The sequence below is a fragment of the Telopea speciosissima genome, chromosome 6, assembly GCF_018873765.1.
Source record: "Telopea speciosissima isolate NSW1024214 ecotype Mountain lineage chromosome 6, Tspe_v1, whole genome shotgun sequence".
Lineage (NCBI taxonomy): Eukaryota > Viridiplantae > Streptophyta > Magnoliopsida > Proteales > Proteaceae > Telopea > Telopea speciosissima.
The window spans coordinates 527,636-599,724 of record NC_057921.1 but is presented as its reverse complement, the minus strand read 5'-3'; the positions used below and the strand labels follow the sequence as shown (position 1 = coordinate 599,724).

Below are 72,089 nucleotides of genomic sequence, written 5' to 3'. Positions count from 1 at the left end.
GCTGATGTCACACCCCTTCATGGCGCTGTAGAAATCAAGTACACGTCCCCACGGCGTCGTGGGGGTGCAGCACCACTTTTTCTTTTTCTTTTGGGTTTTTGGCTACCTTCTGACTCTTCAGCGTTTAGTAAAAGGGTCTGATAAGCCATTTTAGGGATGTTTAGGGCGATTTGGTTTAGATGTAGGGACAAGAGTCCTTCTTGAGAGAGACACCGATGTCTGTCCATGTCCTATTGTCATTATCGCCGAGGGATGACAAAATTCAGCGTCTACAGACTTTGCCACATATGACCGGCGCTTTGAGAGGATGGAGAAGGGCGTTCATGACATCAATGCTTACCTGTACTATGAGGGCAATGATGAGGAGGATGAAAGGGGCACTGATGATGCGATGGAGGGCTAGGCACCACAGCATCCTCGATTACTTTCTAAGCTTATATTAGTACTTCTAGCATTTTAGTTCATTTATGGTGTATGTAAGAACTTGAATGTATTCAGCTGAAATTTTGGGTCTTGGAATTATTCTTTTTTTTTTTTTTTTTTTTTTTTTTTGTAATTGCCCTAGAGAGGGGCTAGTGTACTTATCAGCTGGAATCATTAATAGAAATTATTTTCTCATCACCAGTTACTATTCTCCTATTATTATTTGATATTTCTACCCAAAAAAAAAGTTTATTATTTGTTATTGTTATCGGCTTTCATACCTAACTATGTTTCCTTCCTAAGCTTACACCCAATTCAGTTATTCTCTTTGAAAGCTTTTAGGTTAGAACCTATTGTGTAAAATAAATCAGGTGTTTCCGCCAACTGTGATTGGTGTACAGCATCATGTTCCGATACCATGTCGTCACACCCCTATCCCAAAAAAAAAAAAAAATACAATAAAAGGGTATGACTAGGATGACACGTGTCATCCCATAATGCTACCAGGATCATAATGCAGTGTCCCAAATCCCTGTCTAAACTAATATAAGCATCAACATATATATATATATATAGATACCAGTAGGTTTTCCAGGATGCTAAATAAAATATGCAGTAATGAAAGTAAATATGCAAGTGAAAACTTGAAAGAGTCTGCGGAAATAAAACTTGTGTGTGCTTAGCAGGTGCTGCAGTCCTTAATTTGGACCGGTCACGGCACTCGAAGGGGTAACCTCGGCGGTCTACCGTTTTGCAGGTAGCCTTCTGCTGTGCTTTAGAGGCGGCTGAGCCGGCCAATATTTGAAGAAAAAGAGAGAAGTAAAATCTTGAATTTTATATTACTTGGAGAATTTGAATTACATTCTTGATATACAGGACTCTTGAAGAAAGCTTGAAGATAACTGTTAACTTACAGGTGACTTGTCGTAAACTTGAAAGCCTGAGATAAAGGCTAAAACTTGAGGTTACAGACTTGGACGAACACTTGAAGTGGAATCTTAGTTACAACTTGAAGAACACTTGAAGAACACTTGATGAATTACACTTGATAAAATAAAATTAAAAACTTGAAGAATACTTGATGTAAGAATTTGAAGAGCTGAGCTACAGCAGTGCTGCGTGCTTCTATTTTCTTCTTCAGAGATTCTCCTGCTTCTCTTGGAGAAGACGAAGGGTCTTATAAAGCTTTGGAGGCTTTGGACGCTTTACTTTTCCACCGAAAGCAAACCTTATCTTGAAGGAATCTTTGGAAGAGCGTAGAAGCATGTGAGCGTGGGCCCAGAGTCTTGACTTTGGAGGCAGAGGCGCCGAAAGTAGTCTTGGACCGTAGTGCTACAGTAAAAAGTCAATTTTACTATTTATCACTATGTCGGTAGAACTTGGAATCTTTGAGAAGATGCTTCAAAAACTGCACCGAGGCATTCCACGTGTCGAAACACTGTTTTCCTCATTGATTTGGTTTAGATGGTTCACTGTATTTGAATGGGCCCAGTGGTGGCTTGACTATCTAGGACCAGAGATAGTAACTGGGACACGACTTTTGATACAGCCACGTGTCAGTTGCTGAGCCATTCTTATGATGTCGTCATGGCTGACGATTCTCCAACATCAGGGTTTGGAGACTAACCCATGGGCTTAACGGCCCACTTTTCTGGAAGTTTGGCTCATGGACCTTCTGGTGGACCTTGTTGAAGAGAGTTGTTGACTGGCAAGGTCCAGCCCATCATCTGGGTCTTGAGCATACTGGCCTTCATGAAGGTGGGGGTCAATGGACCCAACACTTGAGCTGGTTTCTTCTTTTTCTTCTTCAGTATCAAAGGCAGCCAGCTGGGCCTCGATTTTGGCTTGTTTGGCCTTAAGTTTAAGGCGTCTACTATTGCTGGACTTATCAGACTTTTCTGAAAGCGCCGCTTGGGGGGTAGCTTTTGTGAGGGATTGGATAAGGGCCTCAGGGGTGCATCTTTTTAGATCACACTTGTCCCACCACTTGACTCTGAAATTTCTTACGAGGGAAGGGACTGAGTAATCAAGGCTTTCAGATTGCCCAATCGCGTATTCCCAGTACATGATCCAAGCCAGACGGCAATGGATAAAAAACCTCAGGAGATCTGGTTATTCAGGGATTTGTTCGGTATGCTGGCAAAAAATGCTGAGAGCATCGAACACTTGATCAGGCAGGATGTCATTGATTGGCCCATAGGCGGCCCACCAACGAGGAACCAACTTGGGATTGGGCTAGAGAACTTGAAATCGAAACAAAAGAACCAAGAGTGTTGGTTCTTACTATTTTGAAAAAGGAAGGCATGGTGTCAGGCATCCATGTAATCAAAATAGTGAAATTCTTGTGGTTGGTAGTTTTGAGAGAACCTTTTTGTAGAGAGGGGATGTGTGCCCCAATCCTTTGAACTGATAATTTGTAGAATGGTCACTGAAGTATGGGTAACCAAATTTGGTTCATTCTTGTCAAAATTTTGTTTGATACGGATGGAATCTGTATCAACCATGATAAATTCATAAAATTCTTGATTTTTTGAACTATTTGGGGAATAGAAATTCCAATATTGGAAAAAAGCTCTTCGAGCTATTTCAACTGGAGTGTTGCAGCCTTTGGTGAATTGGTCATCAAGGGTAAAAATGTCTTGATAGGCCTGTTTGAGGACATACTGACTTTTGGGTAGGTTTTGAGAAGAAACTGGTTTGGAAACTGTTGTGGAAGAACTTGGCCTAGAAAGCTGTTCGGATGACCTTGTGTTAGGGACTATTTGGGTGGATTGGCTAGCCACGACTTGGGTGAAAGGAACACTTGCAACTACTGTTTTGGAGGGGGAAACTTTGACAAGTTGACTTGAGGTTGCTGACTTGGCATAGGAACCTTTTGATTTTATGCTGGGTTTTGGGGGCTCCTTAGGAGCCATGATAATAGAAATTGTTTTGGGACCCTGCAAGAATTCACGGGTCAAGAAATCAGGAATTGAATTCATTTCTCCTTTTATGTAAGTTATGTCAAAATCAAAACTTGATAAAAGGGCTTGCCATCTTGCAAAAATCTGTTTTGAAACAATATTTTGAACATCATTTTTTAAAACTTGTTTTGCAGCACTGCAATCAACTCTTACTAAAAAATTTTTGTTTAATAAATCACTTTGAAACTTTTGAATGCAAAGAACTACTGAAAGGATTTCTTTTTTGATAGTACTATAATTTTGTTGGGCTGGGTTCCAGATTCCTGAAGCGAATTGGACTAATTGTTCTTTATCATCTTGGACTTGTTTAAGGATGCCTCCGTATCCAAGTTCAGAGGCATCAGTTTCTACAATTTTGAAGAATGCAGGATCTGCCAGTTTTAAACATGGGATTTCTTTAACCAATTTTTTGATGTCTTGAACTGCTTTGGTATGATTTGAAGTCCAAGGACTGGGTTTTTTCTTGAGCCTAGAATAAAGGTCTTTACACAATTGGCTAATTTGAGGAATAAAATCTCTAACATAGTTTAGGCTTCCTAGAAACCTTTGTAATTGTTTTTTGTCTAGGATTTGGTCAGGGAATTTATTGGCAAAAGCTATGGATCTTTCTATTGGAATGACTTGATTTTGGTAAATGTAATGACCTAAAAATCTAACCTTGGTTTGGAATAATTCCATCTTTTTCTGGGAAAGAACTAATCCACTAGTTTTCATGGTGTGGAAGAAGCTCATAAGATGCTTGAAATGCTGTTCAATAGACTTGGAGAAAACTAGAACATCATCAATATAAACTATTATGAACTGGCCAAAAGGGTTTAGGATATCGTTCATAATATTTTGGAATTCACTAGGGGCATTTTTTAATCCAAAAGGCATTACATTCCATTCGTAATGACCAAATGATGTGGTGAAGGCTGTTTTGTATCTGTCTTCTTTATGAATTTGAATTTGCCAGTATCCAGATTTGAGGTCAAACTTTGAAAAAATTGTAGCTTGGTAAAGTCTTTAAAGTAATTCTTTCTTGTTTGGAATAGGATACCTAATCCATTGTAAGGCTTCATTTAAAGGTTTGTAATTTATGACAAGTCTGGGTGTTCCTCTTTCTATTTCAGCGTTTTTATTAACGTAGAAAGCAGCACAACTCCAAGGTGACTTGCTTTTACTTATTAATTTTTTGTCAAGAAGATCTTGAATTTCTCTTTTGCATACTTCTTGTAATTCTTGGGTCATTTGAATGGGTCTGACTTTTGTAGGAATGTCTTTATCTGAAAAACTTGGTTCATAAGGAAGATGGACAATATGTCTACATCTGTGCCAGAAAGCATCAGGAAACTCTGAACAGAGTTCCTTTTCAATTTGGGTCTTGGTGCCAGAGATTTGTTTCTGAATTGTTTTATCTTGGAGTCTTTGTTCAATAGTTCTATGATTAACTTCTTGTTTTAGATATTGCAGGTGTTTTTGTTTATTTTGAATTTGGCTTATAGTTGATTGTTCTGAAATGGCAACTGTTTTGAGCAGGTCTATTTCTTTTGTTTTGGCTTGTTCAAAGAACTCGAAATGGACTTGTTTACCTAGGATAGTGGTTGTAATTCCTTGATTTGAAACAGTAAAGGGTTTTATGAGTTCTAGGAAAGGCTGTCCTAGGATAACTTCAGTGTTCAAGTCCTTTACTAATATGAACACTTGTTTTAAACAAACTCCTTGGTTACAGATGTGAACATCTGATAGTTTATAATTTACATTTAGTCTTGACCCATTTGCCCCTGTTAACTTCTGGGTTGTTTTTTCAAAATACTGGGTTGGGACTAACCCTTCTTGTATGCAATTCATTTGAGCTCCTGAGTCAACCAGGGTTATGGTACTGATTTTGTGAGCTGAAGATATGACAATAGTTATATTGATATACCACTGTTGGCATTTGACTTTGTTAACAATATCAATAAAATCTTCATTATTGTTTGGTAAAGTTTGTATACTGTTGTCTTCTTCTTCTTCTATTCCTATTTCGACCTTTTGCTAGAATTTCTTTAAATTTGCTATGTCTGCTTTTATATTTTTAATTTCAATTTTTAGATCATTTGTGGTAGCTTCTAGGCTGGCAATTTTAATTTGGTCTGGATTTTGTGAAGAAGTTGGAGTTTTATCAAACTTTTTGTAAATATTTTTTATGTTATAAGGGGTTGCCTTAGTTTGAGGTTTTGTTGATGAGATCTGTTGTAAGAGTTCTTGGGCATGTTGAAGATATAAAGTCTTGGTATGTTTATCTTTGATTTGGTCAACAAAGTTGAGAAATTCTTCTGGTTTATTAAATTTTTTAAGTTCTGAACTTGATTGTATCATGTTGATAGATTTTGATGATTCCGAATCATCACAATTTTTACAAAAAACTCCTTGGCTACAGTTGCAAGGAGAGACTTGATCTTCACTGTCACTATTTGACTCGATTTGGTTTAACTCATTCTCTTGGGTTTCTATTATATATATATATATATATATCATACTATTATATAAGTGCATGAACTCATGTTTCGTGGTTATTTTTTTACTTGACCTTTTTTGTCCCTCATTTACTTTATCTTTTCCATTATATATTTTTTCATCTTTTTTATTTTTTTAAAATGTTGGTACCCTTTCTATTTTTTTTAATATTCAATAACTCATTAAAAAATTAATTTCCTTATTCCTCTCATCTCGCACGTTCCCTTCCTCATATCTCTCTCTCTCCTACTTTCCTTTTTATCCTCTCTCTCTTTTTTTAAAATATCCCATCCTTCCTAATATGGCCGCCCATCCTAATCTATATCTTTCTAAATTTCCTTCTTTACAAAAGAAAACGATGATTTAGATTCCTTCTTCCCATTTTCAAAATCAGAAAACCCTAACATCGTCTTCTTCCTCCTCCTTCGAACCCACCCCCATCGTCTTCCTCCTTTTGCACTCTGTTACCTCTTCTAGTCTAGCGAAGGTCTGAAGATCTGAATCCTAAAAGCCTTGTCTACCTCTGTGTGAAGAACTCCGGAAGAACCTCGCATTTAAGGTTTCAAAAACCTGGAAGAACTTCTACCCCATCGTCTTCCTCCTCTTGCACCATCTTACCTTATCTGTCCATTGGCGAAGGTCGAAGATAAATCGCTATGTGAAGAAATCCTCTATGTGAAACAGAATCTCGAATTCAAGTCTTCAAAAACCCAGATCTGTAAGTGCTCACCCTGTTCTGTTTGTCGATTTTGGTTCTTCTATATTGGCTCTAATCTATAAACTTTCATATTTTTATCTCTGAAACCCTGCTGGCGAACCTCTAATTCAAGGAATCAAAAACCCAGATCTGGATTTGGGAAAGAAGAAGAAATAGAGGAAACCCTGTCGGTGACCCAGCTTCGCTCTCTGGTTGTGTGTGTAGACAACAATGTTATACCCGCACCCAAGAGCCTATTTGTTTATTATTTATCCTTGTGGTGTGTAGACTATGCTGCCTTATTTGCCGGTGAGCCTTTCATCATGATGGTCAAAGGGTAAGTCACTAAATCTATTTTATTGCTTGTTTCCTTCCTCTCGAAGTCCTTGAGGTGTGGACCCAAGCCCGGACTTTTGTGTTACTTTATCTGTCCTTTCTATGCATAGGATGCAGGGTCCTGTGTGCATCCGACCCTGCATCCGATGCTACTGTTGTGGCTATTTTGAGTGAGACCTTATGTGGGGTCCACATGCCCTTGAGGGTGTTGTTGGTGCTCTGTCATGGTTGACTACTACCCTAGCCTCTCTTTTATTTTGGTGACCTCTTAAGTGGGCCCTTGGGCCCAAGTCATGCTTGAAATAGGTTAATGTACTTTAGACATTAAAAGACCTTAGCCAAACAAGGCCCAAGTTTTATTCTAGAATGAAGCCCATTGGGCCCATGTTGTGTTTATAATGGAGTTTAATTGAGTTTAGATGGGTAATGTATTTGTGGTTCATTAAGAAACTCTAGCCAAACAACCCCTAAGTGGACATTTAAGCTACCCTACCCAAACATGCCCTAGATTTATAACTAAGAGGCCCTAGCCAAACATACCTTAGTAAGGCATTTTCTATAAATAGGATAGCTAGGGCAATCCCTTAGCCATTTCCCATTTCTTTCCTAGCTAACCTAAAGCATAAGAGAGAGGAGAGCTTTGAAGCAAGGAGGAGAAGAAGAAGCGATCGGTTGCTTGTGCTTAGGTCTACTTGGTGCAGCCCTTGTGTACCTCAAATAGGTAGGCCAAATGCTCTTTCATCATTTCTCCCTTCTCTTTTCTCTTTTTCTGTTGAGCTTGGATGGCTCTCATGTTTTAGTTTTGAGCTTAGATGGCTCTCCTTGTTTCAATTTTGAGCTTGGGGTTCCTCTAGGAACCAAATGGTTTAGCCTAAGCTGTGTTTTTGGGACTCCATTAATGTATTACAGTCCTATAAAGACCTCTATTTTGACCTCTTGCTGAATCTATTTGATTCTAGAGCTTCAACCACCAAAGGAAACCCCAAATCTGGATTTTGAGCTTTTGATCCTCTAAATCCCTCAATTATTTGATAATGGGTACTTCTAAGACCTTAATAGACCATAGGACATCCTCTCCCTTGTCCCTTGGAACTTAAAGAACCAAATGGGACAAATCTGGGCTGTTAAGGACCTTAAAATCGCACCTAGGTTGCATCGGATGCTAGGTCGAAGGCAAGCCTGCTAAGTCCGACGTTGCCTCCGATGTGGCCTAAGCTTATAGGAAAGGTCGGACCCAAGGTCGGAGGCAAGCCTGCTGAGTCCGATGTTGCCTCCGACGTGGCCTGAGCCTGCAAGAAGGGTCGGACTCAGGGTCGAAGGCAAGCCTGTTGAGTCCGATGCTGCCTCCGATGTGGCCTGAGCTTGCAGGAAAGATCGGACGCAAGGTCGGAGGCAAGCCTGCTGAGTCTGACGTTGCCTCCGTTGTGGCCTGAGCCTGCAGGAAGGGTCGGTCTCAAGGTCGGAGGAAGGGTCGGTCTCAAGGTCGGAGGCAGGCACTATTGAGTCCGACGTTGCCTCCGATGCTGTTTTCAAGGCCTATAACTTATGTAAACTGCAGGGCTTCTCTATGAGGCCTCCCCTACACTCTCTCACACTCTTATTCACTTCCATAGGCGCCAACACACGTGCAAGGGAGTGGTTTTGAGTGGGAATTGTTGCGCTTATACAAGTTCTTTTACAAGTAATCGGTGAGTGGGTTTGGGTGGCTGTCTGGGCTTGTTTACTATTGCCTATTCATGCATTTATGAATTATATTGTGACATTATCATTCAAGCATGATTGTATATTTACATTTATTCTTATTCGATGATGATGATGATGATGATTAGGATGATATGGATTTGTGTTAGGTTATGGTGTCGGGAAGTACAGGCACCTGAACCCCCGGATTACGTGGAATTGTATATTGCATCTCATTCTTGCCTATATGCGTCATGTTGTGCTGGTACCCGGATGTTAGATGGAACGGGATGTTGACACATCCGGATGTACCTCTCGACACAATAAGATTCATGTAGTATATATGTGGTTAGGCTCAATTCCCTATGCTACGATCCTTACCAACAGGGGTTTAGGTGTTAGGTAGCCAGAGCATCTGCTGCCTGTGGAGAGTTAGAGAGGCCAGGCCAAGAGTAGTAATGGTTATCGGGGTTTGTCTCTGGGTGGTGATGGCTACGAACGGTGCAGGCCCCATGGTAATAATTGAGGTTGCATTGTGGTGAATATGGAAGGATCCACAATGTCTTCCTAAGTTATTGCAGTAGCATATACCCATTGACTTAGCATTGTGTGTTAGGTGGTAAATGAATTAATAATGGCATGCACCATGGACTATTTATGATTGTATGATTGTGCATCCCCTTTTCTCTCTCACTAGCTCAGTGGAGCTAACCCCCGTGTACACATTCTTTTTAGATTTTGTTACAGATGATTTTGGTACTGTGGAGCCAGAGGCCATAACTGAAGATCATGGTGATGGTTACCCCTTGATGATTGTGCCTACGGGCTGCACTGTTACTTGGGATTCGATACCATTTTGTCATTTTGAGAGCCTTGTGCTTTGTATAAACTTTTATGTATTGTCTTTTTTGTAGCTACTTGATGGTCATAGGAATTTTGTAACTATGCTACTTATTATCATTAGCTAATGAACATCTTATGATTATTTAATTTACGCTTCCGCAAACTCTGACCTATCTTGGAATGTAATATTCTTTTGTCCTTCCGTACTCTGATATTACTGTAGTTTAATATTGGTTTAAAACTGTGAATTGGCCACTACATCGAGATCCTGGTGGTGAAGTGGGATGACGCATGTCACCCCAATCATACCCTGATATTGTACTTTATCCCTTGTTGGGATGGGGGTGTGACAATGTTAGTCTGTCTTCTCTCTCTCTCTATCTCTCTCTTTCACATACTCGATCTACCCTGGTTAGAGTTGCTCAAAGGTTTGTGTCCATTTAATGTTTCTTCTTTATTTTTATTCTAACACTTGGTACTTGGTAAGAGATATTGGGAAGGTGAGATTAGATGGGGGAGAACATCTTTTAACCTAGTAGCCATTATTTTAGTAATTACTTTAACAACTACTGCACACAAACTAATAGGCCTATACTTGTCAATACTCTCTGCATTTTGAGATTTTGACAATAAAGATATCAGTCTCATTACAATCATTTGGAAGCTCTGCAGAATTAAAAAAAGCCAAAACAAAAGAAAACAAATCCTGGGAGGCAATGTCCCAGAATTTTTGGAAAATTGTAGGGGGTAATCCATCAGGTCTGAGAGCTTTAAGAGGTGCCATCGCGAAAAATAACTATCTTCACTTCAATAGAAGGTAGAGCACAAAGTCTCTCATTCATTTCATGTGTCATCGAAGATTGAATAGAGCCCACCACCCCTTATGCTGCCTCCTCATCAATGCCTTTAGAAACATAAAGATTAGAATAAAAACTAAGTACTTTTGTGTAAATCTTACCAACAGACTTAGTCCATGCATTATAAGAAAGCTTTAGGTGGAGAATCTTCTTGTTAGAACATTGTTGCAAAGTTGATTGGTGGAAGAACTTGGTGTTACGATCTCCTTGTTGCAACCAAGAGATTCTAGACTTTTGACACGACATTCCTCTTCGTGGTGTACTCCTTTAAAAGCTTCATGTTGAAGGTAAGGAAAAGTTTTAAAAAAAAAAAAAAAAAACTTGTGAAAATACCAAATGATATCAGTCAACGAAGCCATTCCTTCCACCATTTCAAGCGGGTGGTGATTTCTACATTTCAACCACCTACTTAAATGAGTCTACCGTAGAAAGCTAAAAAAGGTTACTTAGTAACTACCATAAGAAGTGATCATGGTGGAAAGTTTGTTAACTCAAACCAATTTGAAAAATTCTGTGATGATGAAGGCATCACTCACAATATCTCAGCTCCTCGAACTCCTCAATCTAATGCGGTTGTAAAGAGGAAAAACAGATCCCTTCAAGAGACTGCTTGAACCATGCTTAGTGAATATTTATTACCGAAATACTTCTGGGCTAAAACTATAAACACAGCTTGTTATGTTTTGAACTGAGTTTTGATCAGAAAAATTTTGTCAAAAACACCCTATGAATTTTATTTTGAAAAGAAACCAAAAGTTGATCATTTTCAGATTTTTTGGTGTAAATGCTCTATTTTAAATACTAAAGATTCCAAAGGAAAGTTTGATGAAAATATTATGAAGGCATTTTTCTTGGGTACTCAAGAAATAGTCGTGTTTATAGAGTATTCAACAAAAGGACCTTGGTTGTGGAATAATCTATGAATATCAGATTTGATGTATCCCCTCCAAAGGAAAAATACAGACCATTGGTCGATGATGATGAGGATGTTATATCCGAAATCATGAAAAGGGTTGAGATTACTTCCTTAGAAGAGAATGACAATCCCCCCTAGAATCATCTAAGAAAAACTCAATGGAATTGCCTAAGGAATTCAGACCTGTAAGAGACCACCCCTTAGAACAAGTCATCTGAGACTTTGAGACAGGTGTTCAAACAAGATCCAAAATTCAAAACACTTATAATTATGCTACATTCCTATCATTAATTGAACCTAAGAGTACCAAAGAAGCATTATCTGATAATGATTGGATTTTGGCCATGCAAGCAGAATTGCATCAATTCAAAAGAAACGATGTATGAGAGCTTGTGCCAAAACCTAATAATAAATCTATCATTGGTACTAAGTGGGTTTAGAAATAAGTTTGATGAAAATGGAACTGTTGTTAGAAACAAGGCAAGACTAGTTGCCCAAGGCTATAATCAGCAAGAGGGAATCGACTTTGACGAGACGTATGTTCCAATTGCTCGATTAGAAGCCATAAGGATATTACTAGCCTTTGCTTGTCATAAAAGTTTTAAGCTTTATCAAATGGATGTCAAGAGTGCTTTCTTGAATGGTTTTATTGCTGAAGAAGTTTTTGTATCTCAACCTCCTGGTTTTGAAAATTCTTCTTTTCTCTCTCATGTATTTCAACTCAAGAAAGCCTTGTATGGACTCAAACAAACTCCAAGGGCTTGGTATGATAGATTGAAAAACTTTCTTATTGAAAATGAATATGTTCTTGGAAAAGTAGATACTAACTTATTTATTAAACACAAAAACTCAAATTTAATCATTGTTCAAATCTATGTAGATGATATCATTTTTTGTGCTACTGATAAATCATTATGCCTTAGAGTTTAGTAACTGTATGAAAAATGAGTTTAAGATGAGCTTAATGGATGAATTGAATTTCTTCTTAGGACTTCAAATTAAATAAACTGAAAAAATGAAATTTTCATTGCTCAGTCTAAGTACAGTACCAAAACATGTTGTAAATATTTTATTTTGATGGTTAATGTAAATATTAGCTTCCACAGCACTCTGTGTTTCTATCTTATTCATTGTTATGAGTGCGTGTGTTTGTGAATGGTATTAACAGCTTCTAGATCCTTGGGATTTGGCAGATTGCGATCGTGCAATTCGAGTCACCTACCTAATCATCTTAAGGGGTGATTTGGGGTGTGACAATAGGTCACGTGCAACTCAAGGCCAAGTAGAGCCCACATCATAAAAATGTGTTTTAAGGCACTGCAGGCCAGGCGACTGATTGGGAGGCTAAACATTGGAGCTGTCGCCTAGTTAGAAGGTGACTTGATTTTAGGCCATGTTGGCCCTTGGGTCTTACCATAAGTCAGGTCCCCACCCTAGGACACATAGGCACTATCAAGGTAGGTCAAGACCTTCCCTCAAATGGCTAGACCACGGGGTTTAGGTCACTCACCAATTGTCATGCCCAGAGAATGGCTGACAGCAGGGATTGTGGTCTTTGCTGGTTAGGCTTATAATATTTTGCATCAAAAGGGTATTATGGACCCTCCAAGACACTTGGTTGGTCATTAGGGGTAAATTCATAAAAAAAACGAAATAATAATAGCAAATAATATATAAAACAAACATGCTAATGCAGTGCAAAAAAATAAATTTAAAGGGAAACCTATTGCATGTATATATGCCTATACATAAATAATGTATATAACACCGTTACTGCAGAGGGGTTGATTTAAGTTTTTTCAAAAACCAAGGGGTTATCTGAGTTTCATTTGAAAACAAAGGGGTGACGTATAATTTACCCTTTCTTTTAAAACATATTTGGACTTTCTATTTTTTTGTTTAAATCCGACTTTGTTATCAATGATTCCATTGACCATTGTTAACTGTTTTCATAAAGTTGTCCGACCATGCAGTCCAGTATTTCTATAGAAACGCTGTCAATCCCCAAACGGACTGGCCTATCAATCAATTGGGTTAATCCAAAGCAACGCTATTCAGTTCAACAGTTCTCCGAAAATTTTACTCCCAAGGTTTATACTGGTTTTTGAGGCCCGAGCAGACAGCAATCCAAACAGTACAAGTGCAAGCCAGCTGCCCAATCCAATGTTCCTTTAAAACTAAAACCAAAACCATCCATTCCATAAATTGGGTTGAAAACTCTTCAGCTTGATCAAGAAATTATTCCACCTGGATTCTCCAATGGCGGGTCAGTGTTTCAGGCAGGTCAACCGTCCTGTGTAAGAATCCCTGGTTTCAATTAGATATTTTGCTTTCTTTTTGGGAAGAGGGGGGGCTGGGGTTGACAGCAGATAAGACTACTCAGAGGCAGTTCGAAGAGCTTGTATACAAGGCATCGGCCATCTATTCAACTTTTCTTGATGTGTGTCCTCTTGGTTCTGCGGGAACTCGAAGAAGCATACATCCTAAGCTTCTGAATAATCCTCCTTTCGCTTACCCGCAACATCACTGAATGGTACAACTTCCTCCCCAGCATGGGACAACCCCTCTTCAGCACCTCTATGTCGTCTTCTATTGAAGACTCACCATAGAAACTCTCCCGAATGTCTGCAAGGGAAAAAAGTGCTTCACAAACCATGTCTGTCAGAAAAAGTTCATTCCCCACTTCCAGAGTTTCTGGTGAGAATTTCAAATTGTTTGTCTCCAACAGAAGAATGGGAATGGCTTCACTGATGTTGCCAAAGGATGGTACCATCTGATTCAATTTGTGATATGCATCCTCAGTTACGAAAATGATGTAGAGGAGAATCACAAGATCTAGTTGAGGATTACCATCTGATGAGATTTCAAAATATTCAGAACTTGGACTAACACATCCTGAAAAACCCAACCTCCTCCACAGTGACAATCTTGCTCGAACATAACGGCTGGAGAACAATGATTTACTCCATTCAAGCACTATGTTTAGCTCAATATTCACAATGTCAAAGGGATTATCGGGCTCTGTAAATCCATATCTATGAAGCAAAGCTGCATTTCCCAGGGATCCGTAAGTGTTGAAGACCTGTAAAAGAGAGAATTTAAGAGGTACTATCTTGTAAGAGAGTGGTTTAATATTAGAAACTGGAGAACACTGTACTAGCAAAGTCTTCAAACATAGTTCTCAACAGCATAAACTAAGTTACTAGATTGCCCATAGAATGCCACAAAATTCTCTGTAGTCGACTACCACCCTCAACTGTTTGTGCACTATGGTAGTTCAATAAGTGGCCAAGACTTTACCTAATTAAAGAAAGAGTGAAGTTTTATGAGGTGCCATTTATTGTTCTTTGAAATGCTTGTGTATAAGATCATGTGTACCTCACTAGGCGGAAGTACACATATGTTGATGTTTTCAGATGAACATATGTTTCTGAAATGTGCCCTATATATGTTGATGTTTTCAGATGAAGAGTTAGTTGTGGAGGCTTATACAGCTCTGAAGTTTTTGAACTGTGAGTAGTGTTAGAAGTTCAGAGTCTGAGGGATATTTTGAGAATAACGTTATTTCAGAATATATAATGTTGATGAATGAATATTTTGGTTATGGGACGTATATAACTGTATGCATGTCATGAACAGGATTTTTGTCGTACACTTTTGTAGATAACTGCCACCAGTGTATACATTTGACTTGAACTGTATCTAATGCTTTTGCTATGTTGTAAGCGAGACTGAGATTTATTTATTAGTATTAATGTAAGATTGTTCTGGGTTGGCGCTCGTGAGAGTAGTGCCTGAGACCCTGCTTGAGTTTGGGACGTTACAGATATTTTCCTAGAAATCACTTTTTTTCAATAAGTACAACTGAATATTTTTGTACTTTATCTGTGTGTGATCCACCCGTGTTTCTGTACCACTTTAGATCAACTACCAATCAAATAACACATTAAATTTTCTTTATGTATATATATAAATTTTTTTCATTTCAATCTACCAATGAAAATTTTATTTTAATTCACTTCCCATCAAACCAAATAAGGGTTGCTTCTTTATGGCAGCGATATAGTTTCATCAGTTCCAGAATTGTAACTTCTATTGGTCATATATGAGATTTCCATCTCTTTTATTGTTTCACGAAATACTAGAGCATATACTTCCATCCTTTTACTAATTACTACCCAACTTTCAATTTCCTATTTTACAATATAATAAGATGTTTCTGAAATGTTCCATTGCCTGAGCCATAGAAAAACAATGTATAAAATAACTACAGTCCATCCTTAAAAGTCTAAGTTTTGAAATGATATTCACATACCTTAAGCTATACTTCAAAATTGCCTACTTATTTATCTAACACACCCCCATCCCCAAATTAAAAAAAAAAAAAAGCAAAAGAAAACTTATGACTAATATCAAGGATTCTTATACTGAATACTACACCCATCCCTCCCCCCCCCCCAAAAAAAAAAAAACAACCTTATGTCTAATATCAAGGATTCTTGTGCTGATTGCTATGGGGCAGTTACCCATCCCTCCCCCACCCCCCCCCCCCCAAAAAAAAAACTACAGAGCAGTTAAAACAATAAAACCCATCCTTCCAATAAATATACTTCTTTCATTGCTCAAATCAGCAGCGGCGGGAATTTATAGAACTAAATAGATCAATAAACTTAAAATAGTACTTGCAAATTCAAAAAAACAAAAAACAAAAAACAAAACAACAACCTCAAAGAAAAATTAAAGCAAATCAATGGTTATGCTAACCTCAGCCCCAGCTTCAATAGCCTTCACAACAATCATTTCTAGAGCCATAGGATCATCCTCAGAATTTGGAGAGTACTCAACATGGCTATCATTGAGAGAATATTTTCCAGAAAGAGCACTTGAAGACGTATTCTCTATAAAGTGATGATCTTCAGTTGACAGTTTATTACTGCAACTGCCAACCCCATCGTCCTCAACATCATTGTCACTCTCAGAACCAGAATGGGAAGATACAGAAGTAAAGTGAACATCTTCATCTCCTGTCTTGTGATTGAAGCTGTATTACACAAGGCATTAGGCTAAGTAAATGAGGCATCCATTCTCTAGATACACAATGTGTACCAAATCACAGTTAGAGTAGTTCAAGTAGTAGCATTAAACAACAAAAAAAAAACTCAGCCTTATCCCAAATTAATGGAAAGAGGAACGAGGCACAGCCAAGTACATTGGAAGAAACTCAACTAAATGGGGTCAGCAACATGGATCCTTGCCCTCCAATCGGCTCTGTCCAAGGTCATACTTGGAACAAGACCTAGACTATGCATGTCCTTCCTCACCACTTCTCCTATGGTCATTTTAGGTCCGCCCCTAGCTCTTTTTAGCTCCTTCAATCAGAATCATATCACTCCTCCTTATAGGGGCATCCATAGGCCTCCACAGAATATGACCATACCACCTTAAACGACGTTCTCGGAGCTTGTCATTGATCGGCACAACTCCCAGGTCTGCTCTTATACGTTCATTTTGTACTTTATCCTTGTTTTTCCACACATCCATCTTAACATCCTCATCTCTGTTACACAAAGCTTGTTGAAGAAAGACAGAAATTGAGAAATCCTTGGTTGATCGATGAGATCAGCCAAGCCTTAAATTTATAGTTTGAGAAATTATAATAAAAATTCAGAAATAGCCCTAGTCATAGTCAGCATACAACTAGGAATACAGTCATAGCCGAAATATAACTAGGAATACATAAGAAATAAAAAATAAGAAAATAAAGCAGTAAAAGACCAGGATACCCCCCCCCCACGGTATCCTGGTGTATCTTATTCAACACTCCCCCTCAAGTTGGAGCAAAAATATCACTCATGCCCAATTTGACTAGACTAGGATGAAAGACTTTTCCAAGCAGTCCCTTGGTGAACATATCTGCAAGCTGATCAGTAGACTTCACATAAGGAACACAAATAAGGCCTTCTTCTAACTTTTCCTTGATAAAATGCTGATCCACCTCAACATGCTTTGTGCGATCATGTTGTATCGGATTATGTGCAATACTAATGGCAGCCTTGTTGTTGCAATACAGCATCATAGGGAGGCGAATAGGAACTCCAAGATCTTGTAGCAAACCTTTTAACCAGAGTAGCTCACAAATACCTTGTGCCATAGCACGAAATTCTGCCTCAGCACTTGAACAAGCCACCACATTCTGCTTCTTGCTACGCCAGGTGACAAGATTGCCACCCACAAAAGAACAGTAACCAGAAATAGACTTACGGTCTGGGGAACCTGCCCAATCAGCATCAGTATATTCCTCAATACGCAGGAGACAAGAGAATTCCTTTCCCAGGAGCTGACTTCAAGTAGTGAAGAATCCGGAGAACAGCCTCCATATGTGAAGTATAGGGATCATGCATAAATTGATTGACAAGACTAACAGCAACAGCAATGTCAGGCTGAGTATGAGAGAGATAAATCAACTTTCCCACAAGTCTTTGATATCACCATTTATCAACTGGGTCACCTTCCTTTTCCTTGAGACGAACATTGACATCCATAGGAGTATCTGAGGGACTGCACCCTAACAAACCAGTGTCAGTCAATAGGTCTAGGACATACTTTCGTTGAGAAAGAAAGATGCCTTTTGAAGATCTGGCAACTTCAATCCCAAGAAAATATCTTAGTTTCCCTAGATCCTTAATCTCGAACTCTTGGCTAAGAAATGTCTTCAACCTGCTGATCTCAACACAATCATTGCCAGTGACCACAATATCATCAACGTAGACTATTAAGATAGTGAGTTTTTCGTCAGCCCTCTTTATAAAAAGAGTGTGATCTGCATTACTCTGCTTGTAGCCTATAGAAACCATTGCTTCGTGAAAACGGCCAAACCATGCTCGAGGGGACTATTTCAACCCGTAAAGAGCATGCTTCAATCTACACACCTTTCCTCGATTGCTGTCACAAGAGAAACCTGGTGGAATGTCCATGTATACCTCCTCATCGAGTTCCCCATTGAGAAAAGCATTCTTCACATCAAGCTGTTGCAAGTCCCATCCAAGATTAACTGCACAAGATAATAATACGTGGACAGTATTTAGCTTAGCGACAAGGCAAAGGTCTCCTGGTAATCGATCCCATATGTCTGAGTAAATCCTTTAGCCACAAGGCGTGCCTTATACCTATCCACAGTGCCATCCACCTTCTGCTTAACTACAAACACCTACTTGCATCCAACAGTCCGCTCCCCTGGTGGAGGAGTCATAAGTTCCCATGTGTTATTCTTTTTTAAGGCATCCATTTCTTCCATCATAGCTGCCTTCCACTTTCCATCTGTAAGAGCTTCCTGCCAATTTTGAGGAATACGAACAAAAGAGAAGAAACAAAAGCACGAAAAGATAGAGAGAGAGAATCATAAGAAACAACATGAGATAAAGGGTGTTGAGTGCAAGTCCTCACACCTTTGCGAACAGCAATGGGGAGATCCAAAGAAGAAGTATTACCAGGTGGAGAAGTAGGTTCCGGATCCGGAGTTGGCAACTGGACGGGAACTTGTGTCACAGTGGATTGAAGCTCTCAAGGTCTGGTCCTGCTCCTTGCAAAAGCCTTCAAGTTTGTTGCATCAATCCTCCGCTGAAATTCACCAATGGTTCTCTGGACTGGGGTGACCTCCCCTTGAGCAGGAATCTCAGGAATCTCCCCCTGTGCAGGAACATCTCCCCCTGAAGGAGAATAGGGAACCTCCCCCTGTGTAGGAATATCTCCCCCTGACGTAGAGGGAAGGATAGGAGTAGGCACACTCGGAACAGCAGGGACAGCAGGGGTTGACTCATCATATACATGCCTAAGAGGTGGGTCAACGGTCAACACATCTTCACTAACACTCTCCCCCCGAAGAGGTGGGGACGAATAATATGAGAGAGACTCATGGAAGATAACATCCATACTGACCATGGTACGGTGAGCAGGAGGATAATAACACTTGTATCCTTTCTGGGTAGCAGAGTAACCCAAGAAGATGCAGCGGTAGCACTAGTGTCAGATGGGGAAGCTTTAGAACTGGCAGCCTGTAGGGCTGATCTTTCAATTGTAGGACCCAACACCATGGCAGTCCAACAGGTTTCTTCAGTAAGAACATAAAAGAAGGCCTGCTCCAATGTAGGGAAAGGCAACCTACCAAGGACTTGCACACGAATGGGATCATAATCAGCATTAAGACCAGCCAAAAAATCATAAACACGGGCCTTATCTACATAGGCTGAATAGGCAGTAACATCAGCAGCAGTAGAGGGCTGAAAGGGAGCATATTGGTCCAACTGTTGCCACAAACTCTTGAGGACAGCATAGTACTTGGTAACCGACAGCTCCTTTTGTGTAGTAGAATGAACTGTCTTCCGGATATCATAGACATGTGCATCATTCCCTAACTGTCCATAAGTGCCCTTAGCAGCAGCCCATATCTGTGCGGCTGTATCTAGGAGAAGGTACTGACTAGAAAGTTCTTGTGGCATGGAGTTCAAGACAGAAGACATAACCATTGCATCATTGGCAGCCCAGCAAGTCTTGGCAGGGCCTTCTCCAGTAGGCTGGGTAGAGGAGCCAGTAAGATGTCCACTCAAGCCTCTGCCAGCCATAGTCAAGGAGAGAGACCTGGCCCACATGAGATAATTGTTGCCATCGAGTTTAATGGAGGCAGCACGAGGGAGGAATTCTGTCCAGGGCTGAGAATCACCTCCATTGGTAGCCGTGGTAACCTCAGAGTCTCCCATTGTTGAAATAGAGCCTTGGCAGCAAAGGCAGCCCTAAGTCCCAAAAAATCGATAAGCAGGGTGTTGGAAGAAAACCCTGAAGAACACAATCAATTGGGATTAGAGGTCTTCAAAGCTTGAAAAAAAACTTGTCGAGTGTGGCTTGAAGTGAGGTAATACTGCCCTCCAAAAAACAGTCCACGCATAGAACAAAATAACCCAAATCGATAAGGTTTAGGCTTTTTCAAAAAACCCCTGAGAGGAGATCGATTGGGAGAAACCTTCAATGCTGTGAATGAAAATTTGGTATATGTGCTGGCCAAAAAACTGTTGTGATGGATCTCAAAAGGAAAAACAGCTTCATAGGCAAAGAGAGAGCTGATCTTCAACAGTAGAGAATTCCAAAAAAATCGCAGAAGCAGGGACAGCAGCCATCAAACTGTAGAAGCTAATAAATCATCAACTGAAGAGGTGAAGAATTAGAGCAGCATCTAGATCATGCGATCACCTCATTAGATCTGCCCTAATATGTGAAGAAAAACAAAGAAAAAAGGTAGAGAAGATCGAGTAGGAGAGGCGACGGGGGGGAAGAAGATCGAGTAGAAGGAGAAGGAGAGGAAACAAAAGGAAGGGGTGGGGCTAGAAAGGGTTTAGATCAGATAATACTGCTCTGATACCATGAAAGACAGAAATTGAGAAATCCTTGGTTGATCGATGAGATCAGCCAAGCCTCAAATTTATAGTTTGAGAAATTACAATAAAAAGTCAGAAATAGCCCTAGTCATAGTCAGCATACAACTAGGAATACAGTCATAGCCGAAATATAACTAGGAATACATAAGAAATAAAAAATAAGAAAATAAAGCAGTAAAAGACCAGGATACCCCCCACGGTATCCTAGTGTATCTTATTCAACACTTATCAATATGACACTTCTTAACTGCCCAACATTCTGCCCCGTACATCTCGGAGCTTGTCATTGATCAGCACAACTCCGCCGCGACCTCAAGTCGCCGCGCCTCCACCGCCGGCTCACCTCTACCGGTGTTGCCGCCACGACCTCAAGTCGCCGCATCTCCACCGCTGACTCACCTCTGCCAGTATTGCCGCTACGACACCAAGTCGCCGCACCCTTCTCCTCCGGCTCCTTCCATGTCCGGCATCGTTATCGCCGCGACTTCAGTCGCTGCACCTCTCATCTGCCGGTCCTCCTATTCCGGCGTCGTTTCTTGGTCGCGATCCTCGATCGTTGCTCCCCCTTGTGTCGGCTTCTATTTTTTACTGTTGTGCCCCTTATTTGGTCTCCTAGTTACCTCCCTACCGCCTTTTACGATGGGTGATGAGCATACCAGTATCACCTTTACGGGCAACAACTCCACGCCCTCTCTTATGCGCAATGGTTCTTCTACTAGGTACTCTAATTCTCTTTAACCAGGCCCCCTATCAAATTAATTGGCTTGAACTGCCTCACTTGGTCTCGAGCCTGCCTGCTCACTTTTCGTGGACACAGCTACGATGGACTTGTTACAGGAACCACTCCAAAGCCTACTGACCCTACTGCTACTATTACATCGTCCTCCGACGATGCATCGGTAATTTCTTTCTGATCAACTCCATGGATCCTTCTGTTAGTCTGAGTTTTGTACTATTTAATTCGGCCAAGGACCTATGGGATGTTGTTCGACAAACTTTCTCACAGGCAGGAAACTATGCCCAAATTTATGAGATTCGTCGCCAAGTTCGCAAACTGCCCAGAAGGAACTCTCTCTCACTACCGATTACACTGCCCTGACAACTCTTTGGCAGCAATTGGATTTTTATCATGATGTTCCGATGATGCACCTGAGGATGCTAGTACCTTTCAAAAGCAGAGAGAAATGGAAAGGGTTTATGATTTTTTTACTGGTCTCAACCCAGAATATGATCAAGTCCGTGTGCAGATTTTAGGGCGTGAGACGTTCCCTACTTTACTCCAGGCTTATAACCTTGTTCAGTCAGAGGAACATCGCACTGTTATGATGCCCTCTACTGTCCCTGTTCAATCTGCCCTACTCACAACGCCTCCTACACCTCTCCCTGTGGATCCCTCTAAAGCTCCTGCTTGTGCACCTATCAGTGTGACTACTGTGGTCAACCCCGTCATACATGGGAGACATGTTGGAAGCTCCATGGGCGCCCAAAAATGGGCGCAACCCTAACCGGCTAGCACATGCTCCCAAGCACACCTAACTGAGACGTCTAACACTAGCCATGCATCTCCTGTCGTGGCCCCTTTCTGCGGATCAAATGGCAGTTCTCCAAAAACTAGTGAATCAAATGACTACTAGTTCCTTTACTCCTATTTCTAACCTTGCACAATCAGGTAATTTTCATGTTTCTTCCACCGGTCCTTTTTGGTTACTTGACTCCGGTGCTACTGACCATATGACAAGTGATCCCAAGGTCTTCCGTACCTATTTTCCTTGTTTTGGACGAGATAAGGTGCGTGTTGTCGATGTGTCCATGTCTTCCATCTCTGGTAAAGGTTCTGTGTTATGTGATTCCAGTATTTTTCTTTCTAATGTTTTACATGTTCCCAAGTTATGTGCCAATCTTTAATCTATTTATCATCTCACTTGTGATCTGAACTGTTCTGTTCATTTTTTTTCCACCCATTGTTTATTTCAGGATCTGGTCACGGGTGCCATGATTGGGTATGGTTGGGTCCGTGATGGTCTCTATTTCTTGGATTCTCCACTTGTTGAAATAATGGAATGACTTGTGTCTAATGGGACACAGGCCAGCTTTATTTATAATGAGGAGAACATTCCAAAATGAGTACAAGAAATAAATACCCCTATGACATAAGAATGACATAAATACCCTTATACCCCATTTTACAACACTCCCCCGTCTCCCCCTCAAGTTGTTGTCTAAATATCACACATACCCAACTTGCCAATAATAGGATGAAAGACCTTAGCACTAAGCCCTTTCGTAAAGACATCAGCCAGTTGTTCGTTGCTAGGAACAAAAGGCATACTGATGAGACCCGAATCCAGCTTTTCCTTGATGAAGTGGCGATCAATATCTACATGTTTAGTTTGGTCATGCTTAATTGGGTTGTGAGCAATGTTGATAGCTGATTTTTTGTCACAATGAAGCCGCATAGGAAGGCTGACAGATACAGCCAAATCAGTGAGGAGACGCTGAAGCCAAAGAAGCTCACAACTACCATGGGCCACTGCCCTGAACTCTGCTTCAGCACTAGACCTTGCAAACACCAATTGCTTCTTGCTCCGCCAAGTGACAAGGTTACCACCAACAAAGGTGCCATAAGCAGAAGTAGACCTACGATCATCGGGTGATCCTGCCCAAGCCGCATCTTTATAAGCCTCAATGCGAAGATTATCATGAAGAGTAAAGAGAATGCCACGGCCTGGGGCAAATTTCAAGTAACGGAGAATACGCAACACAGCATCCATGTGAGAAGTGTATGGGTCATGCATATACTGGCTAACCAAGCTAACTGCATAGGCGATGTCAGGACGGGTATGAGAGAGATAAATCAAACGTCCGACTAATCACTGATAACGGCCTTTGTCCACGGGATCACCTTCCTTGCTTACCAAATGGGAATTAACTTCAATGGGAGAGTCAGCTGGCTTGCACCCCAACATACCTGTCTCAGACCAAGCATATACTTCCTTTGAAACAAGTAAATACCACTAGAGGACCTTGCAACTTCAATACCGAGAAAGTAGTGCAGCTGGCCAAGATCCTTGATTTCAAATTCCTTGCCCAAGAAGCTCTTGAGCCTAGAAATCTCACCAATGTCGTCACCAGTAACGACTATATCATCCACATATACTATCAAAACAGTGATCTTCCCACCTGATTTTTTGATAAACATCGTATGGTCAGCATTGCTCTAAGAATATCCTACTGCAACCATAGCTTGATGAAATCTCCCAAACCAAGCATGGGGTGATTGCTTCAGTCCATACAGCGCACGCTTCAGTCTGCACACTTTTCCTTGAGTTTGAGAGCTTGAGAAACCAGGTGGAATATCCATATACACTTCTTCCTCCAACTCGTCATTGAGAAAGGCGTTCTCAATATCCAACTGTTGAAGATCCCAGCCCAAGTTAGCAACACAGGATAAGATAACACGAATAGTGTTCATCTTGGTTATTGGAGCAAAAGTCTCCTGATAATCGATCCCATATGTCTGAGTAAAGCCCTTTGCAACAAGTCTGGCTTTATATCGGTCTATTGTACCATCAGCCCTTTGCTTGACTGCAAAGACCCATTTGCACCCAACCATCTTCTTTTGTGGGGAAAGACGAACCAGCTCCCATGTGTCATTTTTCTTTAGAGCCTGCATCTCTTTTACCATGGCTGCCTGCCACTGCGAATGAGCAATAGCTTCATGCTAGTTCTAAGGAATAGGTACAAAAGACAAAGAAGACACAAAACTATGGAAGGAAGGGGAAAGGAAGTCATATGAGACAGTCTTAGCAATGGAATGCAAGGTATAGGACCTAGTGCCTTTTTGAACGACAATAGGAAAGTCAAGAGAAGGATCATTGTCAGAAGAGGGAAGAGAATTACCAGGATCTAAGACAGACGGATCAGGTTCAGCCGGATCAGGTTCCAGAGGTGGCGATTGGTTTGGTAGAGTTGAAGACGTAACACCCGTGGTCTGATCCTGCCCTTTGCGAGTGTAGACACGTAACTTTGGTCTAGGTCGAACAGAAACGGAAGGAATCTCCCCCTGCACAGGAAACTCGGCTGGAACAATAGAGATGTCAAACATGAGGGGCTGCCCATCTTCAATAGTAGAAGTAAGCTCCCCCTGAAGATGAGGCACCGTATAGTAGAGCGTAGTCTCGTGAAAGATGACATCCAAAGTAACAAACCAACGCCGAGTGGGAGGATGATAACACTGGTAACCCTTCTGAGTGGAAGAGTAGCCCAAGAAAATACACCGAAGGCTACGAGGATCAAGTTTCCTATGGGGATGGTAGTCTCGAGCATAGCAAACACACCCAAAAAAATTTTAAGAGACTGAAAAAGCCGCAGAACCCTATAGTAGATCTAAGGGGCAGCAAAAGCCAAGGACACAAGAGGGCATGCGATTGATCAACAGCATCACTCCAAAAATGTTTAGAGACATTCATCTGAAAAGTAAAGACCAAGCTACCTCCAATAAATGTCGTTTTTCCGTTCAGCCACACCATTCTGAGTCGGAGTGTCGACACAACTAGTCTGGTGAAGGATCCTATGATAAAAAAAGGTAGGCTGGAAAGGAAGTGTCAAAGTATTCCCAACCATTGTCACTGCAAAGAACTTTAATGGTGGCTTCAAACTGAGTCTGAACCATCTGGTAAAAGTGCTGGAAACAAGGGAAGGCCTCCCCCTTGGTACGCATCAAATAAACCCAAGTAGTGCGTGAACAACAGTCAATGAAAGTAATAAATCAGCAGTACCCATTGACAGAGACAACCCGAGATGGGCCCCAAATATCAAAATGAATTAATGAAAAGGGAACTAAACTTTTATTATTTGAAACAGAATAAGTAGTTCGAGTTTGCTTAGCTAAAACACATGCCTCGAAAAACAATTCATCACAATGCTTAAAAGAAGGAAAAAGCCTAGCTAGGGTGCCCAAGGGAGGGTGTTCCAATCTGCAATGCCAACTAATAAGTTCAGAAGCTGGTGGAAATGGGGAGGAAGTCTGAAGGGCCTGACCAGAGACTGATGACGACTCAACATCAAGCAGGTACAGACCACGATGCATTCTACCAGTACCAATCGTTGCCCCTGTTACCAGATCCTGAAAAAACACAATGGGAGGGGGAAAAAGTGACTTTGCAGTTCAAAGTGGAAGTATGACTACTTATAGACAGCAGATTATTAGGAAAAAAGGGAACATGCAACACAGACGAAAGGGATAAATTTGGAGAACAAGAAACAAAACCAATACCATATATAGAGGAATAAGTGCCATTAGCTAATCGAACCCTGCCTTTACCAGAGCAAGGGGAATACTAAGAAAAAAAAATTGGGGGAACCTGTCATGTGATCCGAAGCTCCAAAGTCAATCCATGGGGAGGATAGGACAGATGTACTAAGACCACAAAACGGAATACTTGAATTACCAGGACGAGGCTCGGCAATGGCAGAGGCAGACGAGGCAGATGTTGGTGCAGATGAATGGGGCCGGTCCATTTTAGAAAGAAGACGTCTGAAGGCTATGAGCTCATCTGAAGATAGGGCAGCGCCAGTAGAGGTGGTGTCAGAGACCTTAGTATGGTGGGCCCGGCTAGAAGGAGCCGGATTGGACTTACCACGGCCCCGGCCACGACCACGCCTAAAAGAGCCAAGAACATCAGCTAGAGTGCCGGACGACCATGCAGCTTCCAACAATAATCCTTGGTGTGATGCTCCTTACCACAGTAATCGCACTTCACGTGTGCTTTGGTAGAGGAGCCGCTAGCCCGAGAAGCATCATTACGGGGCTGCGAGCTGGATACAGATCACTCAGGAGGTGCCTGAACAGGTGTAGGCAGCATAGAAGTACGACGCCGATCCTCAAGCTGAATCAGAGCATATGATTGTTCCAAGGCAGGGAACAGGTCACAGCTCAACACTTGTGCCTGAAGCTGATCATACTCGACATTCAGCCCAGCAAGGAAATCATAGACACGGATCTTATCTTCCCACTTCTTAAACTTGGTAACATCCGCAGCAGTAGTCGGAATAAACTCCTCATAAAAATCAAGCTCCTGCCATAGAGAGGCAGAGCTCATTATAATATTGAGAAAGAGACATTTCCTTTTGCTGCAGCCCGTGAATTTTTTTCCGAAGTTCAAAGACCTATACATCATTCCCCACCTGGGAATAAGTATCCGGGGTAGCCTTCCATATTTTTGAAGCGGAATCAAGAAGAAGGTAGCATCGAGAGATGGAGGGCTGCATAGAATGAGTAAGGAATGCCATAATCAAGGAATTTTCACACTCCAATTTATCAATCTTTGTAGGCCTAGGAAGGGGCCGACCTGTAGTACCAGTAAGATAGCCATAATAACCTCTGGATTTTATGGACAGGAGGCAAGATCGTGACCATATCAGATAATTAGTACCATCAAGCTAGACGGCACATGGTGGAAAAGCAGAAAAATTATGAGTACAATTACCACTTCCACCATGAGATTCACCAGTTGTAATATCGGAGTCTGGCATGGTTGATCAAGCAAGAAACACCAATAACATGGGAATGTCCTTGGAAATACTGCCACCAATAATCAGCTCCAAAAACAACCAATAAGAATGAAGAAAAAATATCAGATGAAGGACCAGCAAAAATCAATGTCAGGGTAGCCCTGAAAAACCGATATCAGGGAAAACCTGAAAACGGAACAAAGTTGGGGCTGGAGCAGCACGAAACAGGGATTGGCCCTGTGAATCACCAATAAACAAGCAGGGATTGGCCCTGAAAAATCGTCATACAAGGTTGGAGTTGTAGATTGAAAAAAGCACAGGAAAAAACATGTGAAAAAAACGCAAACCTCTCAAAACATGGGAAAAATCCCTTGAGTGATTTACATCATGAGAGGCATAACAAGGAGAGAAGAAAAAAAGGGCTCTCGGTGGATTAGAAGGAGCCCACTGAGAGCAATGGAGAAGGGTGATGGTGGTGGAGATGCAAAACCGAGAGAAGAGGAGATAGAGGTTTCTCGGTTTTGGTGGAGGGATTAAAAACGAGAAAGAGAGAGAAGAAAGAGATGGACCAAGATTAGGTTTTTTTATTAACCCGCTCTGATGCCATATTGAAATAATGGAATGACTTGTGTCTAATGGGACACAGGCCAGCTTTATTTATAATAAGGAGAACATTCCAAAATATGAGTACAGGACATAAATACCCCTATGACATAAGAATGACATAAATACCCTTATACCCCATTTTACAACACCACCAACGGTTCCAATGCCTTCTTCCGCTCATACTCTACATTCTGATAGCGCCTTGACAAAGCTCATTTATTGGCATCGCCGCTTGGGCCATCCTTCTTTTCATATTTTATGTTCTATGTTTCCTGATTTAGTCCAGATTTGTGGTTTAAAACAATTAACTTGTGATGTGTGAGTTTGCTAAACACACAAGGAACTCTTACCCTATTACTGACAGTAACAGTGATGTCCCTTTTTCTATTATACACTCTGATGTTTGGAGTCCCTCTAGGATCGTTGATCGTAATGGATGTCGTTGGTTTATTACTTTCATTGATAATTGTACTCGTCTTACCTAGGTTTATCTTCTCCTGCTTTTACATGCTTTAAAAGTTTTCATACTATGACTTATACTCAATTCAATGTTGATGTCCAGGTACTTCGTAGTGATAATGGTACCAAATATGTGGATAGTGCCTTTCAAGAGTATCTCTCATCCAATGGTATTCTTTCCCAAACTTCGTGTGGAAGAACCTGACAATAAAATGGCATCCCTAAAAGGAAAAATCACCATCTCTTGGATGAGACCCGTGCCTTAATGTTGACTACTGGTGTTCCCAAAATGTATTGGGGAGATGCGGTTCTCACTGCTGCCCATCTCATTAATCGGGTGCCCTCCAGTGTTCTAAATGTCAAGACTCCTCCTAAAATATTTGGGTGTGTTTGCTTTGCTCACAACTCTTCTCCATCTCGTTCCAAGTTGGATCCTCGTGCCCTCGGTGCATCTTTCTTGGTCATTCGGCCTCTCAGCAGGGTTACAAATGTTATCACCCTCCTATCCGCCGGCTCTATATCACCATGGATGTTACCTTTCATGAATTTGAACCATATTTCACGGCACCTCTTCAGGGAGAGAATCTCGAGGAAGAAGAGGTTCCATTTCCTGCTGATCTTATGGCTGTTGATAATAATTTTCCCATTGTTTTTAGGGAAATCTCGAGTCATGGGGAGACCTCTGGTCAAGGGGAGCCTATCACTGAAAATAATACAAGTACAATTATTCCTACTACCCCTAATGATCTCTGGACCTACACTCAGAAGAAATCCAAGAAGCAAGGGACCTTAAACGACCCTCCAGCACCTAATGTGGCGCTTCCACCAAGTCCAACTCCTTCATCAAGTAATGATTCTCCTACTGCTGATAATTTACCTAAGTCTTCTTTACCTGATTCTCCTTCACATGATAACCACACTATTGCTCTCCAGAAAGGTGTTAGATCATGTATTCAACATCCTATTTCTCATTTTGTTTCTTATGAGTCCTTATTCCCCTCCTATAGGACTTTTGTTTCACCCTTGTCTTCTGTGTCTATACCACAGAACTAGAAATATGTCATTACATATCCAAAGTAGAAAGCCGCTATGGAAGAAGAGATGAGGGTGTTAGACAAAAATGGTACTTGGGAGCTTGTTCCTCACCCTGCAGGGAAGAAATTGGTTGGATATAAATGGGTGTTCACAATCAAGCAAAAATCAAATGGGACGAGATACAAGGCTCATCTGGTTGAAAAGGGATTTACCCCAACCTATGGGATCGATTATCAAGAAACCTTTGCCCCTATAGCAAAGATGAACTCAATCCGTGCCCTTCTCTCATGTGCAGCTAATTGAGGATGGGACCTTCAACAATTGGATGTCAAAAAGGCTTTCATGAATGGAGACCTAGAAGAGGAAGTCTACATAGATCCACCTCCTGGTTTTGCTTTCCCATATGCTGTCGGTTGTGTTTGTAAGTTGAAAAAATCCCTGTATGGTCTCAAGCAATCGCCTAGGGTGTGGTTTGGCAGGTTCCTGAAGGCTATACAGAAATTTGGGTACAATCAAAGTCAAGCTGATCATACCTTGTTTGTCAAAAGAAGTGGTTCTCAGGTCACTCCCCTCATCATCTATGTCGACGATATTGTTATAACAGGGAATAGTAATGCTGAAATTTTCCATTTGAAGACCCTACTCACTAAGGAGTTTGACACCAAGGACCTAGGTCCACTTCGATATTTTCTAGGTATTGAAGTAGCAAGGTCCGACAAGGGTATTTTCATCTCCCAGCGGAAATATGTCTTGGATCTTCTACAAGACACTGGTATGTTGGGGTGCAAACCTGCCGACTCTCCCATCGAGGTCAACCTTCAGTTATGTGTAGGTATGGGTGACTCAGTTAACAAGGAACAATACCAGAAACGATTGGGAAAGCTGATTTATTAATCCCATACCAGACTAGATATAGCCTATGTTGTGGGCATTATTAGTAGATATCTTCATGATCCTAGGACATCTCATCTTGATGCAGTTCGTCGAATCTTTAGATATTTGAAGTCTGCCCCAGGTAAGGGAATTCATTTTTCCCAAAATGGTAACTTGAACTTGGAAATTTTCACCGATGCTGACTGGGCTGGATCCATCGATGATAGGAGATCCACCTCCGATTACTGCTCCTTCCTTGGTGGAAATCTTGTTACGTGGCGTAGCGAAAAACAGGTTGTTGTCTCCCGCTCCAGTGCAGAAGCCGAATTTCGTGTCATGGCTCAAGGGATCTGCGAGCTTATATGGCTTAAGAGTCTATTGTGTGATTTGGAAATAGTCAGTGATGACCCTATGTGCCTATATTGTGACAACAAAGCCTCTATTAGCATTACCCACAATCCGATTCAACATGACAAGACTAAACATGTTGAGATCGATAGACATTTCATCAAAGAAAAGCTAGAGCAAGGAATCATTTGCATCCCTTATGTCAGAACTAGTGATCAACTGGCTGATGTTTTTACCAATGGCTTAAACTGTAAAGTCTTCCATCCACTGGTTTCCATGTTGGGCATGTTTGATATCTTCGCACCAACTTGAGGGGGAATGTTGAGAACCCTTGGATTAGGATAACTTCTCTTTACATTAGGGTTTTCTTATTTTATTGTTTTGTCCCTAATGGACTAGTTTGCCCTTGGGGTTGTAATTCTCATTATAAATAAAGTGGGCCTCTGTCAATAGACAAGCCAATTATTCTCCTCACTCTGGTTCTGAACTATTGATAATGCTTAGTAATACAAATCAGCAATAAGCCAATGAAAAAATGCAAAAATTTTCAATGTCAGTATTCAAGTTAAACAATGTATTGCCCCAACTGATGGCAGGCCACCTGATTAAAAAATTAACGAGACCTTCAGACCCGAACATTATAAATAAAGCATTCACCTCTTAAGTCATATTTTAAGACATAAACCACCAAATAGAAGGTATTACTTACAGATCTGCCACTGGCACCATTCCAACTCCATGATAGTCATCTATCTCAAAGGATCGAGAAGCAATAAGGCTTCTTACAGCAAAATATTGTTCGACACCAAAACAATTTGGATTGAGTTTAATTGGCCCATTAACTATAAGCGGCAGAATACACTCTTTCCAATCCTCGTAAAAAAGAGTCTTGTCTTCTTTTACTGTCTGCCTAGAAAATAGAGATTCACTAAAATAAAGCTCAACAGTAGAATAATCTAATTTTCCAACAAGTAGCAAAAGCATACAAAAATCTATATTATAAGGGCAAAGTGATAATTTCAATGCAGAATTCCATCTAATACTATTCGATCAATTGAACTACTAACACAACAACCAAAGCCAATTATTTGTTTGTTAAATTCATAGAGTGATTCAACAGGGACTAATAAAGGAAATCAGAAATTCGAGTTATAAAGCAAAACCAAAGAAGAAACAAAAGAACTTGACATAAAGCTACAAAACCTGATCTCACCACTTGATTGAGCAACAGGCACAATGCAGTTTAGGAATTGAGGCCATGGAAGGTAATATCTTGATTTTTTGAAGGTCCGAGATGAGACCTTATACGAAATAAAAATACAAAAAAAAATCAACTCGACCGAGATTTCATGTCTCGGTCGAGATCTCGGTTCGACCGAAACCAAACCAAACCCAGTTATAAAAGGCCCTTATCTCGACTGAGACCAGTCAAGATTTCGATAGGTCTCGGTCATCTCAGTAGGAAAGATGTGGACTTCCAAAAATTGATCTCTTCCCATTTTTTTACGGAAATAGCCGGATTACTCCAAAAAAACTCATGGAACATCGATTTACAACAAGATTGCAGTGATTTAAAGAAGATTGATGTATTTTACATTTTTACATTCTTAATGGTTATTTAAGTTGTTTTACATTAATTGTATGCTTTCTACAACTAATTATGTGTAGAATATGGCCTATTAGAGACTATGTACATCGTAGCCTACCAACCTAGGTTCCAAAGTCAAACTCCTATTTGGACTTGATTTTTCAAAATCTGATAGTGACATTGTGTTTAAATGGCCCAAAATAGGTTGTTTACCAAATTTCATGGCCTAACTAGGTCAAAAACCCACCGAAACCAAGCAACGGGTTCAACAAAAAGAATGCACCAAATCACCGAGATCTTGGCCCAACTCGGTTTTCTACCTGCCCGAAACCAGGTTCAAAACCAGACCTTGAACCATGATTAAAGCATCAGGCAGAAAATACTAACATCAGCACTCAGAAGCAATGACATCACCAATTGTTTGAAGAAGGAAAAACAAAAGGGAAGATAAATGTCTCATCATATACAATAACCAATCATCAGCCATGGGTGTTCCTAGGCCCCATTAAAAAACTCTAAAACCTTGGACAATCATTTTGAATCAAATGAAATAACTTTATTACATCTGGAAAATAAACTAGTCAACAAACAAAGACAGATCTCATCCCACATAAATTTTTTTGAAAAACACATTGCCACTTTACTAGTTTTGTGGGTTAGCAAAAAAAATATTGAAAAGAGAAAGAAAAGATACAAACCCTGTAACGCCCCACTTTTACTAGGTATTATATTGTTTAATATGTTGCCAACAGGTACGCTGGGGGAGAGGTTTCGGTGGACGCCGGAGATGGAAGTGTTACTACCTATGGGTAAATATGTAATTTTGCTTGATATTATTTTTTAGTGATGCGATAAATATTGATTTCTATTTAATATTAATTACCTTAGAATAATTTGTTATTAGCTAATTCATATAAATGACACTTTGGATTAAAGTAAGTGTAGTGGATTGAGTCAGTTCGGTTCGGATCGTTTAGATCGGTTTGATCTAACCTAATGAGACTTAAGATATACTTTAATTTAGTGAGTATAATATATTAAGAGGGATATTAGTATTAGAGATACTAGTTAACATGTAATTATAATAATTTGAATTTGATTAACTATTTAATTATTAATTTACATAAATTAAATTATGGATTACATAAATTAAAATGGTTCATTCAGGGTTGGTTCAAATGTACTGGTCCAAGCCACTTAAAAGGCAAGAATAATATGACTGCTAGATGGTTGCTTTTGTATGCAAAAGGAGTTAGTGGAATTGATGAGGTGGCCACTAAGGGTGTTTTCGTATGAGTATTAATGGGCTTTTTGTAATTAACAGATAAAGGGCACCTTGTTTGCTAGTGGAGGTGGTAGGGACATCTTAAGACAAATGGGAGGATTAGTAATGATTATTAGATATGTATCAGTGCATATTAGATTTAAGGTGTCAAGACCTAAGCTAGGTGTTAGTTTAGGATTGGTTGCATCCATGTAGTGTCCTAATTTTAGAGTTTCATGCAATGTGTTGTCATGTGCTGGTTTAAACCACACAATTAGGCATGTTTTATCATGCCACATGTGCTTGGGTTTAGCTTAAGTAGAACTTAATAAAGTTGCTAGACCACTAGGGAATGAAGAGAGGAAACTGAAGCCTACATGGAGGACTCCTAGTGGTTGGGTTTCTATATAAACCTAACTTAGTCTAAGGCAAGGATTTTTCCTTCGTTTTCTCTCAAGCTCGAATGAGTTAGCGGGATTTGTTGTGGGTTAGCTTTGCTGCCACTAAAGGATCTAAGGAAGAAAAAGAGGGATGTTGCAAGTAAGGGATTGATCCACTATTAGAGGCAAGAGCTTAATGCATCCTTTAGTTTCTATTATGTAATTAGGGGTTTGTCAAGGCTTAATTAGTTTCTTCAACCTGCTATAACTACTGTTACAGAAGAAGAGGTAGAACAAGGGGAAGAAGTGAAAGGAAGATAAGTTAAGGATTAGAGAGAAGGAGAGGTAAGGATACCTCTTATATTCTTCTTCCCTTCTACTATGTTAGTTTAGTTCTTAATGGTTAATTGTTGGCTAATAGCTACTGTTATGGGCTAATTTAAGGAGTTGTTTTGAAGTTCATAAGAGGAAGAGCTTACAAAGAAGAAGATACTAGGAGAGAAAAAGAAAGAGAGAAAGAGTAATAGTTCAAGGATCCCAAATTTGACGTAAATGAAACTTAAATTTACAATTAGTTTTCTGTCAACTAGACATAAGATCTTCTCAAGGAAGCCAACAACAGGGTACCAATGAAGTGATTAGCAAAGATCACATGATTATAAATTAGGAAATATCATACGCACTCTTGAGCCCTAAACAGAGGTCTCAGATAAGAATTCCATTGATAAACATGTAGTATAGGTTACTAGAGACCAAACAGCATCAGGTTATTGTAGACCAAATAACTCATCATTAGGTTGTTGGGGACCAGACTGAATCAGGTTGTTATAGACCAAATAAATATGCACTGTTGCTGCATACCATCTTCACAGATAAAATTTTTGCTGAGGACACGAACAAATAATAATTTTTTTTTTCTGATGATAAAAGAAAATGCATTAGATAAAAACGTAAATATCGTCCAGTACATCTCCTTGAAAATAGTTCTGTCGCGCATATCGCGCGAGCTGATGTGCAGTAGTTACATCATGTCTAGGTTTCTTAATTAACTTGACTTCCTCAAACTTACCAAGTACATATTTGATGTCAAATAAAACTGTAAAAAGTTCCCAGGGCCAAGGATTGGTCGGCTGATCCATTAACCATTGCGTTAGATTCAATGAGTCCGTCCAAATTTCAATGCTTCTTCTTCCCAATGAAAGTGCACTCTGGAGTCCTTGTTTGATTCCTCTGGCTTCTGCTTCATCAGATGTACCTATACATCCAAAATCCATCGTTGCAGAAATAAGTTTATGATTAGTACAAATAATCGCTGCCCACCCCCCAATGGATGTTTCAGGATCAAAGCTACCATCAGTGATGATGAGACATCTATCCAGAGGTGCCAAGGTCAGGAGATAGTCTAATGTTGGTGGGGTGCTCAACAATTCGATAGCTGGGATTGGTGTAACCTCCTCAAGGTTTTTGAAGATTTTCAGGTCCCTTTCCCATCTCTTGATGTTTTTGATGATGGTTATAGGATCCACTTTACCTCCTTGAAAGCTCATTGAGTTCCTAGCTTGCCATAGGAAATAACCAGTAATACAAACCACACTGAGGATAGTATACTTCTACTGCCGTGTCAGTGTGTTATTCTCCGTGAAGGAATGAAAAAGTTGGGTTAGATCCGTGGCATGTAGGTGAGCCGTTCTAAGGCCCAAGGAGCCTGCAGCCAAAATCCGCTTTGAGAATTCACAGGCGAACAGTATGTGCCATTCTGTTTCCTCCCTTTCTTTGCGAAGAGAACAAAGTAAGTCTGTTTTGCAGAAATTTTTTATTCTACATTTGGTTGGGATTCCTTGCCGCAACATCCTCCACGCGAAAATTTTGAATTTTGGATGAATTTTTAGGTCCCAAATAGCATTCCAATGGGAAAGTGATGCATGGCCAATTTGGGTGAGGAACTTAGCAGCAGTCTTTGTGTTGAATTTCCCAGTTTTGTTATGGGTTGTGATCAAGAAGTCAGGATGTGGCAGATGGCTTGTGCCAAGAGGCAGGGAAGATTGAGTAGATTAGAGGTCTGTTCCAAGCTTGGTTGATGAATAAATCCTCAACATTATTATAGGAGGGGTGTGGGGTGATGGATGCGGGGATGCAGTGGTGGGGTAGGGTTAAGATCCAGGGTGATTTCCAAATATGTGCTTTCTTTCCGTCGCCGATCTTCCAACAGCAGAATTTCCTAAGATCCTCAAAAATGGAACAAATTCCTTTCCAGACCCAGGAGCCATTCTTTTTCTTCAGTATTTGGTGATTGATGAGATTGGAGTTGGGGAAGTACATAGCTTTTAAGATCTGGATCCAAAGGGGGTCATTCTCAGTCAGGAGTTTCCATCCTAATTTCATCAAGAGAGCTCTATTCTGAACCCTCGAGGTTCTAAGGCCAAGTCCCCCAAATTTTTTTGGGCAGCAAATAGAGGCCCAAGAAATAATAATAATCTCCAACTGATGACTTGAACATATAAGAATCTCCAATCTCCCCCTCACGTGTAGCATGACATGCGGACAAAAAAGGCATATGTTGCAATAAATAATATTCAACCATCATACAATAATCAGCATCATCAAGAACAACTGCAAATAATATCCAAAAAAATCTCCAATCACCCCTCACGATAGCAAATAATCTCCATGCAAGTAAGATCCCACTAAATAATTTCCCATCTCCATGCAAATCAGACCCCAAATAAATCAGATCAAGGAATCCCCAATTACGATTAGATTACATCAGGGTTCAGCCTTAAGTCCTTACCTTTTTGCACTTATCATGGATGATATAACCAAGAACATTCAAGACGAGTTCCCCTGGTTTATGCTCTTTGCCAATGATATTGTTTTAGTGGATGAGACAAAAGAAGAGATCAACTCTAAGTTAGAGCTTTGGAGGTCAACCTTGGAAACAAGAGGCTTCAAGATTAGTAGAACGAAGACGGAATATATGAGGTGTAATTTTAGTCACACTGTGATGGATATTGATATGGTGCGAATTGAGGAAAGAGAGATACCGCAAAGTGACTATTTTAGTTATCTGAGGTCAATCATAAATAAAGAAGGTGACATAGAGGATGATGTTTCACAGACAATTAAAGTGGGATGGATGAAGTGGAGAGGTGCGTCCGGAGTGTTCTGTGACAGACGTATTCCTTTAAAGCTTGAAGGATAGTTGTTCAACCGGCCATGATGTATGGGGCAGAATGTTGAGCAGTTAAGAAGTGTTATATTGATAAGCTTTGTGTCACAGAGATGAGGATGCTAAGATGGATGCGTGGAAAAATAAGGAAGGATAAAGCATGGAATCAACATATAAGAGCAGACTTGGGAGTTGAATCGATGAATGAGAAGCTCCGAGAGAGTCGTTTAAGGTGGTATGGTCATATTCTACAGAGGCCTACGGACGCCCCCTGTAAGGAGTAAAATAATTTCCGACTGAAGGAGCTAAAAGAGCTAGGGGCAGACCTAAATTGACCATAGGAGAAGTGGTGAGGAAAGACATGCATAGTCTAAGTCTTGTGATGCAGATAAGTCACGTAATGGGCTTATTTTATTGGAAATAAGCCTTTGGTGGGGTTATGTATACATTGGGCCTTTGATTCTATGTGTTTTCTTTGTAATGGGCCACTTTAATGGGCCTAAAACGTGGGAACAAAGAAGGCATACGGGATTAGGCTTAATAATAATTTATTTTTATTCCTAGGTTGATTAATGTAGTGGGTTTTAGTTTCCTAGGTGGAGTTATGAGATTTTTCATGCTCCTAGGTATTAGTTATTAGTCATTAAGAGTCTTTTAGTTTTTCTAAATCACTTTCTTGGTTGTAGTTCCTTATGTCTTGGTTTTAGTTTCTAGGTGTTGAGAATTCCATTTAGTCTTGGAATTCCAACAGTCTTTTAATTCACTTTGATATAATCCAAGAGACTATTAAGCCTCTTTTTTCCCTATATAATAGAATGGTGGGATGCTATTTCAGCACACCCAGAATTTAAAAAAAAAAACACAAAAAACCTTGTGAGAACTTTTGCTTGTAAGACTCAAGTGGCATCAAGGTGGGACTCCGACGGTTGGGCAACTAGTGGGACTCTAGGCTGCCAAAGCTATCTTTTATTTTCTGTTTGTCTTCTTTCTCTTAATTTTAACTTCATCTATCACCATCATCCTCAACCTTCCATCAAACCACTTTAAACTTAAACTGTGGCTAGGTGACTCTTCATCTTCCCTAGCTTGCAACCCTTCTATCCCTCTTTGGTCCTACACAACCTGATCTGAATCTGGTTGTTCTCCATAATCGATCCTGCAAGAATCCCTCTTGGATTCTCCATCATCTTGTTCCAAGTATGACCTCGGACATAACCGGTTGGAGGGCAAGGATCGATGTCGCAGACCCCATTTAGCTGAGTTTCTTCTGATGTGTTGCGCTGTGCCTCTTTTCTCTTACTATCTTTCTTTCGTCTTTTTTTTGGGATCCATGTAGCCGACCCCATTAAGTTGGGATAAGGCTGAGTTTGTTGTTGTTGTTGTTTAGAATGTGAAAGAAGAGAGGACACAAGGGGTCATGTAATGGTTCACAAAGGATACACTTGGAAACAAAATAAATTAAAGGGACAAACAGAATTAAAGGAGAAAAGGGGGGTAAATCTGGAAATTGAGAAGCAAAAAAAAAGGTATGACAAGATTAGGAGGGTGCACAAGGGTATACTTGAGATAAAAACATTTAAGAGACATAAATTGTGTTGAGATCTGTAGTTATAGGGGCAGAATAGTACTTGTACTTTAGTTTTATTTCTGCTGTTAGCTAAGTCAGCTTTATGTAAGGGCATACTTGTCCTATTATTTTTTGGATTCTAATATAAATAAATAAGGAGCAGACCTGCGGCAGTTATTCTATTCTGTCCGCAGGTCCTCTCCCTTCTTGGGACTTGCAAGCTACTTCTCCCTTCTCTTCTTCTCTCTTTTTTTTCTCTTTCTTTATACTCTGATCTGATTACAAGGTGCTGGTAAACTAACATGGTATCAGAGAACCTTTAATCAGATTAGAGTCCCCCCCCCCCCCAATGATCCTCCGCTGGTCTCTCCTTTGCTATTCCTTCTTGTGGTGTGCAGCCACCTATAGCTGTTCTTCTTATGGCTTGAAACCACTCCTTTCTGAAGATTAATGGAGTGATCTCTACTACTTTATACCGATTGTTCATGTCTTATTGGAGTTCTACATCAATCATCCTTGAAGATTATTAAATCGATGTCCGGATAAAAACCCTGACAAATTGACCTTCTCTGGGAAGCTGTTTTTTTGGAGTTCTTCGATTCAGCCTTCCTTCTAAATTATGTTTGCTTCTTCTGGTGGCCATTACAACCTGGATTGAGTGAGTTGATGCTTCATCAAAGGCCTTATTTTACTTCCCAAATACCCTGACATTGATTTCTGGAAAAAAAACGCTGAAATCGATTTATTTTGGCTGGATTCTTCAGTTGTGATATTGCTGCTGTTTGGTGCTACCCTTCTTACTGCAGAGTTTTTTTATGGTTATTTGTTGCTGGGTTTTGCTGCTGCTGTCCTCCTTCTTACTTCAGACTTGGTTGCTGCTCTGGGTGATTGTTCTACTCGAATATTGAAGTATATCTACTATGGCTGATTCGAAGACCCCTCATGACAATGTCAATGTTCAGATTATTTCCATCAAGTTGAAGGGGAATTCCAACTATTATTATGGACACAAGCTGTCCGTGTTTACATTATAGCTAAGGACAAGCTTAGCTACATTACCTCTCCTCCTCCGGAACTTGATTCCAAGGATTATAGCAACTAGAATAAGGAGAATGCTATCATTCTTATTTGGTTATGGAACAGCATGGAGCCAGACATTGCAGCCAATGTCATGTTCCACACTACGGCAAAGGGAGTGTGGGATGACCTAAAGGAAACATACTCTCAAGAGAAGAGTATGACCTGTATTTTCGAGCTCTATGAGAAGTTATTTCAGTTTCAGCAATCAGACAAGTCCCTCCAAGATTATTACAGTGCTTTTAAGGGTATGGTTGAAGAATTAAATATTTTCCAGCCACTTACCACTGATACTAAGAAGTTGAAGGCCCAAAGAAATGAGTTTTTGTGTCTAAATTTCTGACTGGGTTGAATCCTAGTCTCAAAGCTGGTAAAGGGATATTTACTTGCTGGTGAATCTGTCCCTACCTTGAATGATACCTTCTCTCGACTCCAACGCATTGTCTCTCCTAGTTCCAAGGCTGAAACCAACCCCAAGGAGAATTCAGCTTTTACTACTACTACTACTACTAGAGGCCGTGGCTCAGGGGGAGAACGTTGTTTTGATGGTCGAAATTCTGGTGGACAGCATGTTGATAAAGCAGCCCAATTATGTGCTTATTGTGGGATGACAAATCACACTGTTAATACTTGCTAGTCAAAACTTGGCCAATCATGCGGCTCCGGAAGATGGCTCTGATTTTGTTACACCTAGTGATGCTAAGGCTAGTTCGACCGTGGGAGCTTCTCCTACCAACCTCCATGATGAGGTGCAACACCTCATGTGTCGTATCAAGAGTCTAGAGTCATCCACTTCCACTAATGGGGCATCCTCTACCGCTACCACATTGGCTCATGCAGGTACACCTATTGCTTTCCTTTCCACTACTTCCACACCCTGGATCATTGATTCGGGGGCTTCCGCTCAAATGAGTGGTAAGTCATCCATTTTTAGTTCTATTGGTCTAACTCTCATACTCCTCTTGTTATTGTGGCCAACGGTTCCTCTACACCTGTTACCGGTCATGGTACTGTTTGTGTTAATTCTAATATTTCTCTTTCTTCTGTTTTACATGTTCCCCAATTTCCCTAGAGCCTTCTTTCCGTTAGCCAACTTACAAAAAATCTGAATTTCTCTGTGACTTTTTCCCCAGCTTACTATGTGTTTCGGGCATTTTTTCGAGAACTCGTTTCGTTTTGGTATTTCGGGCTGGACCGAAATATTCGAAATTTCGGATATTTCGGTCGAAATATTGTATTTTTTCTGGTATGTTTCGGTAGGTCATTTCTGTGGGTTTTAGGCTAAGTTAAGGCCTGAAACTTCATGGAAACCCTATTTTAGGCTATATAAACACATTTAAATGTTCAAATTGCAAAAATAGTCACCCAAAATGGTGTTTTGGATGTGCACCATTGATTGGCAACGTACAGTCGAACCCTAATGTATAACTTAGTTAATTACACATTTACACATACACATTGTATATTAAACAAGTAAATTGACTTGGAACTAAGTTGGAAACATAATGACTCATAAGTTAAGTCATAAATCATAATATTAAGTACATAACACATCAAGTCAACAACAACTTAAGAGTTAAGATTTAAGAAGATGATATCAAAAATTCAAAATCACAATATCCCCAATTGTCCCCTACAAGTCAAGTAGTCATCATTCATCTCAAATGTTTACAAATTTGCTAATAATAACTACTCCGCCGTCAAGGATCAACCCCACTCATGTCCACTGGAGCCGATGTGTATTGCTCTCCGACTATAGGACAAATGCATGCCACGTCATAGTCTGGGAGAAGAAGCGAGTGCAGTCATCCACAGTGGCCATGTAAACTGCATCATCAACATGCATCATCAAGTGGTTCCGGCATAGATGCGGCAAGGATTCAAATGGGAAGTTGAAGAATGGAGAAGAAATGAGCAAAAACCAAGCAAATACCAAAAAACTAGAGCTGTTTCTCAGTCTCGGTCGAAATTTCGACTGAGACTGACGAAATGTGCTCTTTTATATAAAGGGGTTTGTCGAAAATTTCGAAATCTCGTGAGATTTTGGAAATATCTCAAGATTTCGAGATTTTCGCTCGAGTTTTTGTATTTTTTCGATTCGAAGTAGCATTTCGTTTCGAGCAGCTCGAGATTTCGCGAGATTTTAAACAATGGTTTCGGGACCTTCACACGAGGAAGACGATTAGTGGGAGGGTGTGAAAAAGATGGGCTATATTTTTAGAATGGTGCTGCTCCCTGTGCTTCAGCTGCGGCTACTACTGTTGGTGGAGAGTCCCCTTTCGTTGGTATTGTAGGCTAGGACATTTATCTTTGTCTAGGTTAAAGATTATTTTTCCTCAGTTTAAGACTTTAAATAAATTAGAGTGTGAGAGCTGCGAGTTGGGTAAGCATCATCGTGCTACTTATCCCTCTCGTCCTTTGCCCCGTAGTACTTCTTTATTTTCATCAGTGCATTCAGATGTGTGGGGTGCTTGTCGGGCAAGCAATAGACATGGTTTTCGGTATTTTGTCACTTTTGTGGATGATTATTCCAGGACTACTTGGTTGTACCTTTAAAAGGATAGATCAGAATTTTTAACTGTGTTTCCAAATTTTTGCTATGAAATAAAGACCAAGTTTAATGCTTCTATAAAAGCTTTTCGGTCTAATAATGCTTTGGAGTTTGTTCAACCTGAAGTATCCTCCTTTTGTGTTACTAACAGAATAATCTAGTTGCTCCTACACTCCTCAACAAAATGGGGTAGCGGAACAAAAAAATAGGCACTTACTTGAAGTTGCTCGGGCTCTCATGTTGCATATGCAGGTGCCCAAACATTTTTGGTGTGATGCAGTTCTTACTGGCTTACTGCTTGTTTCTTGATTAACCGAATGCCCTTGTCTGTCCTTGGTGACAAGTCCCCTTTTTCTATTCTGTTTCCCGGTGTTTCGAGCTTTAGCTTGCCTTCTCGTGTTTTTGGGTGTGTTTGTTTTGTTCATAATCATCGTCTCCATGGTGGTAGGTTGGATCCTCGGCCAACCAAATGTATCTTCTTGGGTTACTCTAGGACCCAGAAGGGATATAAGTGTTATGACCCTCTTACTAGAAGACAATTTGTCAGTGCGGATGTCACATTCTTTGAAGGTACATCTTTCTTTTCTGATCAGCCTGCCATGTCGAGTGACCCCTTAGCTGTGTCTGACCCTCCTCCCATTCCCGCCATTGTTCCCTTGTCTACTCCTCCACTACAGGTGTACCAGCGCAAGAGGCAAATTGAGCAGCTCGATTCATATCAGACTGGCCCTTCTGAATCGCTTCTTGTACCTTCCTTACCCTCTAGCGAAGATCCGATCTTACCTGTTCTTCCTGACTTACCAACTGATCTGGATCCTAATGACTTACTCATTACCACTCGCAAAGGTAAACGCTCATGTACTCAAGTCTTTAGTTGCTTATCCAAATGAGAAATTTGTCTCCCTATCCCATCTTCCATCTTGTCCTCATAGTCTTGCTACTTCCTTGTCTTCTTATACTGTTCCTTGCACTCACATTGAGGCCCTTACTATCCCTGCTTGGAAAAAGGCCATGGATATGCAAATGGATGCCTTACTGACTCAACATACATGGGAGTTGGTAGATTTACCTCCTGGTAAAGACCTGGTCAAGTGTCGGTGGGTGTACACTATTAAGAATCATCCTGATGGCTCTGTTGAGCGGCTTAAAGCCCGTCTGATTGCTAAGTGGTACACCCAGACCTATGGTGTTGACTATCTTGAGACCACCTCTCCTGTGGCTAGGCTGAATCTTGTTCGCCTTATGATTTCTCTTGCTGTGTGTAAATTTAAGTGAAGAATAAGAAGAAAGAAGAAGAAAGAAGCAGAGAGGAGAAGAAAGGGGAGAAACTGCACAATTGGAGCTGCAGTCATTAGAGTAACTTTCCCCAAAACATATCATTAAAATAGGTTAAAACATAACAAAAAACCAAAGACAAAAATACCCCCAATAGTGGAGTCGTGAATTGGGGTTGACGCTAGCCTATTCACGACTCCCCCTTTCTCCCAACACTCCCCCTCAAGCTGGAGCATAGATGTTAATCATGCCCAGCTTGGTACAAATGTAATTCACTCTCATACTTCCCAAAGACTTGGTGAACAAATCAGCAAGCTGCTCCCCAGTACGAATATGGCGAGGGGAAATAATCCCTTGCTGCAGCTTCTCACAAACAAAATGACAATCGACCTCAATGTGTTTCGTTCTCTCATGAAACACTGGATTCTCAGAAATATGAATAGCAGCCTGACTGTCACACCACAACAACATAGGAGAATCATCACCAAATCCAAGTTCAGTCACCAACTGTTTAATCCACATTAGTTCACAAGTGCCATGAGCCATAGCCCGATACTCCGACTCTGCACTAGATCGAGCTACTACAGTCTGTTTCTTACTCTTCCATGAAACTAGGTTGCCTCCAACAAAGACACAATAGCCCGAAGTAGACTTTCGATCAATAGGAGATCCTGCCCAATCCGGATCAATAAATCGTTCAATCCTTCTATGACCATGATTAGAATACAAGAGACCACACCCTGGATCCTTCTTAATATATCGCAACACCCTTATAACTGCCTCCCAATGAGCTGTCCTAGGGGCGGACATAAATTGACTCAACACACTAACAGGAAAAGAGATGTCAGGTCTAGTCACAGTCAAATAGTTGAGTTTCCCTACAAGCCTTCGATACTTCTCTGGATCATCCAGAACATCCCCATCCTCTGCCATAAGTTTCACATTTGGACCCATAGGAGTATCCAAAGGACTAGATCCCAGTAATCCCATCTCTGAAAGTAAATCAAGCACATATTTTCGCTCTGAGAGCGAAATCCCTTTCCTTGATTGAGCTACCTCAATACCCAAGAAGTACTTCAGTCGTCCCAAGTCCTTAATCTGAATTGTTGCCCCAAATATGTCTTCAAGCTCTCAATACCTGAAGAGTCATCCCCTGTGATAACAATATCATTTACATAAACTACCAAAAATATCTTCCCTGCATCTGACTGCCTGAAAAACACTGAGTAATCACTCTCAGACCGAGTCAAACCAAACTCCAACACAACATCTGTAAAACGGCCAAACCACTGTTTCAGCCCATACAAAGATTTCCTCAGCTTATACACCTTACCAGACTCCCCCTGAGCAACAAAACCAGGAGGTTGCTCCATATACACCTCCTCAAGGAGGTCCCCATGCAAGAACGCATTCTTGACGTCTAGCTGAAATAACGGTCAGTGATGTATAGCAGCCAAAGAAATCAAAATGCGGATAGAAGTAAGCTTTGCAACCGGAGAGAAAGTATCCAGATAGTCTACACCATATACCTGGGCATAGCCCTTAGCAACAAGACGGGCCTTTAACCGAGCCACAGACCCATCAAGATTAACCTTCACCACAAATATCGAGCAACAACCGATAGCAGACTTACCAGCGGGTAAAGAAACAAGATCCTATGTCTGATTGTCCTTCAGAGCAGATAACTCCTCAATCATGGCAACCCTCCACCCAGGGTGAGCCAAGGCCTCTACCACCGACTTAGGAATAGGATAACTGTCAATAGTAGACAAACAAGCAACAAAAGAAGAGGACAAACGAGCATAGGACACAAAACGATCAATAGGATGTTGGGTACAACTCCGAACCCCCTTACGGGTAGCAATAGGAACATCAAGATCAAAATTAGTAGGTGCAATAACAGAGGAGGATGTACCTCGAGTGGGATCTGAAGGCGAGGATAACGTGGTAGATGGTGCTGCCTGGGTACTGTATCTTTCCATAGGTGTAATGCGATGTGTCGGCGCATCCGGTGGGCGACGACGAAAAACAGCCAGTGGTTTTGTTGGAGGTGGCACCGGAGGCAAAGAATCCTGCACAGGAGAAGAAGTATCTACAACAGAAAGAGGGAGATCATCGTCCATCTCTGAAGCAGGCATCGAGGATGCAACAAATGGAGTAGATTCAAAAAAGTGACACCAGCGGTAACAAAGTACTTTCGCAAATCAAAAGAATAACACCGGTAACCCTTTTGGGTTTTAGAATACCCCACGAAAAGACATTTAAGAGCTCTAGGATCCCACTTAGAGCGACCAGGACGATGATCCTAAATAAAACAAACACACCCAAAAACACGTGGTGGTAAGACAAACAACGGATGGGAAGGGAACAACAAAGAATATGGAATGCCACCACCCAAACCAGAAGAAGGCATGCACTTACTAAGATAACACGCAGTCAAAACAGCATCAGCCCAAAAAATTTTAGCCACTTTCATCTCAAATAAAAGAGATCGAGTAACTTCCATCAAATGTCTGTTCTTCCGCTCGGCTACACCATTTTGTTGAAGTGTATCCGCACAGGAGGACTGATGAATGATCCCATGTTGAACCATAAACTCATTAAAGGGAGCAGAAAAATATTCTTTTGCATTGTCACTTCGAAGAACTTTCAAAGAAGTAGTAAATTGGTTCTGAATTTCAAGCACAAAATTACAGACAATGGAAAGTAATTCAGAACGATCCTTCATTAAATAAATCCAGGTAACTCTGGAAAAGTCATCTACAAAAGTGACAAAGTAACGAAAACCCAACACAGAAGTAACAGGACACGGACCCCATACATCAGAATGAACTAAAGAAAAGGGTTGGACAGCCCTGTTATTGACTCGAGGGGGATAACTTACACAGTGAAGTTTCCCAAACTGACAAGACTCAGACAGCAAACTAGACCAGCACTGAAATCGACTATCTAAAATCTTCAAACTGTGCAATGAAGGATAACCCAAACGACAATGAATCTGATGAGGAAATGCCACACTCGAACACACCACAGTGGATGCGTTGTCAAGAAGATACAGTTCCCCAGATACGCGACCTCTACCAATCATCTTCCTCGACTAGAGATCCTGAAACTCACAATAATAAGGTAAAAAGGTAATCGAACAATTGTTAGCTTTGATAAATTTTCGAACAGATAATAAATTTAAAGGAAATTTGGGCAAATAAGAAACGGAGGACAACGACAAAGAGGGGGTAACATGGACAGTGCTTGTACCCCGAACCTTAGCAAGAGATCCATCGGCTGACACAACATTGGAAGAAGATTCAATAATGAAGAAAAAATACCTGATGCTCTAGTCATATGGTCCGAAGCACCTGAATCAATGATCCAGGGACGAGAAGTAGATGATAAGCATGCAATAGCATTACCTGGCTGCACTAGGGTAGCAGTGGAGAACTCAAATGACTAAGAATTCTGAAATTGAGTAAACCGCTCATAATCTTCATCAGACATAGTCATTGTTTTACCCTCAGGCTTAGAAGGAGGGGTAACCACAGGATCACTGCTGGCTGAATTAGCAAACTGAGGTGGTTTACCATGAAGCTTCCAACAAAAGCGCTGAATGTGACCAGCTTTGCCACAATGCGCACCTGTCCTGAAGTCTCTGAAGTACCGGATGTGGGTGCTTTACTGTTCCCTGACCCACGACCACGGCTACCACCACTGCTGCCCGTACCTGTCCCACCACTGGACCCACGGTTGGGAAAGGCTGCAAGGGCTGAACTTTCATTACCATGAGAGGAATCATGGCAGTTCTCACGAGAAACCCGTAAAAGTCTTGAAAAAGCTTCTGAAAGGGTGGTGACTCTATCCCCACCGAGGATTTGAGACCGTACTAGCTCAAATTCTTTTCGAAGTCCACCCAAAAATACCATAACAGCCAGCTGCTCTCGCTGTTGCTGCATCTCTTTTACATCAGATGTGATAGGAAGAATGGAATTCAGCTCCTCATATAGCCGCTTGAATTCCGCAAAATATTGGGTTACAGTCAGAGTCTTTTGATCCACTTTATAAAAAGCCTGGGACAAGTCATAAATTCGAGACAAGTTGTCCTTCCCAGAATAGAGGACATTCAAGTAGTCCCATAACTCCTTTACTGTGTCAATGAGAGTAACCAGGTCTGCAATCTGATTATCCATTGAGTTCAACATCTGACTCAATATTCTTGCATCAACCGTATCCCATGTCGCATCTCCTTCAGGCTTTGGCTTTGTGAGATGATCCTGTTGATCACGCCCCGTCAAGGCCAATCGAACCACCTTTTTCCATTGCTGAAAATTAGAAATCCCTTCAAGTTTCCTTTCGGAAATACGATGAGAAGAGGACAGCTCAGTCACAGTGGTCTTTGCATCACCCATGTTTCACTACACAAATTAAATCTTCACAAAGAAGTCCCGGACAGATTGAAACTGATGGACAGCAAGCACTTCTGAGATTATAATAAAATCACAGACACCAGCCAGCAGCAAGTAATCACCACCAAACAATAAAATCAATTACAAAACCTGAATCGATCTCAACCTTGGCACATACCAAAGACAAAACCACAAAACCTGTGTATAGTCATGAACTAGTCTCACATAAAACCACATGACTGCAGCAAAGGGTGTTGCATCCCCTTTAAGAATAGACCACGAAAAAATCCAAAACTTTAAGTCTTCAAAACTGCAGGCTTCTTCGAATTAAAACACAGGAACAGAGAAAGGATTAAGGATGAATGATCGACTCCTACAGTCCCTGCTCTGATACCATGTAAATATAAGGGAAGAATAAGGAGAAAGAAGAAGAAAGGAGAGAAACTGGGCAATTGGGGCTGCAGTCGTTAGAGTAACTGCCCCCAAAACATATCATTAAAATAGGTTAAAACATAACAAAAAACAAAGACAAAAATACCCCCAATAGAGGAGTCATGAATAGGGGCTGATGCTAGCCTATTCACGACTCCCCCTTTCTCCCAACACAGTGAATTTTGATTGGCCATTGCCAGTTGAACATCAAAAATGTTTTTCTTTATGGTGACCTGCTTGAAGAGGTCTATATGGAGTAACCCCTAGGGTATATTTCTCAGGGGGGGAATAATAAATGTGTGTGTAGGCTGCACAAGGCTATTTATGGGCGATAACAGTCTCCTCGGGCATGGTTCGAGAAGTTTAGCTCTGTTGTGACTGGTTTTGGTTTTACCCAGTGTTTCTCAAACCATTCTATGTTTGCTCGCCGCCAAGGAGAGAAATTGGTTGCTCTGGTTGTTTATGTTGATGATATCATTGTGTCAGGGAATGATGAAAGTGGGATCAAGGAGGTAAACAATTACTTACAACAACATTTTCAAACTAAGGACTTGGGTCAGCTTCACTACTTTCTTGGGATTGAGGTTATCCGAAGTAAAAAGGGAATCACCCTGTCCCAAAGAAAATATGTGTTAGATCTCCTGACCGAAATTGGTATGCTTGCTGCAAAACCAGTAGATATTCGTATAGATCCTAATCATAAGTTTGGCTCTGATGATAGTGAGGGTCTTAAGGATGTTCATGCCTACAGAAGCTTGATTGGAAAGTTGTTGTATTTGACAGTCACTAGGCCCGACATATCCTACGTTGTTGGGGTTCTCAACCAGTTTATGCATTCCCCTTGTAAGTCTCACTGGGATGCTACAGTTCGAGTTCTTCGGTATTTGAAGGGAGCCCCTGGGAAGGGATTAATTTATCGTCCAAATAAACATATGGAATTTGTTGCCTATCTGATGCAGATTGGGCAGGTTCGACTAGTGACCTTCGTTCTACTACAGGGTATTGCACCTTGTTGGAGGAAATCTGGTTACGTGGCGAAACAAGAAACAAACTATTGTTGCCAGGTCCAGTGCTGAAGCAGAGTATAGAGCCCTAGCTCATACTACTGCAGAGTTGATGTGGATTAGATCTCTCCTACTTTAGATGGAGTTTCTAATTCCAACCCCTATGAAGATGTTTTGTGACAACTAGGCTGCCATCTATATTGCTAGTAATCCGGTCTTTCAAGAGAAGACTAAGCATATAGAGACGGATTGTCACTTCGTTCACAGCGCCGACTTGAAGAAGCTAGTTGAGACTATGTTTGTCTCTTCATCTGATCAGGTTGCTGATGTGTTCACAAAGTCTTTATTTGCTCCTGGGTTTCGGTCATGTTGTAACAAGTTGAGCATGGGTGATATATATGCTCCAGCTTGAGGGGGAGTGTTGAGATATGTAGTTATAGGGGCAGAATTGTACTTGTACTTAGTTTTATTTCTGCTCTTAGCCAAGTCGGTTTTATGTAAGGGCATACTTGTCCTATTATTTTTTGGATTCTAATATAAATAAATAAGGAGCAGACCTGCGGCAGATTATTCTATTCTGTCCGCAGGTCCTCTCCCTTCTTGAGACTTGCAAGCTTCTTCTCCCTTCTCTTCTTCTCTCTTTTTTCTTCTTTCTTTGTACTCTGATCTGATTACAAGGTGCTGGTAAACTAACAAATTGAATAAGATTCAAAGGCAAGGTTAAAATTGGAAAAAACAAAGTTTTAAAACCAAACCACGAACGAGGTGTCTTCTACCTTCGTCACGAGAACTAAGGGGTTGGGGTGAGTGCAGTAACCAAGAGGGAGGAGCCAACAGCAAGCGGGAGAAGCTTCAGCGAATAAAAGCAATGGCAATCGAAATCAAAAATTCGAAATCTTGACTCCATCAATTTGCAGCAATATCAGTTCTTCAATCACAGTAGCAGACTCAACCGGCCAGCAGAGTAGCAGACAACGATAGCAATAGCAGCAGATATAGTGGATAGATACAGCCACGTTAGTTGTCTTGAGCCTTCGGCAGTCGCGTAGTGGAAACCAGGGGCGGACATAAGGAGTAAATATCAACATGAGTTGCTATTAAAGCGCCAATATCACAGCAGTAGCACGCCAAGAAACCCCTTAGCAACATTATACGATACCCTTAGCAAATTCAACAGCTCATTTGACAACATCCATGCCCAGCAGAACGCAAACCAGACACAGAAATCATGTATACGAAACCGAGAAATCAGATACAGTGGCAACAGGCATGATCGAAACAGCAAGAACCCATCTTTTTTTTCAGACTTAGAGACCTTCTCTCTTCTCAGATTTGCAGAATTTTTTTCTCTTCTTCTTCATCACTCTGATACCATGTAACAAATCTGAACCTAACAAACCAGGATCTGTAGATGAGAAGAAGAGGAAATAGATAGAGAGTTGGACGATAGACTGAATAGTTCTACCGCCAACCACATGTTATTTATAATGCTCATATTAGGATTATAACAGAAACCAAACTCTTACTTAGCCGACTCTAACTAATTAGAATACTACTCCTAGTCTCCTAGATATAATAGGAAAATCTAACTTGACAACGTAGCTTAACCAAAACACCTAACACTATAAACCACTCCACAGTATAAAGGTACACCCTCTTTAACACAAACACAAATGCTGGAACATGATACGACTAAACATCACTTACCGTGGTCCAGCCTTACCTTTTATAATGTATTTTAGTAATGAACCCTTACACTTTATAATGTATTTCGGTAATGAACTCTTAGTAGGAACCTATTAAGAGTCAAGGTCCGATAACACAAAGTAAATAACTAAAGGGAAACATAGACATAAACCTAAACTCTACAATTCAACACAACTCAGGATAGGGACACTCCCCCTATCGTGAGTAACCTTAAACAGCATTGTTGCATGAAATTTCTTCTTTTGTGTTGCTACTGGATCAAACCAGTTGTTCCTATACCCATCAAGAAAATGGGGTAGCGGAACACAAAAATAGACTTTTACTTGAGGTCGCCCGTGCTATTATGCTTCATATGCAAGTGCCTAAACACTTTAGGTGTGATGCAGTTCTTACTTCTTACTGCTTGTTTCTTAATTAACCGAATGCCTTCTTCTGTGCTTGATGATAAGTCTCATTTCTCTGTTTTATTTCTTGACTTACCGAATTTTAACTTACCGCCTCGGGTTTTTGGATGTGTCTGCTTTGTTCATAATCTCCATCAACCATGTGATAAGTTAGACCCTAGGTCAACTAAGTGTGTTTTTCTGGATTACTCCCGTACTCATAAAGGGTACCGGTGTTATGATCCCATGACTCGGAGGCAATTTGTTAGTGCTAATGTCACCTTCTTTGAAGGTACCTCCTAATTCTCTGATCAGCCCACTTTGTCGAGTGATCCTTTAGTAGTGTCTGACCCTCCTCCCATCCATGTGGTTGTTCCTTTGTCTACCTCTCCATTGCAGGTGTATCGGCGCAAGAAGCATATTGGGCAGCTCAGTACAAATATTACTGGCCCATCTCCATCTCTTCCCGTACCGTCCTCAACCTCTGGTGCGGATCCTAACTTACCAGCTGAACCAGATGACTCACCAGTTGCCATTCGTAAAGGTAAACGCTCATGCACCCAAAAATCTTTAGTTGCATATCCCACTAATAAGTTTGTGTCACTCTCCCATCTTCCATCTTGTTTCCATAGTTTTGCTCACTTACCGCCTACTAATACCATTCCTCGCACCCACACTGAGGCCCTTGCTATTCCTGCTAGGAAGAAAGCCATGGATGTGGAAATGGACGCCTTATTGACTCGTCAAACATGGGAGTTGGTGGACTTACCTCCTGGCAAAGACCTGGTAAAGTGTAGATGGGTGTATACTATTAAGTATCACTCTGATGGTTCTGTTGAGCGGCTTAAAGCTCACCTGGTAGCTAAGGGATACACCCAGACTTATGGTGTTGACTACTTTGAGACTTTCTCTCCTGTGAATTCAGTTCATCTTCTTATTTCTATGGCTGTAAATTTTGATTGGCCTTTATTCCAGCTAGACATTAAGAATGCCTTCCTTTATGGTGACTTACTCGAAGAGGTCTATATGGAGCAACCTCCAGGGTATGTTGCTCAGGGGGAGAATGGTAGACGTGTGTGTAGGTTGCACAAGGCTATTTATGGGTTGAAACAGTCCCCTCGGGCGTGATTCAAGAAGTTTAGTGCTATTGTGACTGGTTATGGTTTTTCTCAGTGTTTTTCAAACCATTCAGTGTTTGTTGGGATTGAGATTGTTAGAAGCAAAAAGGGAATATTCCTATGGATCCTAATAAAAAATTTGGGATTGATGATGGTGAACCTCTTAAAGATGTGCACTCCTACAGAAGCTTGATTGGGAAGTTAATATACTTGACTGTCACTAGGCAAACATATCATTTATTGTTGGGGTTCTCAGTTAGTTCATACTATCCCCTTGTCAGTCTAATTGGGATGCAGCTATTCGGGTTCTGCGAAATTTAAGGGTGCTCCTAGAAAGGGGCTTATTTATCGTCCCAATAGACATATGGAGTTAGTTGCGTACGTTGATGCAGATTGGGCAAGTTCGGCTAGTGATCGTCGGTCTACCACAGGATATTGTACTTTGTTGGTGGAAACCTAGTTACGTGGCAAAGCAAGAAAGACCCACGATTGCGATTCTAGTGCTGAAACAGAGTATAGAACTATGGCTCATACTGCTATTGAATTGATATGGATACGGTCATTACTTTTTGAGATGGGTTATCCAGTCCCTGACTCCTATGAAAATGTATTGTGACAATCAGGCAGCCATCTATATTGCTAGTAATCCGGTCTTTCATGAGAGGACCAAACATATTGAAGTGAACTATCACTTCATTCGTAGTGCCGTTTTAAAGAAGTTGATCGAGACACCGTTTGCTACTTCTTGAGATGGGTTTTCCAATCCCCGAGTCCTATGAAGATGTATTGTGACAATCAGGCAGGCATCTATATTGCTAGTAATCCGGTCTTTCATGAGAGGACCAAACATATTGAAGTGGACTGTCACTTCGTTCACAATGCCGTTTTGAAGAAGTTGATCGAGACACTATTTGTTTCTTCGTCTAATCAGCTAGCTGATGTGTATACCAAGTCTCTATTTGCTCCTAGTTTTCATTCTTATTGTAACAAGCTGAGCATGGGTGATATATATGCTCCAGCTTGAGGGGGAGTGTTGAAGTATTAGCATTAGGGGCTGTTTGGTCTTTCTCTTTCTTTTCTATCAGTTCTTGAGTCCTTTGTAATGTCGGTTGATTGCAGGGGCATTAGTGTCATGCGTTTTATTATGTTTTAATTATAAATAGAAGAGGGGCAGACCTGCGGTAGAACATTCTAGTCTAGCCACAGGTTCTCTCCCACCTTTGGAACTTGCGTGCTCCTCCTCTCTTCTTCTCTTCTTTCCCTTCTTTCTTCTCTGGTTATTCTAGTCTATTTATAAGATTCTGATGTTCTAACAGTATCTATGCCCAGATATACTCAAGTCACTAGAGTCAAACTCCTATTATGGGGATTTGTTCCATTAGGGCTTAAGTGACTTAATTATGAGCTTTTCAGGCTAAAAGAGAGAGATAGATTATATAGAACTAAGAGAAAATACAAGTTAAATACAAAGTCCCATGTCAATGGAGCTTGAACTCTTAATGATGCTTCCAACTCTTGAAATCTTAAACAAATGTTGGGATTTGGACTTGATGAAGCTTTCCAATTATGTTCCTCAAGCTTCCATACCACTTTGCCCAAATCTCAAGGAATGGCTTGCATTTAATCAACTGAAATCTAATTTAAAGTATGACAGTCCACTTGTGCACTTGGGATTGTATAGATCCTTTGATATTAACACAAATATTAGTAATCCCTTGGACCATCATCTCAATGTGAGTTTCATCACCAAAACCTAAGGCATAATAGTAGACACCCCATATGTCAACATAAGCTGCATATTTCCTTCATCAGTACCATTTATTTGAAGAGTTCTTTCCAGCCAAGTACCAGTTGGATTGAATTCTTTTCAAGGTTCTGAAATACTAACCTGCAGACCCTAATCATCCAAGTGATCCAACTACACAATGTTAACCCCAAAAGAAGTCAATCTTTCTAGCACAGACCCCTAAGTGTGGTACAATTGAGATATTCTTCCGGTTACTTTAATTTACCCCATATATCCAAAGTTTTTTCTTTGCTCTCTAGTTTCTTTTTTCTTTTCCTATTTGAGTTGGGATCCTCTCCTATTCCTAGGAGCACTGAGATTTGTGTTTCTACCAGATGGGACTAGGCTTCCTAGTTATGGTGCAGGTATGATCATGGGAAATGTGCTCTTTGAATAAAAACATCAAATTAGTAAAAACAAACCTGGAAATTATTTAAGATGGGCAACAATTTCACAAAATCCAAGCTGAGTTGAGATGGTAAGAGAATTGCAAGAGGGCTGCAAAGAAACTAAAACAAAGCTAGCAATTTACTAATATCACTTTTGAGACCTCAGCTCAACGACTTGTGATGGCTATGATGAGTAATGGCTGAAGTAAAAGGAGAGAAGACCGTTCAACACCTTTGGCTGCTACATCATCCTATATTCCTACTAGACAAATAGACTAATAAAGACAAAACCAAGAAGGCACACTGAGCCAAACCTCCATGGTATATCATTTCAACTTTTCACCCTCACACAGGCCAAGAGGCCCAAGACTATGGAATCAAGCTCAAAGTCACAAAGTAAAATAGTAAAATAAAAATCATTTACTCATTGGGGCACACAAGTGGAGAACATTTTAACCTATCGGGAGATGCCAGGGATCAAAAGGATGCAACTCATAGCTAATTCCAGGATATCATTTGAACATATATCTACTTGAGTTACACAAGTTCTAAGCATGAGAGCATGAAGTTTGAAAAGGGAGATGAAAATGAGAAGATCAAACTGTATGGAGTATCAGTGAATGTATCAACGTGATCCATTTCAAACTAATTCAGACTAGGGGTTGAAGAAGATGAAGAGGACAAGGAGGAAGGATCACAATCAGTAGTGTGCCACAGGATGTCTCTTGCCAAGTCAGACAAGCCCCATGGTAGTCAAGGTGTCGCCAATGCCTAGGCAAGAATGTATGTTTGGATGGGCAAGAAATGAAGTCGCCTTATTCTGGTGAATATGGCAGTCGCCTTCTGCACCTTAACGAGGTTTTGACCTAGTCATGGCACCATATTCATCAACTTTTCTTTTAATATCACTGATTTATATGCTATTGTAAATAATATTACAATGCAAGGAGATACACACTGACATTACCAAGTAAGCTACGGAGTATAAACCCTATTACCCAAACCTAAATGTATGTTTCTTTCTGTGCAGGCTTTCGTCACATAGGCACCCGCCTAAGCAACAAGGCGTCCAGCCACTGCCTTGGCACCTTGACAACTAGGGACAAGCCTTTCACCAAAGGAACAAAATTGCCTATCCATACTATGGTCGACATTAGGCATATGTAAACTTAAGTCATGAAGATTGGTACAAGCATTACATCTTCCAGTAAGCAGTAACACCTTAGGCCCTATTTTGATATTAGTTGCATAGGGCTTTTAAATTTAGGGGATTTAATTGTAATAGGCTCAATTTTGAAGACAATTTTTTATTCAAAGGGAATCCACACATTTTAAGTCTATAACGAGTAGCCTTAGGAGTTTGAAAGCCTCATTGGTTGTTTGGTCCTAGTCATATTAGGATTTTTGGACGTGGTAACTAGTCTTTGATCCCTACTCAGCAAGGAGTCTAGATATGCTCTTTTCAGTCGATTATTGGGCAAAAAAAAAAAAGTTGTTTGAGTCGTATTAGGATTGGGCAAGTTCTAGTTTAAATAGGAGTCAGCTTTTGAGAAGGACCTTTGGATGTAGGAAATCAGCCATTGGTCCTGTGATTGTGGTTGAACCAGATTTTGTTCTGGTTTGAACCAGCCATGGTTCAGACTAGGGTTTAATGCTAGCGTGGGTCATGGGGTCCTATTCAAGTTGTACATTTTTATTTAAGTTTGTTTCTAGAAGGCTGGGTATTAGTTACTAAATTCCAAACTGTAGTAGTTGTTATTTTGATAAGTTTCTAGATGAATGCTATTTTGTAAGAATCTTAGGTAGTAAGATATTCCTTAGCATTACTACCTCTTATGTACTTTTCCTTAAAGCTATAAATAAAGAAAAAGGGCAAAGACATCTTCCCCCCCCCCCCCCACACACACACACAATTTGGACAACTTGTTAGCTCTATGCTAGCTGAGTTCTGTGAGAGACAGCATGGTTCTGTAATTCTGTGGGATTTAGAACTGCTCTACTGTGGGGATGCAGTAGGGAAACATTGGTGAGATGCCAAGGCTAGAGCTGGTGAGAGACCTTCTCAACCGTTAGGTAAGAGGCCTAACATATCCTTGTTTCTTTTCTCTTCATACAATCAAGGATAGGTTCTATTTTCTTCATCCCTACAAATATCTGTGATCTGTCTACCATTCAGTTCTGCGTTTTCTTAATATTAAACCACCGACTAACTGCTGATGGTTTCTTTTCAGTTTCAGATCAGAATATTGTGTCAAAACAGCAGTTCACTCCATCGATTCCTACTTCAGTGGACAGTTTCTGCCATGTCTAGATTCTATTACAGCAACAACTCTTCTTTGTTTCTATTCTCTAATCTCTATTAGTCATTAATTACTGATGCACTCATTATTGTGGTTCATATGAGTTTCCTAATCTGATTCCTTGTTTCTATGTAGGAACTTGATATGTTAATTTTGCTTATAGTTGCTGTTTCCCAATAGTTACTAAATCTGGACTTGCTATTTCAGTTTCTTTCTAACTCTGTCCCTTGTTTCTAATTTCAATTTTTGTTTCTGTTTTCTACCTCAGGGGGCAGGCCTTGGTGCAACAATAAAGTTGCTCCATTGTGACCATAGTTCAAAATCTCACCGAAATTTCGGATATTTCGGCCAGGCCGAAACAAGATGCTATGTCGAAATGAAAAAAATGCAATATTTCGGAAATTTCGGTCAGTCTCGTTTCGGAAATTTCGGTAGTTTCGGTCTAAAAATGACCGTTTCATTGAAATTTCGGCCATTTCGTTTTGGTATTTTGGTCATTTCGGCATTTTACACCCAGAGATGGCCAGGCAAAACTCATTGAAAAAATACAATACTTTGGCGCAATTTCGGTCTGGCCGAAATGGCCTTCCGAAACGAGACTTAACACTATGATTGTGACCGAGTGGTCAAAGGTTCAAGTCTGGAAACAGCCTCTCTGCGAAATCAGGGGTAAGGCTGCGTACACTATGACCCTCCCCAGACCCTGCAGTGTCGGGAGCCTCGTGCACTGTACGCCCTTTTTCTGTTTTTTACCTTCTAAATTTATTAGTTGCTTTTTGATAGTTACTGATTTTGGCAACTTGCTATTTGCTGAGTTTTTAAATCAAGGACGTTATTTGGGAAGTTTCTAAATTCTAGTTTCTATTTTGAGTCCCTAATCTCTCCGATACTGGATTTACATGAGGTTTCCTAATCTTAAAAACCATTCTCCCATTGATATATGTTGTTTTCCCTAGTTACTACACTCGGTGCTGTTTACAGCCCCACAACAGTATCTTTTCTTTTCTTCTTCTATCCATATTGTATTCTTTTATTTTTATTTTTTTTAAGATACATTATCTTCTATTCCCCTCTTTATAAACCCCATTTAACCCTACCAATGCCCCACCACCTTTCTTTGTATTAAAGCTTTAGAAAAATCCATAAACCTAGGCTGCCAGCATCAGACTCAATTAAGCAAGTTCACTTTCATGAATATATACCATTTTATTCTAAAGATTTGAAAACACAATCATTTGCTATGTCAGTGAGCTCAAGTTATGCAATCTACTATTGGGAGTACTATGTTGTTTGACAACTGGCTTTAATTGACACAGATGCTGATTCTATTGTCATGCTTTAAGGACATCAAGTTGTTGTGTTAATTCACAGCAATCAATCATGTCTGTGCAGCTTCCACCTAGGAAGTGATATGCACAACCCATAACAAACTACCGGTTTTTCCTGCTCCACATCAGGACCAACTCTTTTCAACCTGGAAGGAACTGATGCAATCATAGACGTTCCTCTTATTTTCTGTTTGGGTTTCATTTGAATTTTGATGTATGTTACTTAAGTTATCAGTCGACCCATTTAGTTGGGATAAGGCTGAGTTGTTGTTGATTTGTTGTTGTTTCTTAAGTTATCGGGCTTTCTTATTAAGCTTTGTTTTTTTTAACATGCTATAGCAGATGCCAGCAGCATTTACATTCATCCAGGGACATCCTAACATAAGTGATAGGAGAACAGCAACATGCTTCAGACAGCCAAAATTAACTAACAACATTAAGGGCGATGACATTTTGCATTAGATAATATGCAGCAGTGCAGGTATGACAAACAATTTATCATACAAATGCTCAATAATATGTGAACCCAGGAAGTAAAAATTGGTTCAATGTAACCTAACACTTCAACTCAGGACATAAGCCTCCATGTTACTTTCCTGACTCTCCCATCAAACAGCACGATGAACGAAATTTGTTATGGCGGCTACATTCTTAACTAAAAAGCATAAGTTAGGGACTTTCTTTTGCAGTAAGGCCATGGGATAACAGGAGGACAGTGTAGGTGAGAGACATCCCCTTAGCTTAATACTAAGACTCTTTGAAGTACATATCAAGTTCTAACAGTCATCTGTCTGCCTCCATTTCAATGTGTACAATTCCTGAATCTCCCACTAAACTGCATAAGGAACATTCTTTTATAATATGGCAACAGTATAGGAGATAGGCTTCTCCATAGAGTGCATGTGGGAAACTTCCCATCCTTTAACTTGGTCAAGACACAGTTGGAATCTCACTTGCCCAAACTTATGGTATACAGTAACAAACAAATACTAAAACAAAGAAGAGAGAGGGTTGCATATGCTGCCAGCTTTCAGTAAGCTAGCGGCCTACACCAATCACATGGCTGGACACAGGAGGGCAAGGAGGCCTTTTCCAAAGGGGGAGGAGAGAGGATGACACATGTTGGGCACCCTGGCGACATGCCCAGCCTTTTCCCAACAACGAATATATAGTATGGAAATGCAATTAACTTTACACCAATTCCTGAAGAAGAAAAAAAGTTTAGACTCCTCAGATCTTCTTTAAACAAGCAAACATTTTTGACTTAATGAAATCAACCCATATTGTCTTGCCACATATGTCCAATATTCATCTAAAAAATTAGCTAATTAGGCCAAATGTCAACTGATTTTTGCCATTCAAAGAAACATACTCCACCCCAATATATATAAGCTAGCTCTTTGTTTTCGTCATCGTATCATTCCAGTTTAGCCTAACTACAAACAAGAACAACTAGCTCCGTACCTAGCTCACTCAAACAACAGTTCCTATATATATATATAGAGAACGTAATAACCCAAGCTACAATACATATACTTCCATTTACAAAAGCCATGATTTATGATAACCAGTCAACAAACAAAATATGAGCTTTCCATACCTTGTGCAGTTCAGTCCCATTAAGAAGAGAGTCAACTTCATCCAAGGTCCAGACCAAGGGCGCACATTCGCTGTCAGGTAGAAGCTGCAGATACCCGGCCCAAGCCGACACCTCTCCTAAGCTTTTTTCATACATTAGGGCAACCGCAAGGCCCAACAAACCCGCTAATCCTGCGTCTTCAATTATTTCCCGAGCCGCAGAGGTCTGGATTGTGAGGCAAGCACTCTTGGGTATGGTTGCAACAAGATCCCCTTCTGCTAAACCGCAGAGGGCTTTCACGGAGAACCCTTGTTCACAGCCGTCGTCGATTATTTCGAGAGTATTGCTGCATTCGATCCCCTGAGACCTCATCCATCGCTTGAATGCTCTCAATCGCCTGAACCCAGATGAACAAAGAATGAATGAAGTTTTAAGTATAAAATAGAAACAATCGAAAACAAAAGAGAAATCGACAATATGGCCGGAAAATCCCTTTCACTTTTTGTCCATTGAAAGTAAAGGAAGCCAACCTGCTCATGAGGTTCTGTTGTAAACAATCTTTTTTCCGTCTGCTGTTTCACGGTCTGCGAAGGTGGCCAGAGCACCAATTATCGAGCCGCAATTTGTTTCAGAGCCATATATAACTCCACACCGGCACACCCACGTTAAATTTTGGGGTTTCCTTTTACCTTACAGTGAAGGCCTGAAGGGTCTGCCACCATCTTAGGTCATTAATGTCTTACCACAATAGGACGAAGTCGATAATGCCCCCAACCCCGTGCAAGTAGGGCTATAAATGGATAATCGAAAATTCGAATTCAATCTGCATCCGTATTCGATTAGAGATATTCGGAAATCCGAATACTCCGATAAAAATCCGAATCCGAATACTTAATTATAAAAAATTAAGTAAATAACGATCTTGAGGGTTTTTGAAGATTCAACAGATTCTAGAATACGAGGAAAAGAGAATCATAATCTAAAACTATGGATTGAGAGTGAATTGAATCCACTAGGGGGAAGAAGGTTCGGGTTACGATTAACCTTTTGGGATTGGTGTGTGGTTTGTGTGATTACACTTCACTTTGTTGTTTCATAAAAAAAAAAGGTTTGGGTTACACAAGGCAGAGGTGTAAACGGATGGTCGAAAATCCGAATTCGATCCGCATCCGAATCCATCCGAATCCGTTTAGAGGTATCTGTATTCGACCAGGAAATATCCGAATCTGTTGACATCCGATCCATATCCGATCCGAATCCGATCCGTTTACAGACCTACGTGCAAGTAGAGATGTAAAAGGATCGGATGTGATTGGATCCGAATATTCCATGACCCAAAACAGAACCCTAAATGGATACATCCTTAACTTTGTAACCCGGACCTTCCTTCCCCCCCCCCCCCCAATAAATATGATTCACTCTCAATTCATGTCTCTCACTTGTTGTAGTCTCATGATTCTCATTTTCCTCATTCATTATAACTTATTAAATCTTCAAAAACCCTCGAGATCATTAGTTATTTACTTTTGAACAAATTACATCCAGCTGCCTCGTGTTTGAACCAATTACAAGAAACTCCCGTTGTTTAAACAATTACATCCACACCTATGAAGGCTGATGGTGTTAGGGAGGAGTTAACTTTGAAATGTGCAAGACAATTTTACCCTTCTTTCTTCTTCTTTCTTCGTCTTCCTCCTCCTCCAACCCCTTTCCTACAACTCCAGCCCCACCCTTGTAGTCGTTCCCATCCCTGCCCCCATCCCCTGTTGCCTCGCGTTGCCACCAATCCCAGAGATGTGGAGGGGTTTTTCTCACCTAATCCAAATTTGTGATGGGAGCAGCCCTAGGTCGAGACACACGAAAGGGTTGAGACGACACGGATGGAGTGAAGCGGAGCAACGCAGGGAATATTTGCCATTACATTTCGTCTGGTTTGGGAGGAGAAAGGACTGAAAAAAGAAAATAAGGAACCTGTTTTTATGCGACTGCAACATGATTGTTGAGAAGGGATTAATTATTGGAATTTATGAGAATCCAGTTACTCCTAGTGAGAGTAATCCTCATAGAACTGAATTTAAGGCCTCATTTTTTTCTGTAAAATACCATAATGAATCTGCCATAAGAGTATCTTTGAGGTCCAGTGAAGATGCAGCAATCGCTAGCTTCAGAGATGTCGAATCTCTCTTCCGAACAAAGCCAATCTCCGAAATCCGCAATGTGGAGAATGACACTAAGAAAGAAATCGAAGAGAAGCCAGAGGAGCTTCGACAAACCCCTGCCTGTGGATTTGTAGGATTATGGTGTGGAAATCCTGCCATGGCTTGGTTCAATTGCCCACCACCTGTTGGTACTTATTGCCGCCGGAATGTAGTTGGATGACGCGAATACCTACAAAAGGTGAAGGGGCACTGAAGAGACCTAGAGCGGACTCCGAGGAGGGACTCTCCGATGCCAAAGTCAGTCCGGCAAAACAGTAAGAGAAGGGTACGAAAAGAGTCAAAGCCTAAAAAGTAAACGTACCTCTTTGTGGTCCCCCTTCCTCTATATATAGTGTTGGAATATGTAATCTAGAATATTGTGGGGGTATTCTGGTCTTTTTGGGGTAGTTTTCTTCTTCTTATGTTATTAAGTGTAAATGGACTATGTGGGTTTTAGTCCCACATTGCCTAGTTTAGTCTCTTTGTAATTTCCCCTCTATTATAAATAGAGGGGCTTACCTATCAATGAATACAACACATTATTTTCTCTCATTCTATCTTTCTAACCCACGATTCTACCAACATGGTATTAGAGCTAGTCTGATCTCGGTTAGAAAAAGAGAAAAAATCCTACTCCATCTCTCCAATCGACCTCTCCTTCTTCTCTCTCTCTCTCTCTCTCTCTCTCTCTCTCTCGGCTTCTCTTTCTCTGGTTTTCTTCTTCTTCTCCTTGTAAGGGGGCATCACTAATGAGGTAAAATCCCTGACCAATGATTTAGTTGCTGCCCTCCTCTATTCTATATACTTTTTCATAGTAAAATACTGCTAGAATCATCTTTGTGATTTGGGGTTTTCTAGAATTTTTTGGAGATCGACTTCCTATTATTATTGAAGGCTGACCTTCCACCATTGGAGCTCCCTATGCACCCTTCTCCAGCCCCTTTCTACCCTATTCCATTATCCTCATTCCCTATTTCCTATTTCTCCAAGCTTTAATTAATTCCAACCACCGTACCCTAATCGATCTCAACTTGTCAGGGTTTTTCAAAACCCTGACTCCAATCGATTTTGGTATTTTCTTTTTTAGATGTAGCTGATCTTTTGGGGGTGATTCCCTATTACTATAAGCCCTACTCGACTTAAGTTTGGACCCTTTCTAATGGCTGGATTTGTTTCTACAACAAAAATTCCTTAACCTGTTAATTTGGTTACTTGCCAAAAACTCTGACTTTCAGGTTTCAATTTTTGCTAATTTTTGGAGGGCTAATTACTCCCACTTCAAGAACCAATCGACCTCAATGTTGCACCTATCCAAGTTTTTTTAAGACCCCTACCCCAATCGATCTCTTCTTTCCAGGGTTTTCCAAAACCCTGATAAAAACTGATTTGGGCTAGGGATGTTTGTTGTTGTTTGGAGGTGGTTCTAACATTAAAAGATAACTCTCCTTCATCAGTTCAAGGCTTGAAGAAGGTCTTTTATGCTTTTGTAGTGCTGTAATGCTGCCCTGCTCTACTTTTGTGATTTTTTGGAGTCTCTCCCCTTTGAAGATCAGGTCTCACTCTTACTAGAGATTGATTGTTCACATTGGAGGTTCCATTCTAGCAGCCTTGGTCAGCATCTATTACATGTCTACATCAGCAATTACAACCCCCTTTCCCTAAATCGATCTCAATTTTGGGGTTTTCTAAAACCCTAACAACAATCGATTTTAGGGTTAGGGTTTTCCGATCAAGCTCATATTTTGAGGAGAGTCTTATACATATCAGAGGAGTATTCAAACCATATTTCAGCATCATTTATCAGTTATTTTTGGGAAAAAATCAAGTTCATTCTTATGGCTCGATTTTTCCAATTATCAACCTATTTTCCTTGCTCTTATGTGGCTGGCTGCTTCAACTACCTATTGGATCTACTGAGTGATTATCTTATATGAGCTGGTTCTATTGAGCTTTACTACCTACCTTGTTGGTTCTATTGATTTGCTTCTGTAAGCATGACTGGCTGACATGTTACTGTTGCCTTTATGTGGACTACTGCTGCCCTATTATTGAGACTAAGTATCCTACTATTGGAGATCGAATTTCTTTCATTATTGAAGACTCGAATCTAATACCCTGGAGATCAGCTTATTTAGGATTACAATAGTGTGTTCCAAGGTTATTGGTTGCAACTACGAACCTATTCAGTTATGTGAAGCTTTTTTGGTTCATATCCGGCTTACTTTGAGAGCTTGATCCTAGCCTTATTCACTAATTCAAATCTGATCCAAGTTTTTTTGTTGAAGCTTCTTACATCCATTGTTGTCCAGATATCTTCGTTAATTCTATTTAGCATGTGGGAGTTAATAGTTTGAAATTTTGCACATTGGTTTTTCCTTGTGTGAAGATCGATCAAGTTTTTTAAGAATGGTGTCTTCTCCTTCTAAAAATCAAACCTTTTTTTTTTTTATAATTCAGATCTGATCATTGGAGATTGGTGTTTTGGAATTAGTTTGATCGTTTGAAAAAAGTTGAAGATTACTGTATTGTATTGTTTTTGTCCATGGTCCATTATCCCATTGCTCGTTTCACGTCACCACCTCCCAAGATATACCTTTGGCATATACCCATATCCCCTTTGGAAGTTAATGGTATTCTCTAATGTGTCATTTCTTCCTTTTCCATTACCCTTAGCACCTCTTGAAAAATTATGGAATATTATGGTTTTGCCCTATCTCTTACAACATCTCAGTTATGTCCACGTGTACTACACGTGAGGGGGGGATTATGTACAGTACACCTGCAGACATTGTAGAAGCAGAACTTGCAGGAACACTTGGTGCAAAACATAGAAGATCAAAGTTTTCACCATGGCCAATGGGTATCTACTTTGTTATTGGGTTAAGTTTGCCGTAAGGGGGAGATTGAAGCATTAAAGTATTGAAGATGTTTGGTTATTGCCTACCTATATGAGGTTCTACAGTTGGGTTGATTTTTTCCGCTGCTTGATCTTTTCTGCTGCTTGCTGCGCTAGTTGCTTATCTTCAAGATTATCAGTCAGAGATTTATCATTGGACAGCTGTTAAAGATTGGTGAAAGTTTGCTGCTCAAGTCTACCCAGGTTTTGAAGACCTATTTTTTTCAAGTTCTTGAAGGTTTATTTGGGAGATTATGCTACAACTTAGTTTTTTTTCCTTTTTTCTGTTCAAGTTGGCATTAGTACCTTGTATGCACCAACTTGAGGGGGAGTGTTAGCATTATTAGGAGTTATTTTTTCTTTAGTTCAAGCTCGATCTTCTTTCTTTGCTTATTTATATAAGGGAAAATTACATTGCCACCCCCTGAGGTTTGTATTAAATATAAAGCGACCCCCTGTGTTTCTAAATTATACAGCCACACCCCCTGAGGTTTGTTTAGTTGTTACAGATAGCCCCACTCCGTTATATCATTCCCGTTAAGTGGTACGGTGTTGGTAATTCATGACTTAAAATGACTATTATACCCCTCGAAATAGACTTAATGGGGCCCATCACCATCCCTTCTTCTTCTTCTTCATCTTCTTCTTTGCAATCCCATTGGCCCCACCACCTGCTGCAACCCAACCCACCCGCCCCTACCCCTGCAACCTAACACCACCACCACACCCCCATCCTCCCCTCCCGGCTTGAATTTGCTTGAACAAAAAAGATGAAATTAAACCCTCCCATGGGTTATGCATAAGTGCTAGAGCTCAACTCTTGAAGAACAAACACACACACACAGAGAGAGAGAGGGTATACATGATGTAAAGAGATCGATTGAAGATGGAACAGAGAGAGCTGAGGCTATTGCTTGAGCTCTGCAAGCCTTTTTTCCTACTAATCCCCATGTGTCTTACACAATTCCTTCCAACATTGGAGACGTGGAGGGCCTACTGGTTTGATGTACTCAGTGATTTCACAAATTTTATTTGGTCAAGAAGATTTGCCCTAAAAAGGAAAGGAAAAATTGAAAAAGTTTGTTGTCTCTTATGGTTTAGTGAGGTAAAAATATCTTATTAAATGCTAAGCTAACATAGAAACCAGAAAACTAAAGAAGCTCTGCAAAAAGATGTAGTGATACGAAACAGAAGGAAGAAATTAGCAGGAAAAGCTGAAACTGTAAAAAGGGGCAAAATGCATAGAGAAGACAAAACCATACTTTCAATTAACACAAGAAAAAAAGAAGATGAAGAAGAATCAGGAGGAGACGAAAATGCGAGAAACCTAAGTAAAAATCCAGAGATCCAAGACAAAAAAGCACGAAAAGAGAATACAAGGGGGAGGGGGAAGTAGAAACCTTAACCTCCGTGAAAATCCAAGTAAAAATCCAGAGATCATGTGTTTTGCAGGAATCATTCTGGAATCAAATGTTTGGGGCTTTTCATATAAAGCGTTTTATATATCTCTTCAAAGGGGTTTTAACTTGACACAGTAACTGTGAGAGTTAGGAGCTGTGAGAGATTGAAAGATTGAGAGATTTTCTCTCTACGAAGTTTTTATTTTTCTCTTTTTTTTTTCTTTTTTTTTTTTGAGGAGGGATTTTAGAGATGTCGTTGCCTGAGAGGCGATTATTGAATCTGTTCATGAGATGGATAGCTCTTCTCAAGACAACAATTATTTCTTCAAAAACCCTAGAAGAAGGGTTTTAGAAGAAGCCTTGCAGCAAAGCGGGTAAGTTTCATATAAAGCGTTTTATATATCTCTTCAAAGGGGTTTTAACTTGACACAGTAACTGTGAGAGTTAGGAGCTGTGAGAGATTGAAAGATTGAGAGATTTTCTCTCTACGAAGTTTTTATTTTTCTCTTTTTTTTTTCTTTTTTTTTTGAGGAGGGATTTTAGAGATGTCGTTGCCTGAGAGGCGATTATTGAATCCGTTCATGAGATGGATAGCTCTTCTCAAGACAACAATTATTTCTTCAAAAACCCTAGAAGAAGGGTTTTAGAAGAAGCCTTGCAGCAAAGCGGGTAAGTTCGAGTAGCAGGGGAAGGGAAGGGGTGTGAAGTTTGGGCTTCCCTAAGGGCAAAATGGTAAGCTCACACCTCATTAGGGTTTTGTATATAAGGGTAAAAGGGTAAAGTTGAAATTTCCCATTGAGTATTAACAGGGTATTTGAAGAGGGCAAAATTGGTATTTAAAATGTATCATGTAACACCGTCCACTTACCGTCCACTCTGGGGGTGTGGCTGTATAATTTAAAAACACAAGGGGTCGCTCTGTATTTAATACAAACCTCAGGGGGTGGCAGTGTAATTTTCCCTTTATATAATCCAGCTTGAGGGGGAGTGTTGGAATATGTAATCTAGAATACCGTGGGGGTATTCTAGTCTTTTTGGGGTACTTTTGTTCTTCTTATGTTATTAAGTGTAAGTGGGCTATGTGGGTTTTAGTCCCACATTGCCTAGTTTAGTCTCTTTGTAATTTTTCCTCTATTATAAATCGAGGGGTTTACCTATCAATGAATACAACACATTATTTTCTCTCATTCTCTCTTCCTAACCCATGATACTGCCAACATATAGGGTTTGCAATTATTGAGGCGGTGGCAAGTCCTGTTTCAATACATCTCTCACTTGATCATTTGGTTGGGTTCTGTGTCCCCCAAGTTATGGGATTGTTTCCCATTATAGCTGCGTCAGTAATTAGAGTCTAACTAGGAGTGCGCAACATATTGTTGGGGGTCATGCGACCCAAGTTTCCCTCCATGTGTCGTCTTCTTGTTGGTGGACCATTATTTGGTATAACAGATGCTTCCCACTCCGCAGGGTGCCATAGCGGCCCTGAGGAGTGATCCTCTTCTCCCTTGAAGCTTGATCTCGGCTAGAAAGTGGTGTGGGAAATCTTTGGAGGGTCATTTATGCCTCGAAATGCACTCGGATGGCCTAAAAAGCACGTACATCACTACCAAAGGTTGTGAGTTGTGTAGGGCTCGTCGAGAGTTTCAAAATGATAGGTATTTTGACCTATGTTGTGTTTTGGTCTGGCCCTTCTCTCTCCTCCCTTTTTTTATTTTTTTGGCTGGTCAGGTCTACTCATCTGGATGCTTAGCCCTGGTTCTGCTCTTTATGGCGTCTACTCGGGGAGATCTGCTCGGCTGGTTCTGCTCTTCAGGGAGTCTAGATGCTTGGCCGGGCAGACTGCTCGGCTGGCTCTAACCATTTGCGACATTGGACATGGTTGGGCACGAATCTGGTGCATTCTGGTCGCATGTGGTGTTGGACATGGCTGGGCAGGCTGCTCGGCACGTTCTGGCCACTCGCAACACTGAGCACGACTGCGTGGGTGGTGATGTTCCATCTCGTTGTCAGTTCCATTTAACCGCATTAATTTACTTCTTTTTCGTTTTGTCAGCCCACATAAATGGATGTTCCATTGCAGCTCTGAACTTTGGTCTCCTTAAATTGGTGATGACAAAAATCTACTTTAATTACTTCTTCTTTTTTTTTCTTTGTCAGACCCACATTGATTACTTCTCTCTTCTTTTTGTTTCTTGTTAGAAACCTTCCATTACTTTTACGTATTGATTTTTCCCGTTATTTTAAAATGGAAACTAAAATCAATTAGGAATGTGCCACGTCAGCCCTGCTAGTGGCACCTTATAGGCGTGATCTCTGGCCTTCCTTCAATCTCTATAAATTAGTGGGTGCTCATTCCTTCTTCACTGAAAACTTTTTCTCTCTGTTGTCTTGGTCACCCTCTAGTGTGCTCGGTTAGCCATTGCTTGCTTGGGTTGTTTTGCTTTACTCGTCCTAGCTTGGGTTGCTCTGCTCTGTCACTAGTAAGTCGTTCTTCCCTTAATTTATTTAATGGCTTTTGATATTTCGGTCTGTCTGGCCATCAAGGTTCCCCTCAAGGATTCTTCATCAAGTTCTGACTCAGAGGAAACACAATCAGATTTGGCCTTTGATGGGTCGAGTGCCATAGGTGAGGCATAATCCCCTGCCCTTCCAGTTGAACAGGATGAGGGTGAGAACTTTATGGAGACTCATGCCACGACTGCGGCCTGGGCGGACCCTATGTTAGAGGTAGTGGCAAGGGACGTCCCGTGTAGCCTGAACGAAGCTGACTTGGTTGGGATCAGGGATTTGTAAGGTATCCCTGACTCTTATAGGATTAGGGCGGCAAGGAATGGGGAAAGGGCCAGCTTCAAGAATCGGGACGAGATGTGTCTCTACTTAGATCATTTGGAAGCTGGTCTCCGCCTGCCTTTTCATGACTTCTTCATTATATAGTTCCGCTATTATAAGTTAGCCCTTGCCCAGTTTGCCCCAAATGTTTGGCGTTTGGTCGTTGTCTTTTGCATATTTTTCTCTCGGTTAGAGAGAAGGGTGAACATGGATCTATTTGTTCATTGTTTCACCCTGTACAGTTTTCCTGAGGGTGACAGTTGGTATTATTTACGCCAGAGGGACGTGGTGAAAATTCTTGACAAGGTTAAGTCATCAATCCATGGGTGGAAGAACCAATTTTTCTTCGTCAAATCTGAGAAAGGGTTTTCTTTTAGTACCCTATGGGGGGCAGTTGTCTACGCATAGGTGAATGCAAAACCCTTTCTTGACGCGGCGGATGAAGCCTCATTGGCTTTAGCCAAGTCTGGTGGCTTGCGACAGCTTCGATCATTTGAGATTGTGGGGTCCCTCTTGGTTGAGTGTGGGTTGAGCTCTGGTGATTTCTTAGGCAGATTTTTGGAATGCGTGTTGTTTGTACTTGATCCAATATTAATGCTTTATTTGGATTTTTGCAGTGGTGGTTGAGTCTCAAAAGTACTTGGCTGCCTTAGCTGTCTAGCGAAGAAAATGGGGAAGTGAGTCCGAACGGATGAGCCGGCCGCCGAGGAGAGTTCCCCTCAACACGCACGCGCCACGCCACGCCTCCTGATCATCCTCTCTTTGTTTGCCCCTGGTTCGACTTCAGGCTGCAACCTTCTGCCACCATCAATCGAGCAGCCTCGTCCTGTTCGTAATGAGGTCCTCTTTAGATTGTAAAGGATGATGATACTACCCTGGGTGATCCTCGAGTTGCCCAAGAGATTATTTTGGGAAGCCGCCTCTCGAGGGTTCTCACAGTTTTGAAGGAACTCACCAACGGGGAGGCTGCCAATCGTTCCTACTCGGCCATCAATCGAGCAGCCTCGTCCTGTTCGTAATGAGGTCCTCTTTAGATTGTAAAGGATGATGATACTGCCCTGGGTGATCCTCGAGTTGCCCAAGAGATTATTTTGGGAAGCCGCCTCAGAGGGTTCTCACAGTTTTGAAGGAACTCACCAACGGGGAGGCTGCCAATCGTTCCTACTCGGCCATGATTGGGGTAAGTAAGCTTCTTTCCCTTATTTTCATACCCCTTGTTGTTTTTATTTTTTACTTAATTGTCTTTGATGATAGACTGTCCTATACACTGCCGAGGTGGCTACCCAACTGGAAGAAATGATGGCCTTGCATGATCATGCTGCTGAGAATGAGTTAGAGCTAGCAAAGGTATGAGATGATCTATCGAAGAAAGTTGCTTCCTTGGAGAAAGAGGCAAAAAACCGCAAGAAGGATTTTGAGAGAGCTAGTGAAGGTGGCTGGGGAGAGGGATGTGGCAGTGTGCGAAGCCCGGATCATGGCGATGGATGAGTTCAAGAAGTCTGAAGAATTTGCTCAAGTCATCGTCGAGGAAGGGGTAGACACCTTCCTGCAGGGAGGTTCGGAGGTGCGAGATTGGGTCCTCGTGGAGCACCTCGATATCAGCTTCAATGGGTGTCCAATATTCGCCCATGAGGATTTCACTTTAGAGGAGGAGGTTGATGCAGTCGATGAGCAAGGGGCCCACCAGCCGATGGATGATCAATTGGCTGGCGATCAGCTTTCGACCTTAAACGTTGGTGACCGTGATCCTCCGTACTCCTGATCACGACCTGCCCCTTGAGTAGGGGGAATTTGATTCCCTATGTTCCTTTTTGTAAAGGCTTGGCGCCTAGAATAGTTTGAACTTGATCAATGGAATCTCTTGTTTTGCTCTTTTGTGCTTAGGTATTTACTTCACCCTTTTTTATGCTCTTTGGTATGCTTTGTTCGATTGTGGTGTAGCTAGGGTGAATCCTCGGCATGTCCTGCCCATTCGAGGGCTTAGCTAGGATGGTTCCTTGGTGTGTCTTGCCCGTTTAAGGGTTTAGCCGAGGTGGCGCCTTGGCTTGTTCTGCCCGTTTTAGGGTTTAGCCAGGGTATCCCCTCGACATGTTCTCCCATTGGAGGGTTTGGCCGAGGTGTCCTGTTACATCCGCACTCGGATTTGCTATTAATTATAATTTCTCTCTCTTATGATGTGTAGATTCTACTGCCGTGTACGCTGGTGAGCTATTGTCACTTGTGGTCAAACCTTGCCATAAGATTGTTGAGTAGTTCCCGGGCCTGCCTGTGGAAGAGAGGTTCCTTAACCGACAGTGGGGGAGATTTATCGATGGTGATTTTGTCGACTATCCTCCTAGCACGAGTCCCCAAAGTGAAGAGTACCGGAGGGCGTTCCCAGTGTCCCCACACCTAGACACCTCTTTTGGCGATGAGCATAGCATCGCGATCAGAAAACTCTTTGGGATCACGATGGACAAGTCGTGACGATTGAGGGGTAAGATAATGCCCTTGTGAATGTTAGTATACCCTCCCCTTATTGGCCTTTGAAGTATGGGCCAAAGCCCAATCAGTTTCTTTAGGATTCTACCCTTGACAACAGCAACTGACACACGAACAGACTCATAAAGATTGCTTCCGTCCGTTAGTCCGCATGTACTATTTTAGGCTTTTGGGTCTTTTCCTCATGTGGGACCCATACCCCGTGCCCCGAGCATCCTACCTAGGCACCTAGACAAGGTGGACCCCACCCTTGGTCTCCTTGGCTCGTGTGTGTGCCATCAAGGTGGACCCACTTGCCTAAGTTGGCTTTTAAATGAGTTTTGACTCTTAAAGCCCCAAGCCAAACAAACCCTAAGTGGGAGCTAATTTTAAAAGCAAAGCTTCGCCATTAAGGCTCATTTACTTCTCCTACCTACCCAAAACGTTGGAGACTTGGAGACCTTTGAAAGCTTTGAAGGGAAGATTGGAGGGAGCTGTGGAGGTGGAAGCCATCCATTGGTTCATCCTTGAGGTGAATGTTGTCACCTTTCTCCCTCTCTTTT

At 40.9% G+C, this 72,089-nt stretch overlaps 1 protein-coding gene and 1 long non-coding RNA gene across 3 annotated transcripts; one reads left to right on the top strand and one right to left on the bottom strand.

The window, feature by feature from the left end:
* Positions 1-13,562: 13,562 nt before the first annotated feature.
* LOC122663816 (N-lysine methyltransferase setd6-like) lies at positions 13,563-60,316 on the bottom strand. 2 transcript variants are annotated; one of them, XM_043859466.1, is made up of 6 exons: positions 60,274-60,316; positions 59,765-60,140; positions 31,162-31,358; positions 15,958-16,234; positions 14,044-14,275; positions 13,563-13,851 (listed from the first exon to the last, which is right to left on the bottom strand). In XM_043859466.1, exons 1-6 carry the CDS (start codon positions 60,279-60,281, stop codon positions 13,619-13,621), a joined length of 1,323 nt encoding a protein of 440 aa, XP_043715401.1. In that variant the 5' UTR covers positions 60,282-60,316; the 3' UTR covers positions 13,563-13,618. The 2 variants fall into 2 exon arrangements, with proteins under 2 accessions (XP_043715401.1, XP_043715402.1); XM_043859467.1 differs by having other exon boundaries at positions 15,958-16,165.
* On the top strand, positions 35,953-59,313 carry LOC122663817. The gene is made up of 3 exons (XR_006333227.1): positions 35,953-35,963; positions 41,227-41,233; positions 59,165-59,313. It is a non-coding gene; the product is annotated as an uncharacterized LOC122663817 (long non-coding RNA).
* Positions 60,317-72,089: the final 11,773 nt, after the last annotated feature.

What these genes read in the sequence shown, in the direction of transcription:
- LOC122663816 (XM_043859466.1), bottom strand. An exon ending in ATGGTGCCAGTGGCAGATCT is followed by an intron (nt 16,235 to 31,161) that starts GTAAGTAATACC and finishes TGTGTAATACAG; the next exon opens with CTTCAATCACAAGACAGGAG. An exon ending in CTATTGAAGCTGGGGCTGAG is followed by an intron (nt 14,276 to 15,957) that starts GTTAGCATAACC and finishes TCTCTTTTACAG; the next exon opens with GTCTTCAACACTTACGGATC.